We start from the raw sequence: 72,089 nt of genomic DNA, 5'->3' as shown, positions 1-72,089 counted from the left end.
GCAGTGCCACCCCCGTTGAGAACCCCTGATCTAAAGGGATGAAAATTCATCCGTCTTGCCACCGCAGCGCTTACTGAATGCAGTAAGTAACTTTGTCAATTTGAATTGGCTGTTAATATGTTTGAATACTGAATATGTCATATTTACTGTACATGGACCAATAACTAAAGCAGTAAAGACACGTTACATGTCTGATGTCAGTTTTTTTTTAAATTATATGCCACCTTAGGCTTTAGAGAACTTGTGAGGATGTGTATCAACCTGTTACATATTTCACAAGCATATTGAATCAAGTAAAATCTGGTTTTGTTATTACAATGCTTAAAAGATGCTTACTAGAGAAACTGGAGCGCAGCTCATATCCATCATTGAAATCTGCTAATCTGCAGAACCATGCGGTTGCCTAATTTGTGATGACACAGTAATTAAATCTTTTAATCGACATTAATAATCACGATTACAATATCAAGGGTAATAATCGACAATTAGGATTTTTGTACATACCTGTGCATCCCTGTAGTACTATTATTGCAGTTGTGATGACATGCCAATATCACAAACATGACACTATCTGAACTGACATTTTTAAAAGCTTTATTGTCTTTGGAAAATATACAAGGATCATGAAAAAAATCATCCAACAGAAGCTAAATTAAAATATGTAAAATGTTTACAACTCAAGAATCACTTACATTCTGGGTGTTTCTCAATGCTAAGGATGCGTTCTCATTCTTGTGTTCTTGTGAAAATCAGTCTTGCCTAACTACGTTTAAAGAACAAACACAGAAGACATGAGGACACTAAAGAGATCTGTGCGAGTTTTGAGATGTGCTGTAAAGCTTCAAAATACTGCCGATGCCGTATTTCTAAGTGGTAGTACTGTTAATACGGTAGTACCGTAAGTTATGTTGTATGTGCAGTAGTAAATATTATTTTCGCTAAAACCTTCATTTAAATCAGACCTATTTCTGCAATAATATTACAAATATAGACTTTTCGAGTGGCGTCCTCTTCACACAGTGCCCTTTAAGAGAGTAAAATGCTGTTTAGAATTTGCCCCTAATATGGTATTGTTTATTTCTCAATGTGTGGTTTTCTCATGCTTCAAACACACACATCTGAATGTGTTAATTTGGCGGCCGTGTCTCCTAATGGATAATATGGATGTAAATAAAACTGTGGAGAGTTAGAAGCTTTTTACACAACACAATTCACATAGCGAGACTTGAAATTATTTTGGGTTTTGGCTGATGAGACCGGGAATGTCGACAGAGATTTCAAGCCAAAGGGGGAAACACCAGCAACCTTGTTAAACACCTTTGGACACAACCCACTGCCTCTGCAGAATACACACAGTTTAGTGCCACTTCATTTAAGCTAAATTCTTTATCTTAACATTTACAGATTTACCATGTCTCTAGATTTATTACAAATGCATGGTGGCAGAAACTTCCCACTTATGATCAGGGCTGCATTTATTAAAAGCATCGTAAGCATCGGTGCCAATGGTCTCTACGATCAGCCCAGATCGGTTTGGTCACAGTTTGATTACATCCCTGAGGTGTGCGGTCAAACCGGTGTGTGTATAATCTACACTCACGCTGCTGTTTACCAAGAGACAGGGGCTGAAGCGGTTGTAATAATGAAACAGCTGCTCAAAACAGTCTTTTCAAAGGTACAATATCTTTATTTTTATGTTGCCAACATTCAAACAACCACAGAAATAATGGAATAAAAGTTTAAAGTCATTGCCGCTTGAACTGGCTGTTTTGATGCAGTGAAGATTTAATTTATATTTTATATTTACATCAAACTAAGAATGTATTAGGTAACAAGTTAGTCCATTTGAGCCTTCTCCCAGTTCATCCATCAGTTATTTTCACCATTTCCGGAGCAACAAGTGGAATTAAATGGCTAGTTTATAAGAAGCACTATGACAAACTGTGTTAAGAATTAACTGGTATAATATCGTAAGATATGATTTATGGTATCGTGACAATCCTTATGTGCTGTCATATGTAGATTAAGCAACTTTTAACTATTTTCTTTTTTTCTTTTTTGGAGGTGGGTGATGACGTCAAACAAGTCCACAAGAGCATTGAGAAACAGCCTGTCAAATATTTTTAAATACAGTAAAACTACTGATACTACATGTCAGACCACAAAATAAAATAAAGAGCAGTAAAGGTAAGTAAATTAGTGTACATGTTTGAATACATCTTGAGTGTTTCTGAATCATGAGAACTGACATTCACATTAACACATGATTCATCTCAGGACAACAGCACAGAACAACCCACAGAGAAAATTAGCATCATGTTGAAGTGATAGATTTCACATTGATTTACATGAAAAATGAAATTTTATTTTAATTTTTAATTTAAATGAAATATGTAACATGATGAAATTGTAGCTCTACTGATGCCAGGTCAAAGATGAAGATCTTGATTCAGTCTTCATGAAGAGCATAAAAATACAGAAAAAAAATATTTTATTTTTTAAATCTATGAAACATGAATGCAAATATTTTTATAACAAAGTGTCAGTGAAAGGAGGTGCTGAACATTCAGAAAATGTAACAGATTTAATCTAAATTAAACTTTCAGTCAGTAGGGGCTGGTTAGTTTGGGATGAAATGTTGGCTTGTTGGAATTACTGTAATAAATATAAATTTCCCATAAATTAGAGAGAAAATAGGTAACATGTTTGAATGGTTGAGCTTTACAAACACTGTGAACACAACAATATTTATAAAAAAAAAATCTTGGGTATCACAAATAATTTATGTAGATACCCAATAGATTCTCAAATATATACTGTGTATATATATATATATATATATATATATATATATATATATATATATATATATATATACACACACACACACACTACCATTCAAATGTTTTGAAACAGCTGAGTGAAATGTTTCTCATGATCTTAAAAATCTTTTGATCTGAAGGCGTATGCTTAAATGTTTGAAATTAGTTTTGTAGACAAAAATATAATTGTGCCACCATATTAATTTATTTCATTATAAAATTAAAATGTAATTAAAAAAAAATGTTTTTGAAATTGATGAATTGGACCAAATAATAAAGAAAAGCAGCCAATAAGTACCCAACATAGATGGGAACTCCTTCAATACTGTTTAAAAAGCATCTCAGGGTGATACCTCAAGAAGTTGGTTGAGAAAATGTCAAGAGTACATGTCTGCAAATTCTAGGCAAAGGCTGACTACTTTGAAGATGCTAAAATATAACACAGTTTTGATTTATTTTGGATTTTGTTTAGTCACAACATAATTCCCATAGCTCCATTTATGTTATTCCATAGTTTTGATGACTTTACTGTTATTCTAAAATGAGAAAAAAAAAAAAAAATATAACAAAGAATGAGTAAGTGTTTCAAAACTTTTGACCGGTAGTGTGTGTGTATATATATATATATATATATATATATATATATATATATATATATATATATATATATATATATATATATATGCAATAATTTGTGGCTCTAATGCTTCTAAAAATGTAATGGAAAATGTCCTGGTTACTTGCGTAACCTCCGTTCCCCGATGGAGGGAACGAGACGTTGTGTCGATGTAGTGACACTTGGGGTCACTCTTGGGAGCCCGAGACACCTCTGGTCTTTGATAAAAGGCCAATGAAAATTGCCAAGTGGTATTTGCATGCCACTCCCCCGGACATACGGGTATAAAAGGAGCTGAAATGCAACCACTCATTCAGGTTATATGCTGAGGAGCCGAGACAAGGTCCGGCCATTTCAGCGGGTAGTTCAGCATTGTGGCAGGAGGGACACAACGTCTCGTTCCCTCAATCAGGGAACGGAGGTTACGCAGGTAACCAGGACGTTCCCTATCTGTCACTCACTCGACGTTGTGTCGATGTAGTGACACTAGGGGTTCCTATACGAAACGCCACAACTGGCTGAACTGTGTTACGTGAACTGGCGGTGTGTGACGGGCAGACCACTGTGTGCCTCATAGCCAGCACACCAAGCCGACACGTAACCTCCCCCAACATAGTTATGAGTGTCGAACAGCCCTTTGGGGACAAGTCGACTACCCAAAAGATAGAGACAGGCTAACCCAGTCGTGGCCTCTTTTCCCCTTCTTTTTTCCACTCCCTAAAAAAGAAGGGGATTATCCGACTGGGCCGCCAGGTCTAGTCGGGGGGTGTCCCTCCCTAGGAGAGGACACCACAGTGACCACACCTCGCCCAAAGAGAGGGGGGGATATTTAAGTGGGAAAAATATGTCACATGGTCTTTGACGACCATGTGGAGAGTCTCAAGGTAGATCCTACCCAACAGGGGAGGAGTTACTACAAACATGGAGACTGGGGCAGAGGGGCTCTGCCCAAGGAAGACACAGTTTGCCAACAGGGAAACGAATTAGCGGAAGATATATATCGCATGGGGTTACCTTACAGGGAACCGCTACATGCGGAGCACCTACCCCAGAACAGGGCACTTAGTTAGCATGTGAACTGGGCTGGCAGAGTCTCTCCAAAAACTCGACTGCCACAGGGCTCGGAGGAAGTCAACCAGGTAACATAGTTTGTGAACACTACTGGGAATTAATGGTGCACGTCTTCAGCTCAGAAGAGGTGAAAGGCGCTATGTGCAAGCTATCCCGGGCTTACCCGGAAACCGGTTCCACCCGAAGGTTGTAGAACCTTGCAAAGGTGTTGGGTGTTGCCCAGCCCGCTGCTCTGCAAATGTCTGTTAGAGAGGCACCCCTGGCCAGGGCCCAGGAGGCTGCTACACCCCTGGTAGAATGGGCTCGTAGCCCTACTGGGGGCAGCATGTCCTGGGTGTGATATGCCATAGCTATGGCATCAATGAGCCAGTGGGCGATTCTCTGCTTGGAGACAGCGCTTCCTTTTCGCTGTGCACCAAAGCAGACAAAGAGCTGCTCAGAGATCCTAAAGCTCTGTTGGGATCCAAATAGATAAAGCACGCACTGGACACAGCAATGACAGGGCTGGGTCTGCCTCCTCCTAACCTTGGGCACATGGCCAGTTCGGGGTCTCAGGATCACGTGAGAGTAGCCCGGACCGAACTCCAGGCAAGTTTCGCTGACAGAGAACACTTGCAGGTCTCCTACCCTCTTGATGGAAGTGAGCGCAGTCAGGAGGGCAGTCTTCAAGGAGAATGCCTTAAGCTTAGCTGACTGCAAAGGCTCAAAGGAGGCTCTCTGTAGACCCTGAAGAACTACAGAGAGGTCCCATGAGGGAACGAGGCACGGCTTGGAGGGATTCAGCCTCCTGGCACCTCTCAGGAACCTGATGATCAGGTCGTGCTTCCCTAAGGACTTACTGTTGACTGTGTCGTGGTGTGCTGCTATGGCGGCAACGTACACCTTCAAGGTGGAAGGGGACAGCCGCCCTTCCAACCTCTCCTGCAGAAAGGAAAGCACTGATCTGACTGCACATCTCTGGGGGTCTTCCCGTCGAGAAGAACACCACTTAGCGAACAGACACCACTTATAAGCATACAGGTGCCTCGTAGAGGGGGCCCTAGCCTGAGTGATTGTGTCTACCACCGCATCAACCCGAGTGGGGTGGCCACCACTGAGGATGCCATATGCCCCAGGAGCCTCTGAAAAAGTTTCAGTGGAACCGCTGTTTTCTGTTTGAACGCCTTCAAACAGGCCAGCACTGACTGGGTGCACTCGTTCGTGAGGCGCGCTGTCAAAGAGACAGAGTCCAACTCCAAACCGAGGAAAGAGATGCTCTGAACCGAGAGGAGCTTGCTCTTTTCCCAGTTGACCTGAAGCCCTAGTCGGCTGAGGTGTGAGAGCACCAAGTCCCTGTGTGCGCACAACATGTCCCAAGAGTGAGCTAGGATTAGCCAGTCGTCGAGATAGTTGAGAATGCAAATGCCCACTTCCCTTATCGGGGCAAGGGCTGCCTCTGTGACCTTTGTGAAGACATGAGGGGACAAGGACAGGCCGAAAGGGAGGACCTTGTACTGATACGCCTGACCCTCGAATGCAAACCGCAGGAAGGGTCTGTGTCGAGGTAGAATCAAGACGTGGAAGTATGCATCCTTCAGGTCTACCGCCGCGAACCAATCTTGATTCTGGACGCTTGCCGGAATGCATTTTTGCGTTAGTATGTTGAACGGGAGTCTGTGTAAAGCCCAGTTCAGTACTCGCAGGTCCAAGATTGGCCGCAACCCACCAACTTTTTTCGGTACGATGAAGTAGGGGATGTAAAACCCCTTCTTCATCTCGGCTGGAGGGACAGGTTCTATCGCACCCTTCTGTAGGAGGGTAGCGATATCCGTGCGCAAGGTAGCAGCGTTTTCGTCCTTCACCAAGGTGAAGTGGATTCTGCTGAACCTGGGCGGGCACCTGGCGAACTAAATCGCGTAGCTGAGTCAGACGGTCCGGACCAGCCATCGCGATGGACTGGAAAGCGCAAGTCACGCATCCAAGATCCTTGCAAGGGGGACCACGTCGTTGGACGTACTGGCAGGTGGGGCCTCGCAGCGGGGCGGAGCTCGAGGTGCCACACCATGTCGTGGCCGTGCTGAGTCTAGGGACATCGACGCACTTACCTGGCTCCTTTTGACCATCCCCGGAACAGCCTGTGATCCGTGGAGACTGTCACATCGGGGGCGGATGTGTGCCACAGCTGGGTGCTCAGGGGCGGGAAGACCACCGCTGGAGCGGCAATCCTGCAAAGAAAAACCCGTGGACGGTAGTCATGATGATGACCGTGCACACTGGGTATGTGACCCAGGGAAGAAGGAAACCGCTCTTTTGCTGAACTGCTGGATACCGCAGCCACTTGGGCATGCGGCAAAATCAAACAAAAAGGCAACAAAAGATTCTCCACCCGGCCCTCCACCGGGGGGATGGAGTGGTCTTCTTACCAGCTCCAGATGAGTGGGTTTCTTCGACCCTGGTTCACCCATCTCAGGGGCACTTTGACGACCTCCGCAGGTTCTTAGCGCCCGACTGAGAGATAGGTGGCATCTGCTTCCTATGGTGGGCTCTACGCCGGGGCCGGGCTGAAGGGGCGGGCTGCGGCGGAGCCGGTGTAGTCACCGCAGGGGGACACCCTTGGCGACGAGCAGATGGGGTGCAGGATCTTGAGCCGCGCCGGGGCAGGATATGCCAGATAGCCTCCGTCTGCTGCTTCACCGTCGAGAACTGCTGGGCAAAGCCCTCGATGGTGTCACCGAATAGGCCAGCCTGGGAAATGGGGGCAGCAAGGAACCGTGTCTTGTTGGCCTCACCCATCTCAACCAGGTTGAGCCAAAGGTGGCATTCCTGGACCATTAATGTGGACATTGTCTGCCCGAGAGACCACGGCGTGACCTTCGTCGCTCAGAGAGCGCGGTCGGTCGCCGAGTGCAGTTCCTGCATCGGATCTGGGGCGGAACTACCCTCGTGCAGTTCTTTTAGCGCCTTGGCTTGGTGGACCTGCAGGAGAGCCATGGCGTGCAGGGCAGAGGCGGCTTGTCCAGCAGCGCTCTAGGCTTTAGTCGTCAGGGACGACGTGAACCTACAGGGCTTGGACGGGAGCTTTAGGCGTCCGTGCCAGGTGGCGGTGCTCTGCGGGCATAGGTGCACCGTGAGCGCCTTATCCACCGGGGGAATGGCCATATAGCCCCTGGCCACCCCGCAATCGAGGGTAGTAAGGGCGGGGGAACTGAGGAATCGGGACCAGGCAGTAAAAGTTGCCCCCCACGATTTCGTCAGCTCCTCGTGCACTTCCGGGAAGAAAGGCACTGGAGCGAGGCGTGGCTGCTTTGAGTGGCGGCGCGAGCCCAGGAACCAATCATCGAGCTGCGAGGGTTCAGGGGAGAGCAGAGGGTTCCACTGTAGCCCGACGCTCGAGGCCGCCCGGGAAAGCATGTCCATCATCTCCGCATCAGCCTGTGACTGGGCAATCGTCCCGGAAGTGGGGAGCCCAGCTGAGGCTTCTGTGTCCGACTGGACAAGTCCACTCTCCGATGCTGCGCTTGAGAGCTCATCATCTTCGCGGGCTCCGAACAAGAGGCCAGACTCGAGACGAGCCGGCGGACTCATCCGGAAGCCCGACTGGGGCAGACGAGCATGCTGGGGAATGGGAGGTCCGCGGGGGGATACTCGGTGGAGGTGATCCCATTGGGGTCCCCAAATCGACCCCAGTGCTAGCTGCGTTGGCCTCAAACCCGTAGGTAGAAGGACCGAGGCGGGGAGCCGCTTGCTTCTTACGAAAGCAAGCCGCGACCGCAATGTTGCCATGGTCACGGTCATGTTCTCGCAGTGAGAACATGAACCATCCACGAATGCTGCCTCCGTGTGGGTCGCGCCCAGACACGAAAGACAGCGATCATGATCATCCGAAGTGGAGAGATAACGACCGCAACCAGGAATAACACACAATTGGAAAGGCATCTTTAAAAAGACACGTCTTTAAAAAGATGTTCCGTGTGTGCTGCCCTTTTAGAGAAATATACGCTTTTAGAGAAATAAACTCTTTCAGAAAATATACTCTCTTTTTTCTGCCTAAGTGCCCAGGGGCGTTCTCTGCAGTGCACCAGTGCAGAGGAGGGAGAAGCCGCTGAAATGCGCCGTCAGATCCAGCAGAGGTAAATGAACGGTAGAAATTCAGCTCAATGAGCATGACCGTTCATCTCCGAAGAGAAAATCTGAATGAGTGATTGCATACCAGCTCCTTTTATACCCGTGTGTCTGGGGCAGTGGCATGCAAATACCACTCGCCAATTTTCATTGGCCTTTTATCAAAGACCACAGGTGTCTCGGGCTCCCAAGAGTGACCCCTAGTGTCATTACATCGACACAACATCGGGTGAGTGACAGATAGGGAACCACTGCATACTGTATTCATGGACAGCATCATATCTATTAATAAAATAATAATAACAAACTAATAGTACCTTCAGTTGGTGCAGATGAAGTTGAGTTGTTGAGTCTGAGGACGGCTGATCCAGGTCTGATCTCCTCCAGACTGAACTGCTCCAGCTAGTCCTCCACTGCAGTCTTCCTGTCCAGTGCCGTTACCTGCAGCCCAGTTCTGATAGCACAAGATCTCTCCATTCACCCAGAACCACAGACCCATAATGCATGAGCGACGGAGTCCCATCCACACAGCTGTAGTTGAGGCGTTTCTAGCCGCATTCATCACACAACGCTGAATCTGAGAATCAACTGACACCAGATCCACATGATTCTTTCTGCAGTATCTCAGAGCTTCATTCCAGGTCAGATTCTTCTGGATAAGAACAAACTTATCTGGACGCAAAACAGACCAGATCAAACAACAGATTAAAAACAATATGCTGAAATATAGATTTCCATTGACTTCATTAGAAAAGATATAGCACACTAAGTCAGAACTGTCTGAACCACATTTGTAGCTTGAAAAATCTAAGTTACATTTAGACATTTTTGTAGAACAAGCCAAACATGCTGTTATTCTATAAACTATGTTTAGTTTTTTTTTTTTAGTTTTTTTTTTTTTTTTTAAATCACAAATTGAGACCAAAATTTCTCAAACAAACTCCTGCCAGAGCTTTCAAGCTACATCCACCTAACTTGGCACAGACTATCAGACTGTTCTGGGATAGTCTGCTAGTCTGCTTTTCTAACTGAAAACTGGCTACAGTTTTTGCTCAGGAGATGATCAAAAATAGGAAGAATCCCATAGACAAGGCACAGGTATCACACACAGGACACGATGTTGCGGTGCAGGTAGCAGTCCAAAGTTATGAATCTAGTCACCGTACACACAAAAGGTGTTTGTACTTCTTTAAGAATGAACAAAGTGATGTTAATGAGTTTGACACTGGTGTAACTGTGCAAACAGAATGACTAGAAATGGTGATGCTTATGTAGTTTCTCTATCTGTAACCTTGAATAGGTTTCGTTCAAGCTCTCAAACCACAAAAAGACATATTTGTAATCCAAAATACATTGTGTAGACTACATGAAAGATACAATTCAACCAACAATGTGAATGATGCTGCAGAATTTAGAGCAGCCTCTAAGCGGTGGCGGAGGTGTTTATACATTTGTAGAAAACAATTTTAGAGTGTGTCGTGTCATCTGCCAGACGTGTACAGTGTGTGACCCCTTTTACACTGACACAATTTCAGATGGGCCAATGGAACGCTCAATGAACTGTCAAACATTCTAATGTAACAAACCAACAAAAGGCCATTTATATGCTTTAAAGGTGCTGTAAGTTCATTTGTTTTATTAAATGACATGCAGAAAACATCCTTATTACCTGTCAGACATCATTGAAATAGGTGTCATGAAATATCACACCTAACTCTGTAACAGCCCTAGGTTCGGTAAACAGTGGCGAAAAAGATGTCTGCAGGCTGCGGTTAGATCACTTGTTTATCCAATTCTGTGGGTTTATACATGCAAACAGTGGGTATATTGTATGTTAATGAAGTGGCCCAAATCATGATTTAATATTTTCCTGAGAAGTAGTGTGCTAAATCATCTGAGAACTGGGGCGAGGCCACATAAGGGACAAAGTGGCACTGGTCCACCCAGATTGACGGCTGGTCCACCCAGTCAAAACTGCCGGAATGTAATAATAGTTTGCCAAAAAATTAAATAAACAACATTTTGTCACACACCAGATAGCTCGCATGCACATTAACCATCATATTCCTGTAATAGAAGTTTTTAGAAAATGTGTTTTTATTTCAAGAACATTTTGATAGGATTATGATGAATTGAAATGGGTCAATGTGCGCTTCTCACAGTCACTCTTTTGTGGTCTGTGCACCGATCAGCTACAACATTAAAACCACCTGCCTAATATTGTGTAGGTTCCCCTCGTGCTGCCAAAACAGCTCTGACCCGTCGAGGCATGAAGTCCACAAGACCTCTGAAGGTGTCCTGTGGTATCTGGCACCAAGACGTTAGCAGCAGATCCTTTAAGTCCTGTAACTTGCAAGATGGGGGCTCCATGGATCAGACTTGTTGGTCTAGCACATCCCATAGATGCTCATTCGGATTGAGATCTGGGGAATTTGGAGGCCAAATCAACACCTTGAACTCTTCATCATGTTCCTCAAACCATTCCTGAACAAATTTTGCAGTGTGGCAGGGCACATTGTCCTGCTGAAAGAGGCCACTGCCATCAGGGAATACCGTTGCCATGGAGAGGTGTACGTGGTCTGAAACAATATTTAGGTAGGTGGTACGTGTAAAAGTAACATCCACATGAATGCCAGCACCCATGTTTTCCCAGCAGAACATTGCCCAGAGCATCACACTGCCTCCACCGGTCTGCCTTTTTCCCATGGTGCATCCTGCTGCCATCTCTTCCCCAGGTAAACGATGCACACGCACCTGGCCGTCCACATGATCTAAAAGAAAACATGACTCAACAGACCAGGCTACCATCTTCCATTGCTCCATGTTCCAGTTCTGATGCTCACATGCCCATTGTAGGTGCTTTCGATGGTGGACAGGGGTCAGCATGGGTCAACTCTGACCAGTCTGCGGCTATGCAGCCCCATAAGCAACAAGCTGCGATGCACTGTGTGTTCTGACGCCTTTCTATCATGGCCAGCATAACATTTTTCAGCAATTAGTGCTACAGTAGCTCTTCTGTAGGATCGGACCAGACGGGCTAGCCTTCGTTCCCCACGTGCATCAATGAGCCTTGGGCGCCCATGACCCTGTCGCCGGTTCACCGGTTGTCCTTCCTTGGACCACTTTTGGTAGGTACTGACTACTGCATACTGGGAACACCCCACAAGACCTGCTGTTTTAGAGATGCTCTGAACCAGTCATCTAGCCGTCACAATTTGGCCCTTGTCAAAGTCACTCAGATCCTTACACTTGCCCATTTTTCCTGCTTCCAACACATGAAATTCAAGAACTGACTGTTCACTTGCTGCCTAATATATCCCACCCATTGATAGGTGTCATTGTAATGAGATAATGAATGTTATTCACTTCACCTGTCAGTGGTTTTAATATTGTGGCTGATCAGTGGACAGTCATGCAGGTAAATGTATCCACTCAGCACCCAGATAAATGATCTAAGTATCCTGTTTTTTTTTTTTTTGTTTCGTTTTTTTGTTTTTTGCACTTCATTTTTTTAACATTATTGTGAGATTGCATAGACATAGAAGTTTCTTTAGATAGCATGGCATTTCTGTTATCTGGTGTGCAGGGTACTTAACATACAATATCTGAGTGATCTGGCACTTGTCTGTAGTAAAAAGAAAGTCAAGAATTACAATGATCCAGAACAGATGAGGACTTGAGAGGAAACAAGCCCTCTCATTTATATACTATTCAAAATAAATATTATGTGACATTAAAGTAGCTCTAGTTTAATAATAATGATTTTATTATTTTTTACAGCTTTTTATTATTTTATTGAATTTTATTCTGTGGCCATTACATTTTTTTATCACATCACTATGACCTATAAGGAAAATTACAAATTACTAATACATTTTAATAATAAACAACATTGATTAAAAAAAAATAATCTAAATGTTGTTTTTGTACCAGTAATAGTGCAACTATGTGTTAGGCAGAGTAAATGAGTGCATACTGACACATAAGGCTGAGGAAAGGGGTACGCCTCATAATATTCACAATGAGATTTAGAAAGTAGGCACAGAATAGAGGTCCACCCTGTTTCAACAAGGTCAAACCACATGGAGATTTCTGTTCTCACCAATGCTGAAAGCCACGTCTATTCTCGGCGCAAAATCTAAACTCAGTTCCTGCATTTGCAGTTTGGGGATTCCACCAGCAGGTGGTGATAAAGTTCCAAACGCTGAAAATACATCAAATGATGTCCCTGATATTACAGTTAATACATAATGTTATGTGTCAGTAGAGAATAATTAAAGGAATATTCCAGGTTCCGGGTTCAATCGACCTTAGTGGCATAATGTTGATTACCACAAAAATTTATTTTTACTCGTCCCTCCTTTTCTTTAAAAAAAGCAAAAATCAAGGTTACAGTAAGGCACTTTGGGTTAGTTCACCCAAAAATGAAAATCCTCTCATGATTGACTCACCTTTAAGCCATCTCAGATATGTATGACTTTCCTTCTTCAGCAGAAATGAAGTGAAGATTTTTATAATCACATTTCAGCATCTTTTTGTCCATACAACGCAAGTAAACGGGTGCCATCAGGGTGCTGGCTGTTTGACGGTCCAAAAGTCATATTAAGTAGCATAAAAGTAATCCACATGACTCCAGTCGATCAATTAATGACTTCTGAAGCAAATCGATAGGTTGGTGTGAAAAACAAATCGATAATTAAAACTTTTTAACTTCATAAAATCGCTTCCTGCCAGCAGTCGACGCATCAGTGACGTAAGCGCTATGGCGTATTCATGGCGAAGTAAGAAGCTTTGCTTACAACAGAGGAACGAATGTCACGTGAGAGTTAGTTTATTTCAAACAGCATCCCAGCGCTGGCAAGAAGAACCAGGAAAATCAAGAAGATGGTGGCGGGGAAATGCAGCTAGCTAACATGGCTCCGGTGGCTAAGAGAAGGACACGGTTGATTCAAGAAGAACATAAAAACTTCCAAGAGAAATGGACAGACAAGTATTTTTTTGTACTGCATGATGGGACTATCTCACTTTGTCTTATTTGCCAGAAGGCAGTGAGTTGTTTTAAACAAGCAAATTTAGAGTGCCATTTCCAATAACACCATGCCCACTTTGACAAAATATATCCGCCACAAGGCAACCTCAGAAACAACAAAATAGCGCAACTCAAAGGACAGCTCAAAGGACAACAACAACATGATGGACAGATCTAGCACTGTTGCAGAGAAAATGATAGAGGCAACATATGAGATTGCTTGGGTACTTGTGAGAAACAAGAAGGCCTTCACAGATGTAGGGCTTTACTGATTGTTTAGATCAGTGTTACTATCAGAAATAATTAATAATTATTTCTGTAGTTATTAATTAATATTTAAATTAATCAATTGAATCTAACTCATTAAAACCTCATATGGGGCTCCAGTAAATGTAGTGTGCTACGTTTAGGAGCAAGTTTGGTTATTAGCAATAATTAATAATTATCAAAGATAATTATTAATTATTCAAATCAATAGAACATTGATGAGAATCAATATTAGCTTTTTTAAATCCTTTAAATCAACAATTATCAAAGATAATCGTTAATTGTTAACATCGATGAAACATTAATTAAAATTAACACTAGCTTATTGATCATTCAAATTCAATCATCAAAGATAATTATCAATTATCAAAAATCAATAGAATATTAATAAGGATTAACATTGATGGGGCACCACCCTGAAATCAGGGACTAATAACCAGATAGTATAACAGTCTCAATATTAGATTGTTTTCGTAGGAAAATCAACATCGAAGAATATCGATTTTCGGGAAAAAAACAATGGACGAAGGTTTGAATCCAAGCACTGACATCCCGTCAGCATGACACAGGAGTATGCAAAACAAACCAAAACACTTCTCTTTGCAATATAAACAAAGTTTATTTATGCAGTAATATCAATTAATAATTAATACAATGCAGTCAATAAACTTCCGACTTACAACTACAAACTAAACAGTGATATGATTAGATATGGAAATAAAAATAATTCTATAACACATAAGGTGTGTGTGTGACAGTGTGTGTGTGACAGTGTGTGTGTGTAAGGAGGGACGCGCACAAAATAGCGGACGTGACTCTCGTGGAGAGTATGTCACACGAGACTTCCGGCCAGGGAATATGACCGCGAATGGGGGCGGAGATGGCGTCTACCAGTTACCGCGTGTATCCGCTTGTACGATAGCTTAGGGACAAAGCTGGGCTTTAGCATTTAAGCTATCTACGAGCTAAAATGTGTGCCAGAATGTTTGTGAGGGATCGCGTGCCTGCGTGTGTGTGTGGTTAGTACGAGAGAGAGAGAGAAGTGACGGCCCTAAAGCCGATTTCGCGATCGTGGGAGAGAAAGCAGCTGTTAGTTCATCGCTCAGAGACGTGGTGGACGGCTCGTAAACAGTCCCACGTTATTTGACTCTTCAATGGATGAACTCAGTTGCTGTCTCACCCGCGATGGCGAAATTGCACAACAATCCAATTTGGTTGGACCACAATACAGCAAAACAAATTCATGATAATTAATACCCTGAGTATTAATAATGAGCGGACATGGCGGTCCGTAAACTGTACAAGCAAAAACCTTGAAACACAAGAATAACACACTATAATATTCTATCTCTGCCCAGACATAAACCTCTTACTTGAATCGCATGAGGATGCAGGTGGAATGTGTGTTCATCCGTCCTTTTACTCCGACTCGGTTCCTCGAGGCTTGGGTGATCACGGGAGGCCGTTTCCTCACTCTATCGGCGGGCGGTATGGCTGCTGATTCTCGGCGGGCTGGCGGAGAAATCAGAAACGTCGACTTGATTGAAGATGGAAGAGAAATCTTTAATCTATTCACTTCTGCAGGCAAACAGGATGAAGATGCGGATTGCTCGGCAGTCTCCTTCAGATCCGTTAGAGTGTTCGGTTGAACACAGAGTAATCTCAACTTATCCAGCGAGATGGAGACTGTATGGCCACAGTTTCAAGTCGGACGTTATTTCCTTGTGCCACGAGACTGCACCTGAGAGCAGCCATGAGCTGCATCTATACATGGCGAGCAAAGTTGCTGGAAGCGAATCCCGGAAGCATTTCAGAGGTGTTTCTACTCCTGATGATGTCATGGTTGAGGTGCGTTCTGTCGTGTGCCTCATCCAATAGGAGATGAGAGTTCGATCCTTTAGTGAGCAAGGCTTCATGGGATTTGTAGTCTGTTTTGGACACCCTTTGTTTGATTTTGGCGCGATTTTTATCAGTAAGATTTACGACTTGGTATGTGGGGGCCTGAGTTAGGTTTTATGACTGTGTTAGGCCTGCCTTTGTCTTTTATCTGAATACATGAGGCCCAACATTTTTGACATCATACATGTTCAATTTGACAACCATAATACACACGTTTTTAAATTTAATTGATCCAATATTTGCTAATATTGCTCTGTATTAAATGTATTGTACCTCTGTTGTCATGACTTCCATTGAATAAGAAGTGCTTGAATATTCTGACATGTCCAGTGCCAAAACACTGTACACCCTTTTAATGATGACCTCGTTCTATGACAAAGAACACTTCAGACATCAATTATATTTGTTTTAAAAGAGATTATTTCAGTGAAAATAAAGGTGATACAGATAATTATGATTATGCATGATAACGTATCGACAATTAGTTATAAAACAGAATTAAAAATCAAATGATGCTATTTTCATTGAAAAGACAAGAGGCAAAGAGAGTCTAGAGTCACTACCTGGGTGCTTGATGTTGTGAAGCTGAGAAGCTGAAAAGCTGATGTGTTATTGTGACGCTGAAAGCAGATATTTTGTTGAGAGCTGAAGACACATTAAAAGTTGACTCACGTAGACTTTGAACCGCCTCCCGTGTCCTTCCTGCTTGAACCTCCTTACACTGGTGCCGAAACCCAGGAAGGTTGGAGGATGTACACCACATGGAGTCCTCGCAGTTGGCAGAAGTCCTCAAGTCCCTCGCCGGCCTACACCACACCCACCATCAGGCCCTGCTTGAGCTTCGACAAGACCAAGACCATCGCTTTCATGAGATCTTCCTAGCTCAAGCAGAGGATCGGCATGCGATCCGGAGCCTCCTCAGCCAGGAGAAAGCCCCGGCTGCGACCCCGGACACAGCAGCCCCCATGCCCCCGGCCACACTCATAAAGATGAGGGCAGAAGATGATCCAGAAGCCTTCCTGGACCTCTTCGAGCGAACTGCCGAGATCTGGGGTTGGCTGCGTACCCAGTGCCTCGTATGGATGAGTTGCTCGATCGGTTGGGCACCGCTCGATTTTATTTGACACTGGATTTGACAAAGGGTTATTGGCAGAGCCCCTTGACACCAATATCCCGTGAAAAAACAGCCTTCTCCACACCGTTTGGATTACACCAAATTGAGACGCTTCCGGTCAGTTTGTTTGGGGCCCTGGCTACATTTCAGCGCCTCATGGACCGAATCATCGGACCGCATTTGGCTTACACCACTGCCTATCTGGACGACATCATCATTTACAGTAAAGATTGGCAGCGGCACATGCAGCATCTGAGGGCGGTTCTGAGATCGCTGCAGTGGGTGGGACTCACAGCAAATCCCAAAAATTGTGCAACTGGACGGGTGGAGGTATGGTATCTGGGGTTCCACTTGGGCCACGGGCAGGTGCGTCCCCCAATTGACAAAACTGTGGCGATTGCGACCTGCTGGAGACCCAAGACCAAAAAGGGTGTAAGACAGTTCCTGGGGCTGGCTGGCTATTATAGGAGGTTTGTTCCTAATTATTCAGACGTCACCAGCCTGCTGACTGATCTCACTAAAAAGGGAGCTCCAGACCCTGTCCAGTGGACGGAGCAGTGTCAACAGGCATTTACGCAAGATAAAGCCGCACTTTGTGGGGGGCCGCTTTTACACTCACCCGATTTCTCTCTCCCTTTTGTGTTACAGATGGACACTTCAGACAGGGGGCTGGGGGCAGTGCTCTCACAGGTGGTGGAGGGGGAGGAACGGCTGGTGCTCTACATTAGTCACAAGTGCTCGCTGAGGGAGAGTACAGCACCATTGAAAAGGAGTGACTTGCCATCAAGTGGGCCGTCCTCACTCTCCGGTACTACCTGTTGGGGCGGGCCTTCACTCTCTGCTCAGATCACGCCCCACTCCAATGGCTCCACCGCATGAAAGATACTCACACGCGGATCACCCATTGGTATCTGGCTCTTCAGCCATTTAAGTTCAAGGTGGTCCACAGACCGGGAGCGCAGATGGCTGTCGCCAACTTCCTTTCCAGAAATTAGGGGGGAGTGGTAGGGCAGGCCGGATGTCTCCCCGGCCCAAGTCGGGCGGTGGGGATATGTGGCGGTGCGGGCATGGTTGAGCATTCGTCTGGAAAGAGAAAATGGTAAGGGTGCATACACCTGAGCCAGATAATGACTAACACCTTTTTCCAATTGCAGTAAGCTTGGGGAGAGCGGTATAAAAGGGACCACACCAGCGACAAGAGGCAGAGAGAGTCTAGAGTTGCTACCTGGGTACTTGATGTTGTGAAGCTGAGAAGCTGAAAAGCTGATGTGTTATTGTGAAGCTGAGAAGCTGAAAAGCTGATGTGTTATTGTGAAGCTGAGAAGCTGAAAAGCTGATGTGTTATTGTGAAGCTGAAAGCAGATATTTTGTTGAGAGCTGAAGACACTTACATTAAACGTTGACTCACGTAGACTTTGAACTGCCTCCCTTGTCCTTCCTGGACCTCCTTACAGTTTTATTGACATTTAATTTTTTCTTACTGTAATTTGTTCATCCTTTACCAATGTCACACTAAATTTTGCATTCTGCATAAATAAATGTAAATGTACTTTTTCCTGTTTTTTGTAAACAGATCTTCCAGGTGTTGCTCTCTATTTCACTTTCTTCTCTATCTCCTGTTTCAATTGGAGAGTCATGTCAGGTAGTAAATACAAGCATTAATCTGATATTCTCTTGTATTATTGTTTAATGTTTAATTCTAGAAATTAATAAAATAAAATAATCATATTTACTTCTAGTTCAAAAACAGAACACATTGATTATTTATGAATGTAAGAAATGACATGTTTAGTTTTGGTAACTGTAATATATTAATTGTATTGTAGTTGTGTAAACATGCACAGATGATGGCTTGTATCTTATTATCTTCACTTATTTGAAACTTCGACACAGTGAAATTTTCCTGACCGTCCTCCTGAAACTTGCCTCGGTGGCTGGCATCTCAGTTGGTGACTTACCAGATTTCGTTTGATATACACTATATTGCCAAAAGTATTCGCTCATCTGCCTTTAGATGCATATGAACTTAAGTGACATCCCATTCTTAATCCATAGGGTTTAATATGACGTCAGCCCGCCCTTTGCAGCTATAACAGCTTCAACTCTTCTGGGAAGGCTTTCCACAAGGTTTAGGAGTGTGTTTATGGGAATTTTTGACCATTCTTCCAGAAGCGCATTTGTGAGGTCAGACACTGATGTTGGACGAGAAGGCCTGGCTCACAGTCTTCGCTCTAATTCATCCCAAAGGTGCTCTATCGGGTTGAGGTCAGGACTCTGTGCAGGCCAGTCAAGTTCTTCCATACCAAACTCGCTCATCCATGTCTTTACGGACCTTGCTTTGTGCACTGGTGCGCAGTCATGTTGGAACAGGAAGGGGCCATCCCCAAACTGTTCCCACAAAGTTGGGAGCATGGAATTGTCCAAAATCTCTTGATATGCTGAAGCATTCAGAGTTCCTTTCACTGGAACTAAGGGGCCAAGCCCAGCTCCTGAAAAACAACCCCACACCATAATCCCCCCTCCACCAAACTTCACAGTTGGCACAATGCAGTCAGACAAGTACCGTTCTCCTGGCAACTGCCAAACCCAGACTCGTCCATCAGATTGCCAGATGAAGAAGCGTGATTCGTCACTCCAGAGAACGCGTCTCCACTGCTCTAGAGTCCAGTGGCGGCGTGCTTTACACCACTGCATCCGATGCTTTGCATTGCACTTGGTGATGTATGGCTTGGATGCAGCTGCTCGGCCATGGAAACCCATTCCATGAAGCTCTCTACGCACTGTTCTTGAGCTAATCTGAAGGCCACATGAACTTTGGAGGTCTGTAGCGATTGACTCTGCAGAAAGTTGGCAACCTCTGCGCACTATGCGCCTCAGCATCCGCTGACCCCGCTCTGTCATTTCACGTGGCCTACCACTTCGTGGCTGAGTTGCTGTCATTCCCAATCGCTTCCACTTTGTTATAATACCACTGACAGTTGACTGTGGAATATTTAGTAGCGAGGAAATTTCACGACTGGACTTGTTGCACAGGTGGCATCCTATCACAGTACCACGCTGGAATTCACTGAGCTCCTGAGAGCGGCCCATTCTTTCACCAATGTTTGTAGAAGCAGTCTGCATGTCTAGGTGCTTCATTTTATACACCTGTGGCCATGGAAGTGATTGGAACACCTGAATTCAATTATTTGGATGGGTGAGCGAATACTTTTGGCAATATAGTGTATCTAATTTAGTCTGTTGTCGATGGTTACCCCTAGATTTCTGACCGATTTGGAAGGCGTTACTGTAGTTGCACCCAGCTGCACGGTGATGTTGTGTTCAACAGCAGGGTTGGCTGGAAAGACAAGGAGTTCAGTCTTGGCTGGGTTGAGTTGCAGGTGGTGTACCTTCATCCAGGCCGAGATGTCCGCCAGGCAGGCAGACATTCGAGCAGTCACTGTGGTGTCGTTGGGCTGGAAAGACAAGTAGAGTTGCGTGTCATCAGCGTAGCTGTGGTAAGAAAAACCATGTGCCTGAATGATGGGTCCCAGTGATGTTGTGTATATAGAGAAGAGAAGTGGCCCAAGCACTGATCCCTGAGGTACCCCAGTAAGTAGCTGATCCCTGAGGTACCCAAGAATTAGCATTTATTTTTGTTAAAGATGTTTGCCGTGCAGTTTTGGGGACATGAGGAAATGACAGTGCAATAGTTGAAAATTATTTAAATTATTTAAAATGTAAATTTTAGGCCCACTGCAGTGTGTAAAATTATCAATTATTTTAAATCTTTTACCAAGCTTATTAAAATTGTAAATGGGTGAAATTAAACAATATAAACACCGCAACTTGTACTGACTCCTGATAAATGTAAATAAAACTCTCAACCGAAAAGAAAATGTGTCAACACCAATATGAGCAACTCCACCAAACAGGCGAGTAATGGGTACATTGTTGCTACACTGATCTTAGAATAATGCTGCTGATTCAAGACCACCCTCAAATAGGACATTCATGTATAGAGATTCAATATCAATGGTAACCAAAAAATAAGAGGTTGAAGAAAGTAATCAAGAAGGGAACGATCTTTTCAGTCTGAGATCATTTTAGACACAGTAATTCTCGGATAATATGCAAATTGAGACGAAGAACACAAGCTCAATGAAATCATGATTTATCTTAAACCTTATAAGTGTCTGCTGAACTAATTTTTTCCCCAGCATCATCTTGATGGCTTCTTGTCTGTTTGAGACTTCGTCCACAGCTCAAAGAAAGTCATGAGAAAAAACATATAATTTAATATTTTCATAAATCAAACAGGTAATGCAACAAATCAGGACAAATCTAGAACAGGATTAATTACTTTCACACTGAAATTTCATGAGAAGAACCTGGCTTTCAAACACATATTGAGCTACACATAACACATAATCGACACATTTCTATTTTCTCAGGCATTTATTAAGTCTAAATAGATGCACAACATACATAATTTCATTAGTACACCCAAATGACAATAGTCATATCATAATGTTCATGTGTTAAACCTGCTATAGTTTACTTTGTTTTTTTTTTAAATTAAAAATGTCAAAAGTAAATCAAGTCAGTCTGTGAAACATCAGCGCCACCTTGCGTAAGAAATAACGTATAATATGTATGTGTACACACATATGAGATACTGATACATTGTTGCACAGAAAATCAACGAGATATAGTACTGATTTGTATGAATATAGTAATAAACAAATAAATAGATATCCTATGATAGTAAACTTAAATAGATACTAAATAATCATAAAAAATATGCGAAAACAAACAAACAAACCAGATGTTATTACATAACTTGGGCCTTTACTGACCCTATCCACTTTTGGTTAAGTTTGTTTGTGTGTTACACTACTTAAAGAGAGATTGAGGAATACTAAAGAGGTGTGGGCACAACTCCATATAATGGATGAGGTACAGGGGGTGAAATGAGGTTAAGGGTTAAATCAGCTCGAATGACGTATGTTAATTAATGTCATGAATTATTAATGACGTAAAGGTGTTCCTTCACGTTCTCATGACAACGTGTCCTTTGAGAACTTCTTGAACTGGGAAATCGACTCATAAAGTAAATACTGTTTTTTTTTTAATTATTATTCTAAAAATGCACACACACACAAAATAGTAGGGTTACAGTTGATCTATAGTCATAAATTGCTTTATGTATAAAAAGCGTTTGTGCTTGTGCTGCATTACACTTTAATCCGCTGCACCTGTGTGCTCACAGAAGTCCCGCCCCCTCCTCCTCTAGCCGCCACTCAACGTCTAATAGTGTTTGAGTGAATCGTAATGAGATGCTCTGATTGGCTCTTCCACATGCCATTTTATTTAGCGCTGCTGTTTCCCGCCATCGCCCCCTTAACCCGTTAGCGCGCGCATCCGTACACACCGTTTATTTATTCAGCGAAATAAGGTAAGAACTGCGTTTTATTTTATTTTCATTCTTCTCTAAAGTGGTTTCCACAGATATAAGCGTGTGTTAATGTGGCAAGAGTTCCAGACGAGTGTTAGACTCGTTTAATCTCTTTAATTATCGCCTTCTGTATGTACTTCATGCTATTTTTTTAGTGTTACAGATTGGTGTTTGAAGAAAGTGTGTAGTTTGAAGTAATTCAGTTTACAAGTTTAATTATACGTTTTACATTAATTACTACTTCACCTGTTTTTACTACAGTTTACATGTTGAGTATAACCTCTATTTACCCATTCTCACCTGTGGTTTAAAGGATTTTACACTAGGTTAGTTTTCATGTATTTAGGTGTGTATAACCTCTATTTACAATAGTTTAGGTTAGTTTATGTGTTTAGGTGTGTAACCTCTATTTACACTAGTTTAACTAGTTAAGGTTAGTTTGTGTTTAGTTGTGTATAACCTCTATTTACAATAGTTTAGGTTAGTTTTCATGTGTTTAGGTGTGTATAACCTCTATTTACAATAGTTTAGGTTAGTTTATGTGTTTAGGTGTGTAACCTCTATTTACACTAGTTTAACTAGTTAAGGTTAGTTTGTGTTTAGTTGTGTATAACCTCTATTTACAATAGTTTAGGTTAGTTTATGTGTTTAGGTGTGTAACCTCTATTTACACTAGTTTAACTAGTTTAGGTTAGTTTACATGTTTAGTTGAGTATAACCTCTTTACTCACTCACCTGTGGTTTAAAGGATTTTACACTAGGTTAGTTTTCATGTGTTTAGGTGTGTATAACCTCTATTTACCAGTTCTCACCTGTGGTTTAAAGGATTTTACACTAGTTTAACTAGTTTAGGTTAGTTTACATGTTTACCTGTGTGAATGTAGTTAGATACTGACTTGTATGAGAGTTTAACCTATTTGACTGAATTTAACAGCTTAGTGAGGTTATCTGTTAACTAGTAAATATTTCCCTTTACACCTGTATTGTACTTCAGTGTTTGTAATACTCCAGACAGACCGTATTTAATATTTTCTCATTACAATCCGTTTCATGTCTCTCCTGACACACCTGTTTAATCATGTTAGATTAATAAATGTGGTGTTCTAGTTCATTGATTAACACTGATGACTCGGTCAATCTGATATTTGGTTTGACAGATGTTTGTGATTTAAAAATGAGTTATTTTAATCTAGTTTAAAACATGTTAAGTTTGTGGATGTGTCCATGTTGATTTTGTTCATTTTTGAAAAGCATTTAAAACATTTTCTTAACCAGTCAATGACTTTAATGTCATGTGTAACTAAGTCGAAGGTTTTATTCCAATAAAAAAAGTTTCTCAAAGTTCACGATCTTCAAACATATTTTAATTAAAAAAAAAAACTTCGTTAAGTTTGACGATATGACTAAATAAATAAAAAAACACTTTAGAGTCATGAGGCTCAAAAGTTCTTTTTATTAATATTTTGATTCATAAATTAATACATAATACAACAAATATATAATGAATCAAACACTTTAAACATTAAACCCCCACTATATACCCTCCCCCTACCAAACTCCCCCCCCCCCCCCCACGAACACCCCTGTGGTCAATAGAATATAGACACAGAAAAACTAAAACATAAAATAATACAATAATCGAGTATAATAAAAAATAAACTCTAAATTACTCCCTCCACTGCCCCACCTCGAGATTCCCTCAAAAATGCTAAATTGCCCCATTTCTTTTTGTAAGATTCCCTAACCCCCATCCTAATGTTCGACCCCTCCTCGAAGGCAGCCACCCTACCCATCTCCGCGGACCACTCCGAGAACGAGGGTGCTCCATCCGACTTCCAACTCCTCAAAATAACCTGCCTACCAATCATCACATTGGTCAAAACCCAGTCCTTCATGTACTTATCTACCAAATCCATGACCTCCCTATCTCCCAAAATAGAGTCTGGGGCAGAACAAGACCTGAGTGCCCAACACATCACACACAACTTTGCACCTTCAGCCAAAATTCTTGGATCTTAAGGCACACCCAAAAACATGGATGGTGTCTCCATCTTCAGTATGGCATCGCCAGCAGACGGGTGTGTCCTTTTGTGATTTAACATTTTTATTAATTTTCAAAAAAACAAAAAACAAAACATATATATACACACACACACACACACACACACACACACACAGTGATTCAACATTAACACCCACTACTTCCCCTCCCCGATCAAGAACCCCACCCCAAACGAACATCCCAGTGGTCTTACATAAGTACACACATTTACAGAGAATAAAATATATACACACACACACACACATACATACACCTATAATAAACATAAAACTCTAAACTATACCTCTCTCTCCACAGACCCACTACGAGAGCCCCCCCAAAACGTCAAATATATACCCCATTTCCCAATAAAAGAATCCCATATCCTCAGCCTTCTACATGATACCTCTTCGAAGGCTGCCACCCTTCCCATCTCTTCGCACCACTCCCGAATTGAGGGTGCTCCCACCGACTTCCAACCCCTTAAAACAATCTGCCTGCCTATCATCGCACTAGTGAGGATCCAATTGTTTATGTATTTATCACCAACGTCGATGACCGCCCCATCACCCAAAACACAGAGTCTGGGCAAAACTAAATCCGAATGCCCAACATGTCACACAGAACACTCTGTACCTTCAACCAAAATTCCTGAATCTCAGTGCACCACCAAAAAACATGGGCCATGTCTCCTTCCTCTGATTGGCATCGCCAGCAGGTGGGTGTGTCTTTAAGACCAAGCCTATACAATTTAGAGGAAGTCCAATAGAACCGATGTAAAATCTTGAATTGTATAAGGTGCACCCTTGCATCTCTCGATGCAGTTTTTGTGTTTTTTAAAATCCTAGCCCATTCACTATCCTCCAATTCCAGGTTTAAATCTTTCTCCCATAATCTCTTGAGTGGTTGAGACTCTGTCCCCCAGACTCTGAATTAATGAGTAATACACTGATGCCTCATGGCCCTTTCCAAAAGCAGAAATCACCACTCCTAGAGTATCTGCTGCTTTAGGGGGGTGTATGCTACTCCCAAAAATAGTACAGAGCAAATGGTGTAACTGAAGATACCTAAAAAACTGAGATCTGGGGATCCCAAAATATTGAACCAGATTTTCAAAGGATCTCATCACACCGCTCTCGTAAAGATCACCGAGTGAATTAACCCCCTTCGCAATCCACTCTGACCAACAAAAAGGGGACTTCTTAATGCATAGTTTGGGGTTTATCCATAGGCTCGAGGCAACATTTAGATAAATATCTGAATTAAACACTCTGGACACTTGTCCATACTGAGTGTAAATGTGAAATAATGGGGTGTGATTTAACTTCTCTATTTAGTTTGATGGAAAGGCTGTGCAATGGCAAAATAGGGGCAAGGAGTTCTTGTTCAATGCAGAACCAGGGAGGGGCTCTTTCAGGTGGAAGTGACCAATGAGCCAAATGTCTGAGACCGAATGCATAATAATAAAACAAAATCTTGGGTAGGCCTAGCCCACCTTTGTCAGTCGGCCTATGTAATTTATTGAAATGTAGTCTGGGGCGCTTACCACTCCAAATGAAAGACTTCACTATGCTATCAAATTGCTTGAAATAAGAGAGGGGGACATCTACAGGGAGAGATTGTAGCAGGAAGTTGAATTTTGGAATACAATTCATTTTAATAACATTAACCTTCCCAATCATAGATAAATGTAATGAAGCCCACCTGCCCACATCGCTCAAACCTTTAAAGGGTCAAAATTAACCCTAACTAAATCAGACAAATTTTCTGGGAATAAAATTCCCAAATACTTAATTCCCTGTTTGGGCCATTGGAAGGCACCTGGCTGGAAGGCCGTTACTGGACAGTACACTGTCAGAGCCAGAGCTTTGGATTTAGACCAATTGACTTTGTATCCTGAGAATTTGGTAAAGGAATTAATAATTCTGTGGAGGTAAGGCATAGATCTAGTGGGGTCAGAGACAAATAATACAATATCATCTGCGTAAAGCAGAAGCTTATGCACCACACCTCCCTCCATCACCCCTGGAAAATCATCCTCCTTTCTTATCACAGCTGCTAATGGTTCCAGGGCAAGACAGAACAATAATGGGGAAAGAGGGCAACCCTGTCGAGTGCCCCATCCAGAGTAAAATAATCTGAAATTAATCCATTTGTTTGTACCGCTGCTACAGGGTGTCTATAAAGTAACTTAATTCAACCAATAAATGTACTCTCGAACCCATACCTTTCCAAAATCTTAAAAAGATGATCCCATTCTACCATATCAAATGCCTTTTCGGCATCGAGAGATGGCAGCAACCGGAGATTGTTCATTCGCTACTGACCACATGATATTGATGAGACGTCTAATATTATCAGAAGAGCTACGGCCTCGAATAAACCCCACCTGATCTATATGTATAAGTGATGTCATAACTTAATCGATTAGCCAGAATTTTGGACAACATTTTTACATCTAACTGGATCAGGGAAATTGGGCGGTAACTTTTACACTCGCTTGGATCTTTGTCCTTTTTAAGAATCGGACTGATCCGGGCTTGTGTCATGGTTGGCGGAAGCTTTCCATTCTTTAATGATTCCAAAGAATCTTATAGCAAAAGTGGAGCCAGTTCTGTAGCATAAGATCTAAAAAAAATTCAGCGGCAAAGCCATCAGGCCCCGGAGCCTTGCCAGTAGGTAGGGACTTAATTACCTCGTTAAACTCCTCCAAGGTTATCTCAGAATCAAGAGTTTTTTTGCTCAGTTGTCAGTTTAGGAAGATCTAATGGTTCCACAAAGTTTCTAATATCTTCATCAGTAGATGAAGACGTGGAACTATAAAGATCAATATAGAATTCTTTAAAGGCATTATTAATATCAATGGCTGAGGTAAAAATTACACCACCAGCAGATTTCACTGAGGGAATGGTAGAAAAAGACTCTCTCTGCTTTATATATCTAGCCAAAAGCTTCCCTGCTTTGTCACCCGACTCAAAATATGACTGTCTTGCCCTGAATAACCAAAACTCCACTTTCCGTGACAAAATAGTATTATCTATATTTCAATCGGGTCAATTCTCTGAGGCCATCAGATGACATACGGCGCTTCATCTCTGCCTCAGCACTTTTAATATTCTCTTCCAACTCCAAGTTCTCGTGCTTTGGATTTTTTAATGAATGAGGCATACTGTATGATCCGACCCCTAAGAACCGCCTTAAGTGCCTCCAAAGCCACGCCTACATTGATTTTAGTCTTTAACATTTGTTGGAAATCAGGATTTTGCAAAAGGGACACATTAAGGCACCAACTATGATTTCTTTTTCTCTGTATATGGCAACATCTCTAAACTCACCAGGGCGTGATCTGAGACTAAGATATTTCCAACTGAGCAATCAACAACAGATGAAATGAGAGACTTGGATATATAAAAAAAATCTATTCTAGAATAAATCTTATGGACTGAAATTTTTTGTATAGTCCCTACCAGATGGGTTCAGAAGTCTACAAATATCTGTAAGACCAAGATTTTTACACATCTTGTGAAGCATCAATGTTGCTCTAGGGAGTTTACACACTTTTGCTTCACTATGATCAAGGACTGAATCCATCAATGGATTAAAGTCTCCTCCCAATATTATATCATGAGGGGTTACAGCGGCTTGCAACATCCCTTCAAGATCTATAAAAAAGCCCTGATCATCAGCGTTAGGTGCGTAAATATTAGCCAAAAATCAATCTTTGCCCTTGAATTTCTGCTAAAACAATAATTACTCTTCCTAATTTATCTTTAATCTGTTTGAGAAATTTGAATTGTAAATGTTTATTTACCAGTATAATACCCCCCTACTCTTACATGTCCACCCCATATCTTCCTAAATTTTTCAATAAATTGTCAAAAACAAAATTATACAGACCACATTTCCCATTAGTGAAACAATCAAACCCCGAACAAAAACAGAAAAAAGAAAAACGTGCACATTAACCCAACACACAAAAGCACCAGCCGGTGAAAATCCCTCTAAACTCAAAAGGTCCATGAATGCCCACGAGCCCCCATGACAACTTTGCCATCGGATTGCTCAATTTTGCCTCACAAATTTGAGGCAAAATTACATAACAGAAATACTTTGTAAAATAAACCCCAGTCAATAGGAAGAATGAACACAAAGAATGTGTAGATTAATTCACAGAACTGTCTCAAAAGTGTGATCTTCCACAAGACAAATTCCAGCTGATATAAAACCATTCAGATTCCTCGGACAGACAAACGAATGTTCAGTGAGTCGGCTGTTATGAGTTCAGCGGATGACGTAATCATTCCAATGTCCCGTAAAAATACTCAAAAAACAAACTACAGCCAGCAGGAGGAATAAGCACGAAGAACGAACAGATTAATCCACAGCTGTTCCAAAGGAGTGTTATTCAACAGAACAAGCTCCAGCCGCTAGGCGGAACCAATACAAAAAGAAACAAAACCGCATCCTGGTTCCCCGGATGGTCGAGTCAATTCACTCGGAGGCCGCATAAAACTATATACCATGACTTACACAATCCGTCAGCTTTATAAAAAACATCCTTTTGCGTGAGCATGTAGATATTTTGAGGTCATCCATAGTGTCCACTCTCAAACTGTCCGGGAAATTCAGTGCAAAAGTTTCTTTAAGGAAAAGTGTTATTCACAAAACAAACTCCAGCCACTTGGTGGAGCCAAAGAAAAAGAAACCAAAATGATGCCCAGCTTCCTCAAAAGCCAGAGTAAGTACAGTGAGTCAACCCACTCACATGAGAAACACCCAATGGTTTACTCACCCATTGATTCAATATAAGACATTGCCTGATTGGGACATGTAAATACTTTGTGACCATCCTTCGTTTCTATTCTCAGTTTGGCTGGAAACATCAGAGCAAAAGTGATTTTTCGCTGATGTAAAAGTTTTTTACATTCCTTGAACCGATCGCGTTTCTCTCGTCAAACTTGCAAAGTCCAAGCACAAGAAAATATTGTAATTCTTCCAAGAAAGCTTCCCTCTGCTCCTCGCCTGGTGCAGCCCAAGATCTTTATCGGATGATCTCAGAAATCTGGCCAGAATCGATCGGGTTCTTTCACCCTCAGCAAATCTGTGAGCTGGGACTCTGTGAGCTCGCTCGATTTCCAGTTTATTGCCTGTTATGTCGAGCAGACTCTGGAAAAGCTCATCTAGGAATTTCACCATATCTCTGCCCTCTTCATGCTCAGGAATTCCAACAATTCGAACGTTATTCCTGCGGCTTATATTCTCAAGATCTTCAAGCTTTTCAAGGAGATGTTCCAAATCAACTTTGGTCGCGGGCGGATTAGCGGTTAATTCCCTCTCCGAAGACTCCAGACAATCGATTCGTCTCTCAACATCAGTCGAGTTTGAGTGTTATTCAATAAAACAAGCTCCAGCCGCTAGGCGGAACCAACACAAAGAAACAAAACCGGCATCCCGGTTCCCCGGATGGTCGAGTCAATTCACTCGGAGGCCGCATTAAAGTATATACTATGACTCAATCCGTCAACTTTATAAAAGACATCCTTTGTGTGAGCATGTAGATATTTTGCGGTCATCCGCAGTGTCCACTCCCAAACCGGCCTGGAGCTTCAATGCAAAAGTAATCTTTCGTCAATGCAAAAGTAACGTACTCTCCGAAGATTCCAGAAAATCGATTGGTTTCTCAGTATCTGACACTCTTGTAACTATTTCAAATTTTATTTCCATCGCCGTAATCGATCGATGTATTACAGCGAGATCCTCAAAGTCAGCAAGAATCTTCGTCAACATCACCGACATGTTGGAAAATTGACGCTGGATCTCCTCTCCCGCCGCACTATCCATATCGAGAACCCGGTCTGTAGGCCTGTCGGGGCTTTCATCCTGAACACGTAAGTGTCTTTTAATGTTTCCAGAACCCGAGGATTTTGACTTGTTTGCCATGTTTTGCATCAGAGAGCAAATGTGTAACTGGGTGTATCAAATTTCACCAAATTATAACATGAAAATAATCAAAAAATTTAGCAAAGTGTGCAGAGCTCGTTGCTCACACGTCTGCTGCTTGCATGGCCCTCCCCGGCTCAAAAGGTTTTTGTTGGATACACTACATGACTTTGATTTGGGAGACAAAAGTTTTTCAAAAATGAATTTTTTTTTTATATTTTTTTATAAAATTGTTTAAAAACAAACAAAAGATTGTGCACTAATCTAATGTACTGTAGTAGTTTTTTTTTTCAAGAATCTGGATGATTACACATGACATTTTTGACTTTAAGCCCCAGAAAACGCACCAAAATGTCTTCAACCCACTGAGAGAGATATATATCTCATAAGCATTCAGTTCTATATATAAACTCAGCAAAAAAAAGAAACGTCCTCACTTTCAACTGCTTTTATTTTCAGCAAACTTAACATGTGTGAATATCTGTATGAACAAAAAGATTCAACAACTAAGACATAAACTGAACAAGTTTCACAGACAAGTGACTAACAGAAATGGAATAATGTGTCCCTGAACAAAGAGTGGGTCAAAATCAAAAGTAACAGTCAGTATCTGGTGTGGCCACCAGCTGCATTAAGTACTGCAGTGCAAGTTCCTGGACATTTCTGGGGGGAATGGCCCTAGCCCTCACCCTCCGATCCATCAGGTCCCAGATGTGCTCAATGGGATTGAGATCTATAATCTTCGCTGGCCATGGCAGAACACTGACATTCCTGTCTTGCAGGAAATCATGCATAGAATGAGCAGTATGGCTGGTGGCATTGTCATGCTGGAGGGTCATGTCAGGATGAGCCTGCAGGAAGGGTACCACATGAGGGAGGAGGATGTCCTCCCTGTAACGTGCAGCATTGAGAGAGCCTGCAGTGACAAGCTCAGTCCAGTGATGCTGTGACACACCGCCCCAGACCATGACTGACCCTCCACCTCCAAATCGATCCCACCCCAGAGTACAGGCCTCAGTGTAATGCTCATTCCTTCGACAATAAATGTGAGTCCGACCATCACTCCTGGTGAGACAAAACCGTGACTCGTCAGTGAAGAGCACTTTTGGCCAATCCTGTCTGGTCCAGTGAAGGTGGGTTTGTGCTCAGGCGACGTTGTTGCCGGTGATGTCTGGTAAGGACCTGCCTTACAACAGGCCTAGAAGCTCTAAGTCCAGCCTCTCTCAGCCTATTGCAGATAGTCTAAGCACTGATGGAGGGATTGTGCGTTCCTGGTGTAACTAGGGCAGTTTTTGTTGCCATCCTGTACCTGTCCCGCAGGTGTGATATTCGGATACTGATCCTGTGCAGGTGTTGTTACACGTGGTCTGCCACTGCAAGGATGATCAGCTGTCCTTCTTGTCTCCCTGTTGCACTGTCTTAGGCATCTCACAGTATGGATATTGCAATTTATTGCCCTGGCCACATCTGCAGTCCTCATGCCTCCATGCAGCATGCCTAAGGCACGTTCACACAGATGAGCAGGGACCCTGGGCATCTTTCTTTTGGTGTTTTTCAGAGTCAGTAGAAAGGTCTCTTTAGTGTCCTACGTTTTTATAACTGTGACCTTAATTGCCTACCGTCTGTAAGCTGTTAGTGTCTTAACGACTGTTCCACAGGTGCATGTTCATTAATTGTTTATGGTTCATTGAACAAGCATGGAAAACATTGTTTAAACTCTTTACAATAAAGATCTGTAAAGTTATTTGGATTTTTACAAAATTATCTTGAAAATACAGTGTCCTGAAAAAGGGACGTTTCTTTTTTGCTGAGTTTATATATCAGTGCTTTGAACTCATTAATTGAAACATGTTAATCATAGATGAGGTGTATTAACCCTCTGGGGTATGAGGGTGTTTTGGGCCCTGGAGAAGTTTTGACATGTCTTAACATTTGTGCTTTTTTCAGTTGCTTAAAAACATATTAATGGCTAAAGTCTGATAACACTGTATTCAGCACAAACTGGGCTACAATAATATGTGAACATGTATGTACATGTTTGTATTTTTGAGAAAATAACATTTATGCGTGGTTTTTGAAAACAAAAATGTTAAGTCACTGAAATAAGGCCATATAACACATACTAAACATTTGTGCACAAGACTCTTGAGAACTGGATCTTGTAGCCTAGAGTTTCTGCTACAAAATGATGTGAAAACCATCCTGATCACTCAATATAGTCATTTAACTTTTGTAAGACACTTTTAGTGTTAGGCCGTATGTGAGGTGGCGTGGATGATCATGAATATTAATGTGATTCACACCTGAGGAGACAAAGACCCCTCCCCTGAGAGAGAATGAATGTGAGGAGACTTAATCATTGAATGTATTGTTTGTAGCTTATTCACAAAATCAAGTTTAAGTTAAAAGTAGTAATCTGACTATACATCTTCTTTACATAAAGACTTAACTTTAGACCTACACTACTTTTTAAAAGTTTTAGATCTGTAAGATTTTTTAATGTTTTTAAAAGAAGTCTCTTCTGCTCACCAAGGCTGCATTTATTTGATCCAAAATACAGCAAAAACAGTGATATTGTGAAATATTTTACAAATTTAAAATAACTGTTTTCTATTTGAATATATTGTAAAATGCAATTTATTCCTGTGATCAAAGCTGAATTTTCAGCATCATTACTGCAGTCTTCAGTGTCACATGATCCTTCAGAAATCATTCTAATATGCTGATTTTCTAATATGGGCATATTTACAGCACATTTTACATATTTACACCCGAACAGATATTTGCAAGCACAAGCTTCATTGATGATAATGAGGCAGCATACACACTAGTTAAAATATAATCTAAACATTCATATTATTTTTATCATATTACATATCATATTGATATCGTACAGTATACAATTTAAATACCTGCTTTAGCCGAAACGACATTTAAATGTAACAAACTTGCCTAGACATATTTCAAATTTCAATACTCTGAATACTGGCTGGCAAGTCTGGAAATAGCCCAACTAGTAAAATATGTACATGTTTATAGTTGACATGCTATTTTATAATGTAAGTAAACACTTACTCATCCGAAATTGTAACCTTGGCTGGATCAAGACGCTCTTCAAAAACGTTCATCGTCGGAGTCCCGCTCTTCTTCTGAGGAAAATGTGAACTCTTCACTATCCAGGACCATCTGTAGAGCTTCCTCACCTGTGCAGCGTGCCATCTTCTAAATGCGCAGAAAAGTGAATGAATCGGATGAACTTGATGTTTAAGGCACTGTTGGGGGCGTTCACCATTTGCATTGATCGCCTCAGCACATTACTGTATGAATAGCGCCCCCTGCTAGTGGGTGGGGTCACATTAGAGATAATTAGCTGAGCCAGGAGAAACTGTACATCACTTTAGTTTCACACAGATTACATTGCAGGAGAATATTTGTTTTAAATTTGAATTGCTTTATTTAAAAGTAGACATTTTAAGCTTTCTTTAGACATATGTGTCATGTTTGTGTGATAAGTATTCACAGTTTCAGTTCATTTACGTGACATGTTTCAGAAAGATGCTTGCGTAGACAGAGACAGCTGAAAGCGCACCCTGTTTATTTTCTTTATTTTACAAAAGCACAAGGTTTTGTTGTTTTTGTGAGTGTACACAAATAAAAGTAGACCCTTTACAGTTTCTAATGATGTCTTAAACTTATCTGTATGCCCAAAAATGACGGAGTATTTTAAGTTGTTTCCGCTGTTGAGGAACAAATCCAGCAGGACACGCCGGCGCGTCCGTCGACCCAAGAGGGTTAAAGTCACTGTTTTGTGTGAACTGCATCATTAATGTATTTTTCAATAACTTGATTGAACCATTAATCAACATCACTGTGGGGCATCTGTGGAAAAGTGCAGAGTTATTATGAAAAGGTTCATAAATCAAATAATTGTATCATAAAACCTGTCAAGAAAATGTCCTGGCCATATTTAACCCTGAAACAAAAGGTTAATGTTCTCAATACTGTCATGGAAATAATGTCTGTTTGCGGAGGATCATTTATTTTTCTTTTGTTTTTTGGTGTGTTTAGTGCAGAAAGTGTTTTTCAGATTATAGTGCGTTTTCAGTGTTTGTGCTGTTGTGAGTGTCGATGTTTGAAGACTCTTCTCATGTGTTTTATGTTGACAGACGTGATCTCTGTTCTTCTGTGATGGCCGTCAGACTGTGTGATGTGGCGTCTCTTCTGAGGAGCGGCTCGTGGGCAGCCGAGCCCTGGACTGGGGTCAGTCTTCATCTCATTTATCAACTGTAGTCATCCACCCCATGTTTCTTTCAGAACTTTTCAGGAAGAAGTATTTCTCCTTAATTTACTGTCCTGTTAACAAGGATTCATGGGTAATGTGAACTCATAAAACTACAATAGTTCACTGTAGGGCTGCACGATATGGAGAAAAAATGTGATGTGGTAAGTTCTTAATGCAATACGATAATTCTATGATGACTTCAGTGGAGGTCTCCGCTCAATCTGAAATTTATTGCAATAATAAAAAGAGCGTCTATCCCAATGATCACAAATATAGTTATCTTTTATTCCAAATTGCATGCGCATATGTATTGTGTATGTGTGTGTGTGTGTATATATCTGTGTGTATATGTGTATATGTGTTCATATACCTTTTCCCATTAGCCATTCATCCATTATTTCTATTTTATTTTTGTATGTGTAAAAAGCATGTGCATGTTAAGTTAATTGCACCATATTTTGGGATGTCCTAAAATGGAGAGACTTACACTTTACCCATATGTACATTGCACGCACACACCACGTGACAGTCGCACGCCCGGTCTGTTCGCTGCTATATGCCTTGTTTAAATGAGCAGCTGGAAGCAGTGAAGCGCAAACATTTCAAAATAAGAGTCCCTGGTGTATTTCAAATACACCCAAGTAAAGTGCATCTGGAATTTTATTACATTTGGACTCTTGTAGCCTCTGTCTGGCCCTCCCCATCACAGGAAGAAAAGACTAAGAACATTTAATATAGGCTACCAAAAACTATTGGCAGATTATAATTTCAATATCGAATCGGCACAATCCAATATCAGTCGACCTCTAATTTGTATCTATTATAATGGTATATAAACCAATTTTAATGTGATGTGGAAAACATGTCTTGAGTATTGTAAACGTATAGCCTACCCTGTTTTACTGATGATCAATGTTAAGACCATGTTGAATGTGTGTCCCTGCCTGTTTAAATAAGAGTCAGTGATACATTATTTTGAGATTGTGAATGCTCTCATGTGAATGGAAGACACCTGTACAGACGAGAGTTCAAGTCTTGTGTAAAACCACCTTAATAGTGCGTGTCTGTCTCTGTGTAGCAGGTGATTGCTGCCATGGAGACGCAGCTGTCGAATGGGCCAGGCTGCACCTCCAACAACGGTCCAAACAGCGTGTCTAATAACTGTGCGTCGCCCGTGGAGATGACTGATGGTGGCAGCGGCGGTGAGGAAAGTAAGACTAACCTTATCGTGAACTATCTGCCTCAGAACATGACACAGGAAGAGCTGAAGAGTCTGTTCGGCAGCATCGGAGAGATTGAGTCCTGCAAACTCGTGCGGGACAAAATCACAGGTACACATGGGGAAGGGTCGCCCTCAACCAGACCTTTTGATTGAGGTTGACGAGTCAGTTAATCATGTAGCTTTAAACACTATAGTACCAATAAAATGGAGCTGACCACATTGAAAATTTTTTTTTTTTTTTTTTTTTTTTTTTTTTTTACTTCAGTAGTCATTTAATATCAGTTTGCACTCTTGACACATGATCAGACTGCTGTTATAACACATGACGTGTGTTGTAGGTCAGAGTTTGGGTTATGGCTTTGTGAACTATGTGGAGCCCAAAGATGCCGAGAAAGCCATCAACACTTTAAATGGGCTCAGACTGCAGACTAAAACCATTAAGGTAATGACAAACACAAACTCTGTCTGTTGATTTTGGAGTGTCCCAGTTAAATTTAATTCACACTGGTTTGTGTTTTGAAGGTGTCGTATGCCCGTCCGAGCTCAGCCTCCATTCGTGATGCTAACCTGTATGTGAGTGGCCTGCCTAAAACCATGACCCACAAAGAGCTGGAGCAGCTGTTCTCTCAGTACGGCCGCATCATCACCTCCAGAATACTGCTGGACCAGGTCACAGGTCAGACCACATCACTTGAATCACACTAATGCAACGGCCTGTTTACACTCCATGTGTCTGAAGCGATGGGATTGCGAATGCATAATTTAACTATTTAACCACAGACAGTCTGGATCTGGTTCTTAGTGCCCTGTACAGCTCGAGACGCAAAGAACTGCGTGAAAAAAGTGTAATGGTTTACTCTATATAATATATTTTACTGTATTGTCATCAATAAGTCACTGAATCGCTGATCATGGATTTGAGTGCAGAAATCAAAGGAGCGTGTAGTTATCTCGGACAAGTCGATCCAGGTATGCTAATTAAATCTGCATGTGTGTTTGAAGATCAGAATTAGCTAGAGTAATTATCATGATTAGAAGATCTGCTGTGCGTCATATCATATGTATTGAGCGACGTATGAGGAACAGGCCTCAGGTCTTTACATACTAATCCAGACAGTAAAAACTTGTGCTGTCAGTCCATTAAAAAGTTTGAGATTAATTGCATGATTTAAAAACTTTGTTTTTTTTATAGTTAATTGTGATTAGTTGCAGATTTTACAAGTGTTGAAAGTTGACTATACATTAATGGTCAAATGATATGGGTTTTTTAATGACCGATGCTGATATCCAGAGAGCAGGTTGGCCTATATAATGTCAATAAATCACACAATTTAATGTAGTAAATAACATACATAAAATTGCTCAAAAAATAAACTCTTTAGCACTATATTTACTCAATTTCACACAAAACTGTAACTGTGTAAAAAAATTCCCCTAAAAAAAAAATTCCCCTAAAAAAAAAAATTGTTTTAAATGGTAGATAGCAGTTTCCTCTTTCTATTTAGTCATCACATTTTTATTTTATTTGCACATGAAGAAATTGTTAATATAAGGGAAGCACCAATACAGAAACTATTATCAGAATCGGGTCTGATACCACGCTCTTGTACTTGTACTCGTAAAAATGTTCCGATACCAAAAACCGATACCATCTGACGTACGAATGTCATTATGTAAACATTCAGTGCACAGATTAAAATCGTCATGTCCTAGTGAGATTATTTAACAGCAAAAGCTGCGATTTAATGAGAAATGGATAGTTTGCACATGCAGCGTTTTAAATGTGAGTGATTGTGAGGAGCCGGTGTTGAGTTGACATATCTTTAGAGATCCTTGAATCATACACAAAAAACACTATTATGAGCATCGCATGCTCTGTTTGTAGCAGTTGACAGCAGGCAGAGCGCTAATTCACTTTAGCATGAGTCATATACCGACTACATATTTATTTATATAGTAGCCTTTTGCGGTTGAATAATTACTGTGATTCACGCAGCGACCTGTTTTTCCGGATTGGAAATCTGCTGTCGTTACATCAGAGATCCTTGGTCTAACAACACGGAAACACTTCAAACTAAAAGCTCAATTGAAATGTAAAAAGTATGACAGAAATAGATCACTACTGTTTAGTTATGTAATATTCACTGTTATACTATTACTACTACTAACAATAAATCAATAGTAAATGTTATATTTAAAAATCTCACATCTGTGATGCTCTTATGCATTTTATTTGTACAAATAATGTTGTATTTAGGATTGTGCTGTGAGGTTCTGTATAAAATCACTTCATTTGATAAAAATAATAAAATTGAATGTTGAAAATGAATGGTTATACTTTGATTAAAGTTTTACTTCAACAGTTTTGATGCTAAAATTGAAAAACGGCTGATTGAGTTCAGAAAAAAAAAAACGGTATCAAGGTATCGGACTCTGTATCGGCGAGTACACAAAGTATCCGTACTTTTTCTCAAAAAAATGGCATCGGAACATCCCTAGTTAATATATTAGGAAGAAGGAAATAACACTACACACAGTAGTCCAGCAACCATGAATAGCATGTGCGCATTAGTCGCATTTTCACAAATGACCGAATCAAACCAATTATACTATTTATAGTGCATTTAAGCCCAAACAAATCTAACTTTTACATGTTTTCTTATAGAAATGTTTCCACTAAAATGAGTATCAAATCAAAGATTAATCTCTCACCTAAACACTCATGTTATGTTTTGTCAAACTGAAAAAATAAAGTCTGAAGTGGGTGTATAAGGAACATGTGTCCCATTTAAGCCCACATGAGTTTTTAATAAGCCCACTATACTTTTAAAAATGGAACTGCTTCACATTTGACTAAATAAACACCTCCATTTTGATTATTGTTGTAGATTGACCTCAAACATCATAACCAGTGAATTAAATCTTTAGTCCTTATAATTTTGTTCATTTTTCTCCCTGCAGTGAAAACAGATTCAGTATGTAGCGTTGACGATGAATTCAGTTTGAGGTTCAAAGGGATATTAGGAACAATAGGGGTCAGTGGAAAATAAACCTCAATTTAGAGTTAAGGTAAACAATATTTTTTTCATGAATAAAAAAACCCACTATATTTGACAGAGCATGCTTGTTATTGTTTAAACAAATAAAATTATTCCGCTTTTAAGCTTTGAGGAAACAGGCTTTTAAAGGCACTATTCCTTATATGCCTACATGAAAACAAAGTTATATTTCTGGATTATACTTACAGACAGACTAAATCTTGTTTGAGCTCAAAAAGCTTCTGAAATATTTTCATTTAATGTGTTTATCAGCAGTTTTTATTCATTTATTTTCTTTGTATCTTTGTGAGCATTATTCAGACAGTGTCCTGCACGAGCTCCAGATACTCATCAAACCCAGTAACTCCAGAACGAAACATTTGATTGGCTCCAAATAAAAAGTAAAATGACACCAACAAATGTTACATATTATCTACAACAATTTATTGTCTTTGTCTTTTTTTATATTTCAAATTAAAACAGTAAGTGGTACATGGGCTTAATTGGGTCACTTCCCCTAATCAGAGGAACTGAGTTTTGATTCTGGCTGATAGAATACGTGCTTCAAAGGAAGAAAACGCTGGATTTTCATTAAGTTTGTGAATTACATCTTTTACATGCTGTTTGTGAACGGCATATTTGCAGATTTTATATGATTAGTTTTATTGATATTTGCCTTTTTATCATTAGACAAGACAGTTACATTTACAGGGAACGCAGATGCCCCGATTCGATTTAGATTCACAAGATTTCTATTTTCGATTTAATTAGACATTGGAAATTCAGTACTACTAATTGGAGAGATGTTTCTTAAGGTGTGTGTGTGTGTGTGTGTATGTGTGTGTGTATATATATATATATATATTATTATTACAGTGCCTTGCAAAAATATTCAGACCCCTGACCAATTCTCTCATATTACCGAATTACAAATGGTACACTAAAATTTCATTGTTTTGATATTTTAAAACGCTGAAACTCAATCAATTAAAGCTGCAAGCAGCGATGAACGGGCCCTCGCACCCTGGTGCACGTTGGGGCTGCTGTGCCAACTCCCTTTGGTGGTCATGATTTTTATGGTGTATATTTGTTCATAACTCAACTTTTAAAACACTTGCACCTAATCGGTGATTTCTCAATGTATTACTGAAGCTAGAGAAAATAAATGACATCAAATGAAATATCAATCATTTTATAACTATACATCAAAACATGTTACTTCCTGTTGCCAGTAGGTGGTGCTATGACTAACTTAATATTGGCATGTAGGTGTATTCAGGCCGGGACTGTTATCAAACATGTGAAGTTTGGGGCAGATTGGACATTTGTATGTTTGAGTTACAACAACTTCCTGTTTCATGGCGAAACATCGAACTATTTCAGGCCGCCAAGGTCATGACATTCAAAGAAACTCAAAAGCTTCGCAATTTAGCATCGCAAAGGCCTTTAGATTAGACTGACCGAATATGATGTAGATCTGGTGGAGGAGTTTGTTAAAGTACAAGGCCTGGAAATGGCAAAAACTGAGCAAAAATTGGAGAAAGATCAAAATGGCTGACTTCCTGTTGAGTTTAGGACATGGGTCCAAGATACTTTTTTGTAGGTATTGGTATGTTACACGTGTACCGATTTTCGTACGTGTAGGTGAAACATAGTGTAAACCACACATCATTGAAAGTTTGTAGGTGGCGCTATCGAGCCATTTTGCCACACCTAATTCTGAAACCCATATCAGATGTCAATTTTCGCCACTTCTGATGCGTGTGCAAAGTTCCATGAGTTTTGAGTATGTTTAGGCCCTCAAATGCGATTCATTTAAAACGCCTAGAAGAACAATAGGGTCCTCGCACCTCGGTGCTTGGGCCCTAATTATTGTAAAGTGACTTTTTTTTGGGAAATATTTTTATGAAAAATAAAAAAACTGAAATATCTTGCTCGCATAAGTATTCAACCCCCACACATTAATATTTGGTTGAGCCACCTTTTGCTGCAATAACTGCTTTAAGTCTTTTGGGGTACATGTGTACCAGCTTTGCACACTGTGACGAAGTGATTTTGGCCCATTCTTCTCGGCAGATTTTCTCCAGGTTGTTCAGGTTGGTTGGGTGACACTTGTGGACTGCAATTTTCAAATAGTGCCACAGATTCTCAATAGGATTGAGATCAGGACTTTGACTGGGCCACTGTAGGACATTTATATTTTTGTTCTTGAGCCACTCCAATGTTGCTTTGGCCTTGTGCTTGGGATCATTGTCATGCTGAAAGGTGAATTTCCTCCCATGCTTCAGTTTTCTAGCGGACTGAAGCAGGTTCTCTTGCAGTATTTCCCTATATTTTGCTCCATCCATTCTTCAATTCTAACAAGATGCCCAGTCCCTGCTGATGAGAAGCATACCCACAGCATGATTCTGCCACCACGATACTTCATTGTAGGGATTGTGTGTCTTGAGGCATAGGAAGTGTTAGGTTTGCACCACACAGAGCTTTTTGGCCAAAATTCAAAGCACTATCTTGGTCTCATCTGACTACAAAACCTTCTCCCACATCACAGCTGGGTCACTCACATGCTTTCTGGCAAACTCCAGATGTGCTTTCAGATGGTACTTTTTGAGTAACGGCTTCTTTCTTGCCACTTTCTTCCCATACAGACTAGCATTATGCAGTGCTCTTGATATGGTTGACTGGTGCACCATTATTCCACTCCCAGCCACTGAATTCTGTACCTCCTTCAAAGTGAAGGTTGGCCTTTCTGTGGCTTCTCTCACAAGTCTCCTTTTTGTTAGAGCTCTGAGTTTTGAGGGATGGCCTTTTTCTTGGCAGTGCCTGGGTGGTGTGGTGCAGCTTCCACTTCCTGATTGATCCAACTGTGCTCACTGGGATATCCAAACATTTGGATATTATTTTGTACCCTTTCCCTAATCTATGCATTTTTTATTACTTTAACTTCTGTGGAATGCTCTTTTGGTCTTCATTTTCCGACTCCACTGTTTACAGAGTTGACTCTGACGGTGGTTCTGCAGACAGGGCGGAGTTAAGCAGTGCGGAGTTCAGGGGTGTCATCACAGTAAGTTGTTAACTAGTTTGTTAAATACATACTGGAAACTTTAAACAATGACCCCATCATTTTCCCTTTTCAATATAACTAATATAACATTAACCTTGTCCCTGACATCCATGTCACTCATGTTTATCATATCTGTTTGCTGTTAGCCAGCTATAGTTTGTCAGTGCAGTCAGTAATGATTGAAAGGTAAACATCAGAGCCTCTTTTTGCAGCTCAGCAGACAACGGTGTGGTGGTGGATTGTGTCTGTCTGAGTGTTGTTTTCATGCTATGTTGTTACCTTGTTGGTGAGACACAATGCTGGAAAGTAAATAAAGTCCATCTTTTACTCTGTGACAACGAGCTTATAGCTAACTAGCTAATCACGTAGCTACTTTCATTGCTTGTAAGCTGAGTGGAAGCTAATGTGTAAACATGTATTCACCAAACTGTTTTGTTCAGGATTCACAGTTTGGTACCCCCTTCAACCGAACAATTCCAGTCGTTGCATTTATAAAATGTAATATTTAAAAGTCTGGTTTTCCACCGTTGAAAGTTTCCCCTGAACTTGTATAGCAGAATATGGTGCAACATCACTGCTTATCTGTTTATCTTGACTGGGCAGTATTAATATAGTCAGCATTTGACTGATACTAAACAGTACTGATTTAAGATTAATGACTAATATCTTTTGAAGTTCATCCTGGATTAACTGCAGAAGTTCACATTGATGCATTGTCCTTTTGTTAGTTGGCTGATGAAGGCTTTTGTTGGCAATTAATTGATAGTCTATGTATTCCATTTCAAGAGAGTAGTCCATCATTAGACTGAGGTGATGCAGGCAAAGATCAATGAGGAGCATTGCAGTTCAACCAGCAGGTATAACAGAATAGGAGGAAATTACAGCATTTCAGGAAATGCGGAACATTGTAAACTGTCAAGTACACATTGCCTTTTCTGTGTCCTTGTGAAGTTGAAGTAAATACGACAGCACTTGCGGTGTCAAAATCCCCAGGTGAAGTAAACAGGACAGAAATATATTACTTTTGTGTAACACAAATCTAATAATCAGAATAATAATGATAATTCAGCACTAAATTATAATAATAAACATGACGTGTCCCAGTAATTTATTATGCAATGTTTAACTGGGGTTTCAAAATAAGTCTGAAGTAGCTTTGCACAGTAAAAACATTGTGTAGGGCTGAACAATCCATCAAAATAAAATCGAAATCAAGATATGCTTATGTGACTATTAAACCACACAGGGCTGTGATGTTAGTAGAGAGGGGGGCGTTAGGTTATAAATGGGGGTGGGGGGGTGTTTATCAGTCATATTAATCCAATCTATCTTCAAGTCCCTCTTTGCATTTAAAACGTTTATCTAGACTTGGAGTATATCAGTTAGTTCTCAATTGGTACGCATTTGTACCGCGGTTAATCTGATTTTGAAGTCTTGTGACTCATCTGAAGTATCTGGTTTAGTAGCGTCAAATACACAGGAGGAGTCACAACCTCCACTAATGCACCTGTATGGCTCTGTAGTTGGATACGGCTCAATGGACAGAACCGAGCAGGAGTGTTTTTATTTGCAGACCGGTCTCAAACTGTTAAATGTGCACCGTTTATCATTACAGTGCTGCGAGAACTAGTGAGAAACACTGCGTGAGACATGGAAACCATTTGAATTCGGCACCGAATTCTACATCACCACCCTTGAATTTACTATAGTAACACTAACTGTACTTTAGGCAGAAATAGATTGTCTTGCGGGTTTAACCAGATCTCATAGCAATGTCACAAGTTCATTAAATGATTAGAGAAATATTACTTAAGTATAATAATAATATTAATATAGTAATTAAAATACAATTTTAATATATTCCAGTAATTTCTTAAAGTAGTAATAATGACCATTAATATTATAATTCTTAAGGCCTGAAATTCGGCGTGGGTATTGCACAAATGTAATCAAGCACGCATGCTGCACGTTCATAATGCGGGGAATTTCCAGACTGTTTTGTTCAATTTAACATGTAGCTCAGAACTGGCAAACCAATCCATGCAGATGAACAAATCAAATTAATAATCTTGTTTTTGTTTCAAACTATAATTCCACAATCTGCGTGAGTAATTCAGCTCTTCCACGTCTCACTCTCCCTCTCTCACTTGCACAGCTTTCAGCAGCACATCAAATGCTTCAGTGTGAGCGTGCACAGTGAGGAAGTGTACATTTACTGAACTTAAGATGTTACAGATCTATAAACCTGTTAATTTTAACATGCAAATGCATTGTACCACGTCTCTCTAAGCGAGGGATGCATTAAAACTGTCGCTCACTGTCGCAACAATGCTACCAACATTGCAAGCGCACGACGTTGGAGGGATTTGTTTTTGTCGCATTTCATATCATGGCGCTCCATCAAAAATACAGCACAAAGAAATTCAGAAGTTGCAAAAAAAAAAAGGCCTTGTGTACAACCAGACTGCGCAGCTGCAGGATGAAGAGAAACACTTTAACAGCTATTAGGCTACATCTCTCATCTCTCTAGAGCAGTCAATATAGTAATATTAATATACATAATGTGAAAATATGTGATTATAAATCTATTGTTAATATACATACAGTATTAGGCTGTATAAGGTTCTTTAAGAGTTTCATTTGCTAAATTCTTTTAATGCATTTTGTGAACACTAAGCAGCCATTTTTAATGTAACTGGTAAATATTGACTTCAGTTCTTAAATTGATAGTTCAATCGAAAATTCTGTCATCACTTACTCACCTTGGTGTTTCTTTCTTCCATGGAACTTAAAAGGAGATGTTTAGAAGAATGTTGTTTTCATTGTATGTAAAGATGCAGTGACAGTGAATGGTGACTGACATTCTGCCTAAAATCTCCTTTGGTGTTCTACAGAAGAGGCAAATACAGACCTGAGTGTGAATAATGACAGAAATAATATTTATTTTAAAAAAGGGAAGGGAGGGTGGCAAATTCTGTCAAGTCCCATCTGGGCTTGTTTTGTACATCAAATTTCTCAGTTTTATCACTGACAGGGAAGCATTGATGTAGTGTGTGTCAGAGTAATGACTCAGCAGACACATCAACACGTTACAAAGATTTCACCCTCCCAACAAGTGTGCATGTGTTAATTGCGATTTAAGAAAAATAAACGTGTTAAACTTTAATTAATCGCATGCATTAACAATTCTGACAGCTCCAGTAATCGCCATGTTGTGATTTTCAATCGTAACTCAATTAATTGTGCAACATTAAGTCAAAGTTTGCTGGTTTGAAAGCGTTTGAGGATTTTACCAAGGAATGAACAATTTGGACTAATAGAATTACGATTTTATTTTGGGAAAAAAATTGCGATTTGTGAAATGAACTGTGATATGATAAACATAAAATAAATGCAATTCCTTAACTCAGATTAAACCATGTTTTGCCCATACTTTACTGCTGACCAGAAATACTGTTCTAGAAAGGGTGTTCGCACTTGAGTCCTCTAAAAAGAACCAACTAAATAAATAAAATGGTGAAACAGAGGGGGGAAAACATCATAATCACATTGCATCTGTCTACTTTATAAAAAATATTGTCCGAATTGTGAAAGGGTCCGTTCCCTTTTATATTAGTTATTATTAGTGCAATAATTATAGAAATATATTATTGTATAATTCATTATTACTATAATTGTATTATATTTATTAAAAAGTAATTTATCTCTTTAATTTCTTAACTTACTGTGCAGTCCTGTTAAACCCTCAAGTCGTCAGTTCGGTGGATGCTTTTATTTTGAAAACTGAAGGGATGGAAGTTTGTTGTTTGAAGTTGAGTTGACAACAGCTTTTTAATGCTGTGAAATGCTCTCATCTGACTTGTTCACAAAAACCCGCTCTCATGAGGTTATTTTAAATGGGTATAGTAAATTATAGCAGCCAAACATGGAGAAATGTGCAATTAAAGTAAATCTGGGGCGCTTTAATGCACTCTGCTCACGTTAGCACAGCGAACCGGACTCAGAGCACACCTGTCAATCAAAATAATCACCCGATGTGAAGCGGAACTAGCCGTGGATCATCCCACTTTCACCTAGGTCACTTCCCAGCATTGATTAGTTACAGCTGTCATTGATTTTTACAGTGCAGATTTTGAATGGAAGAATAACAGTAACGGTCCACTTTATATACGGGTCGTTAGATCTATAGTTCTGCCCGCTCAAAATTGGACACAGAGCTATAGATTTTCACATTAATGAAGAAAAACGGATGTTGCTGATGACAGTTGTGAAAGTGAATGAAATTATGAAAAACTTGCAGACTTTAACCTCTGAGACATCAGTATTGGATCCATTAAGGCTGCACGATTGATTGAATTAAGAATGAAATGGCAATGTGACCTTGCATGATTGCTGAAGTCTGTTATATAAACAGTCTTCATTCAGAGCTTCAGTCAGCTATGTGTGGTCCCTCTAGATCAGTGGTTCTCAAATGTCATCAAGGTGGGGAAAGTGGCGTGCAGAATAAAGATATTAAATTGACATTTAGTGCTAGCGACTCGTTTGAATCGCATGGGTGGCGGCTTCAGTGTCTCTGCATCTCAGAATTTGGCAGAGAGAGAGGGTCATGGTGGCCCAGTATCCTGACCCGTCGGCTGTGACGCATGCTTTCAGTATGGGCGGCTCGTTCTATTAACCGTTCCCTTCCTGTACCAGCGATGACACCACACGGGGGAAGAGACCATTCTCTAAATCAACAGCCACAAATTATATTAAGATTATTTTATATAAATGACTTGAGTTCATGTTGAAAATTATGTTTTTATATAATAACGAGATGCCAGAAAGTCATAAGCAATTTGACAAGCAAAATTATTGCTCATACAGTATTTATTAGCTTATAGTAAATTGACTTGAAAGTGTTCGTGTTTTAACATAAAACCTATCAGCTGATTATATATATATATTTTCACCACCATAGTTATGTGCAAAATCCTCTGACAGTTGAGCTCTAGTTTCTACATCACCGACTTTCTGTGATTTTGTTCATGATCTGATGTTTCTCTGGTATTCAGGTGTATCTCGAGGTGTTGGATTCATCCGGTTTGACCGGCGTGTTGAAGCAGAGGAGGCCATTAAAGGTTTGAACGGTCAGAAACCGCCGGGAGCCACTGAACCAATCACAGTGAAGTTTGCCAACAACCCCAGTCAAAAGTGTAGTCAAGCGCTGCTGTCACAGCTGTACCAGTCACCCAACAGAAGATACCCCACTCCACTGGCACAGCAGACGCACAGATTCAGGTACCACACAAGGGCAATATTACAATATGAAGATTTTGCTAGTAATTGGCAAGTTTCTTAGAGCGCCATAAGACTGATTTTTGATGTCCTTTCTTGTCTTGCTTCTCTTGAAAGTATGAGTTAAGATGAGTTGAATTTCAAACCGGCATTAGGTTGCATTAAGGGAAAGTTTTCCATAATTTACTAACTTTTGAAAACATTGAGTGCGTTTACGTGCACGATCTTACAACCGATTATGCTTAAGCTGTAGGTGGTGCGGTCATGTCAACTGCTTAAACCGTACATGAACCCCAATAAAGCGTAAAGCAGTCAGTACACATTGCCCTGATTTCACTCTGCATGTAAATAACTTGACCAGCATTCTTACTGGTTTATCCCGCATTGTTGTGTGCATGCCCGTTTACTCCAAACTTTCCGAACAGTTTAAAGGAATATTCCGAGTTCAATACAAGTTAATCTCAATCGACAGCATTTGTCAATGTTGATTTACCACAAAAATTTATTTCAACTCGTCCCTCCTTTAAAAAATCACAAATGTGTGTTCAATGAGACACTTACAATGGAAGTCAATGGGGTCAATCTGTAAACATTAAAACACTGTTTCAAAAGTATAGACACAAGACATAAACAATATGTGTGTTCACATGATTTTACTGTTATAAAATCACTTACTAACCACATCTGTGTGAAGTTACAGACAATTTTACAACTTCCTGATGACATTCCTGTAATAGTAGCTCAAATAATACGAGTTTAACAGAAGAATTAATGTAAGTGCTTTTATAAAATTATACACTTCACATTTCTGCCTTTAAACCCTCCAAAAATGTACCCCATTGACTTCCATTGTAAGTCTCACTGGAACACACATTTTGGTGTTTTTTTTTTATTTTATTTTTTTTTTTTTAAGGAGGGACGAGTCAAATTTTTGTGGTAATCAACATTCCACAAATGCTATTGATTGAGCTGAACTTGTATTGAACCCGAATATTCCTTTAAGGTGACGTATAGGGCTGCTTGCAAAATCAAAATCGTGATATGACCTTGTGCGATTATTTAACCACAAACGGCTGCAATTTATTTAAATAAATAAATGGTCTGCTCACTTGAAAGTTTGTGCTGTCCTGCCAGTATAATAGGGTTGCAACTAATCGTGAAAATGGAAAATTACCTATAATGGAAATCAACTTATTTCATTATCGATAAGCTGGATATGACATCACTTTACAGTGCAGTGAAAATGTGTTGCATGATGAAACTCATTTAGAAAACGACAGAGGAGTTGAAGAGGTATGGAGACGACCCACGTGAGGTATGTTGACATTGATTGTGCTGTTTGATGCACTAAAAGTTGTTTCTTTCCAGCACATGACTTACATTTTTATTGCTATTTTGTGTTTTATAATGTATACATGTTATGAATTCAAAATCAGATGCGTATTTCCGTGTATTCCACAAAACGAGTCTCCGTTAAACGTCACTGAGCAAATGAGCATGCGCGTCAATCAAACCGATCACAATGGAGAAAGGGAGTTCATTAATTTGGCTTAAACTGTGCTTTGCGGTTAGTAACCGTGCAACATCATAACACGATTTAATTTTCAATGTAATCAGTTGTGCAGCTTTCATGGATATCACACTGATGTCTCAGAAGTCAAAATGTGCCGGTTTTTAAAGTGTTTGATTTTTCCATGTAAGTGCATGTCATTAAATGAGCACCAGGATCAGACTTTTCAGCACAAGAGTGAATCTGCACTGCGTTTTCAGATGATTGTACTATATTAAATTGTAAATAATGCTGAATACAATATATAATGATGCTAAGGGTTCTGATATTTGATAGTCCTGATGATGCCAAATGTAATGTCTGATATTCCTAGTAAATGGCAAATTATGGCAAACGTTATTTTACTGGATAAACATACACACATTTTTGAAAAGAATAGTTTAGAAACATAATCAGTGACGATACTATTTTAAAACTTACAATATTTAAAATAATGTATGTAATCAGTGACTGTGTACAAGAATATATATCTTACACCATCGCCCTTTGGGCTTTTCAGAGATACCAAATGTTTGAGAGTTTGGCCGTGACAACTTCCTCTCCTTGCTCTATACATATGGACTGAAATATCACAGTATCAAATACAGTATGAATAAAATATTCTTTTTCAATAATTTTTATCATATGTATTTTACGCACCAAACACTTGACATTTAAAGAGGGAAATTGTAAAACTTTATTCGCTGGTCTCAGGAACTTATGGTAAGATGACATCATAATAGCTTGTAATGTAAAATAATGAGATCTTTATAATAGAGCAGGCTGCATATATGAAAATACACAGGAATATTACTTCACACTTTATCTTATGTCAGAATTTTCAATGCTCTTTATTTATTTTTTATAGTGGGCATGAATGTAATGGTGATATACCTCAAAAGCCTGTTGTATCATATTTGAGCACTTGAAATAGTATTTTCATAATTAACGAATGAGTGTTAGTATTTGTTGTATCGATATTGGTATTGAGAGTCATCAAATTTCACTGTCAACTACTGAAATTTTGGTATCGTGACAATGCTGCTTACATATACACCGATCAGCGACAACATTAATGCACCTGCCTAATATTGTGTAGGTCCCCCTCGTGCCACCAAAACAGCGCCAACCCGCATCTCAGAATAGCATTCAGAGATTATATTCTTCTCGCCACTTTCGTACAGAGCGGTTATGAGTTACCGTAGACTTCATCAGTTCAAACCAGTCTGTAATAATAGTCAGTAGTAATATTTTATTTATATGGTGCATTTCAAGAACTCAAGGACGCTGTACAAAATATAGGCAAAAACAGAAATAAACGGAAGTAGTTTCAAGCAAGCAATTTATCAGGCATATCAAGACTTGAAAATGTATAATACATGTACAATATAATACACATAACAGCTGTACGAGGATCAATCGGATAGGAAAACATTGTTTAAATAAGTTTTTAATTCTGTCTTAAAGGTCTGGAGCAATGTAGATTCACGAAGGCTTTGGGACAACTGATTTCAAATCTTTGGTGCAGTAATGCTGAAAGCCCTACCACCGACAGTAGACAGTCTGAACTTGGGTAGGACAAGAAAGTTTCCAGCACTAGATCTAAGAGTGCAGACTAGAACTTAAGGATGTATTAGTTCTGTCAAATATGAGGGTGCTAATCCATGAAAGGCTTTGAAGTCTAAAACAAGAATTTTGAACTGTATGCGATAGGTAATAGGGAGCCAGTGGAGTTTGTGAAGGATAGGAATGATGCGAGTTGATTTCTTATGTGTGAGAGTATGAGCAGCAGAGTTTTGCTAAATTTGTAAGCAATGAAGTGCTTTTGTGGGTAAACCTGCGAATAAAAATTTACAATAATCTAAACGAGAGGTTATGAAAGCATGGATGACACTTTCAGCATCTTTAAGGTTAAGCGAAGAACGTAATTAAAGTTCGGGGTTGAACCATGGGGAGGAATGAGTTGAGGGTTCTAGTCTTAAGCGGAGCAAGTGCATCTAGTACATTTATAGATAGTCTCATAAATTGAGAGAATTTCATCTGGGCAAGAAAGCTCGATAGAGGATGGGAGAGGAGACAGATGGCAGCAGAGAAATTAGAAGTATTTATGGATTTCAGGTTGCGATAAGATATTGTGGTTTTCAATTTAGGCTTCAAGAGTGGGAGGGTAAAACTATAAAATCAATAAGTTTATGATCAGATGCCAATGTCAAGATCCTGCACACACATTGTCAACACCTGACGAACAGACTAGATCAAGTGTATGAGAATGAGTAGGAAAATTTAATTTGTAATATGTAAAAATAATCTAGAGTAGCCATGAAATCCTTAGCAAGAGTACAATCTGTGTCAACATGAATGTTAAAGTCACCAAGCGTAATTATGTTTTGGTGTTGTGCACATGCGAGAGCGAGTAGTTCAGTGAGGTCAGAGAGAAAACTTGCATGATGTTTAGGGGGGTCTATAAATCAGCAGTATCAGAAGTGGGACAGGACCAGCAATTTTAAATGACAAATATTCAAAGCTCATAACATCATGGAAGTCCATACGAGTGGTCTTATTAATTACAGCTGCCAGGCCACCGCCCCTGCCAGTGAGACAGGGTTTTAACAGGTGACAATATCCAGGGGGAGACAGGAGGTTAAGTTCGATGAAGTCATTTGGTGTTTGCCAGGTTTCAGTGAGAAATAATATGTCCAGTTTTCTCTCAATGATTGTCACTGAGAAATGTACTTTTGCCAGCCAAGGAGCGAGTGCTCAAAAGAGAAAAGTTGTGGCACAAAAGTACAACTGCGTTGTAAGACACCTCCTTTCTCAAGGGGTATGACAGTATGAGAATGAATGTCACGGCGGGGAGTAGTTTCTTTACGATGCCGACACCTCGGCCCATTAGACCAGATCATAGGAATTGAAGATGTAGAGGGGCGGTCATGTATCCACCAGCGTTTAGGAGACTGATGGATATAGCGAGGCTGACGAGCAATTTCGAGGATCTTATACTTATATTATTGAATCCAACTGGGAAAAACAGTTCAGACGGCGCAACTGCGATGGGGTGTAATAAAGTTCGATTTTGACAAGACCAGAATGAGCCCAAATACAAGAAGGGCCACCGGTCTCAAGGCCAAAGTTTTGTTATTTGTGGCAAACATCACCTTGAGCCGATATGAACTGCACTCTCAGACTCTTGTAAACAAGCCACACCACGTTGGCCAGACCCGGATTATAACGACCGACAAACCCGCACAAAGCACAGCTCAATTAGAAAGTGGAGACTAACTCGCCAGTAGTGCCGAGTGGTAAGGTACGCACAGGTGGACATGGGGAGAGGGCTCGCAGGGGACTGAGAAGTGAGGCACTTGAACGTCTTGGTCAGCAGGCATCACAGACAGGCATCACAGTTATAAAAGTTTATGAAGTACAGTTGAATAGTCCCAAAAAAATAGATTCTATTAGTGATTGTAAATCCAAACAGGAAACATCAGATGATGATGATGACGACGATACAGGTGAATCCAAATGTCCAGCAAGCGAAAAACAAACTATGTTGATGAGAAACAGCAGCAGGTTGAGCACAGTGTACTCCCAATAATAGTAGATCTGCACTGATGACTGAGGATTTAAACGGTGAAACAGTGAGTGATAAACATGACAGTACTGCAGACAGAGAAGCTGCAGCCAAATTGCGCACAGCGTACTCTCACCGGAACCAGAAACAAAGACTAATGTTTGGAGGTGAAGTAATATTGAAGTTGACTGGGTTCCAAAAAATTAAGAATAATGGGCTGAGACAGTATCACAAAGTAGACAAAAACAGGTGGACAGATACAATGTGAATACGGAGACAATGTTTTCTTTGTTTCTCTGTTTTCTTTATTTGTGGCTAATATGAAAGTTTTTCTTTTTAAGAGGACTCAAGTGTGAACCCTCCGAGTAGTCCAAGTCTTTTTATTGGAAGTAGAACATGGGCAAAACATTACCAAATTTTGGTCAAAAGAAATCACTTTTTTTTTGTTTATCATATCGCAGTTCAAATTTTCGCAGAGTTTCAAACTTCTCCCGGCTGATGATGTTTCTTGAATGCAGACGTTCATCCCTTATGCGCGCTTGCTACAGCTTCAGTTGATAACATAATGGCTCGCTACATATTGAATCATGTGTCACGGCGTGTATCTTATGAAGAAATCGGCAACACCGATTTTGTTTTTTGTGAGTTAAAGATGGATCGAAATCAAGTGAACAAGAAGGTGAGAGAGGGTAGTCTTAGCCCATTACACTGTGACAAAATGTTTTTAATTGGTCTTTTTTTGGCTTGTTTTCCAATATAAATATCTAAAACTCCTTTAAAACAATGTACATATACTTAATGACTTGATACTGCAGAAGATGTTAAAATCAGAATACAAGTGTATTTTGTCTTTACTGCACTGGCAGAAGTATAAACGAGTGAAAAATGAAATGCAGTTTTGTTCAAGATAAATTCTCTAAAGCAAGTCTAAATATCTTCAGTGTTGCTTCTCAGGTTCATGTTCATGCGAAACTGCACACACTCCCTTCCATTTTTAAGCAGGCACTCAGTGCTAATTCGGACAGACATGAAACAATAATTAAAGCGCTTGGGGTGTTCATGTGGGATTTCCATGTATTGTTAAAATATTTGAGCAGCATTCTCACAACATCCCTTCTCGTATGCATTTTAATAGCAAGGTTATTTCTTTTATAGTGATGTTCAGCTTCCAAATAATGAATATATGTTGAGATTAATTTAAAGTGCACTTTATGTTGATGCATGTATCGTATTAGTGCAGATATTATGTTAAAATTGATTTAGTAATTGGAGAATTACATTTTTAGTTAGAATTACCTTGATGAAAATTAACCATGGTTTTACTATTGTAATATTGTAGTAACCATGACTGCTGTCACCATGGTTTTCTTTGTAGAAATTATGGTTTTGATACAATTCACCATAATACTGTTGTATAGCAGTGGTTCTCAATTTTTTCGGGTCACGCCCCCCTTTGAAACAAGAAAAAAAAGAAGAAAATGCTTAATTTAAACTACATTTTTCTTTCTTCATTTGACAAAGGTTTCATTTAAAAATCAATGAAAACTGAATGAAAAGTTTCACTCCAGGGGGATCCTCCATTATATAAATAAATACAAATTAGAGGTCGACTGATATTGGATTGTGCTGATTCGATATTGAAATAGAAATAGTTTTTGGTAGCCTATATTAAATGTTCTTAGTCTTTTCTTCCTGTGATGGGGAGGGCAAATATAATTAATTCCAGATGCATTTTATGCACTTCACTGCTTCCAGCTGCTCATTCAAGCAAATAAGGCAGTGGTTTTCAATTTTTTTGGGGTCACACCCCCTTTTGAAACAAGAAAAACTTTCGAATCCTCCATTCATCCACATTTAACTATCAGAAAGTTTTATAACTCATTGGAGACAAATTTACTCTAGTTATTTTTAAATAAAAACTGATAATTGCAAGGATTCATATCTATGAATGGAAATAAGTATCAGCAGTCTCTAAGTTTTTTAAATCCTCCTCCAGTAATAATAATAATTGACTGATTGTAATTGACATCCTAGCCAGCGCTGAAAAAATAACAAGTATCACGTGACAGGGCTGTCTACACGCTGTTTCGGTAGCGGTCAGGACCTCTGGACAGTAATTTGCACCTGATTAATGATTCTGATAAACTTTAATAAAAATGGACCTTTCCACCATCACTTACTCATCCTTGTCATTCAAAATCAGTATTTCTTTTTCATCTGTGAAACACAAGATTGAGGAAAGAGAAAATGGTGATTGTGGCTGTCCAAACTCCGAAAGCACACATAAAAGTGCCATTAAAGTAGCCCATAACACTCGTGCCTTAGATTTCAATTCTTCTGAAGCCATATGATATTGTGAGGAACAGACCGAAATTTAAGTGTTAATTCACCTCGTCACTTATTTGAAACTGGCGTGCATGCAAGAATGACCTTGTTTACATGAGCGCACCTGACATCAACACTTTGGGCTGTCAAGAGCTGCGCGCGCAGTATGTGCTGCGGTGCCAGGTGGAAGTTTAAACAAGGCAGAGGAAAAGAAATTACACGCATCGTTTTGTGTATTCAGTATTTTTGTTGAATGTGTGAAAGTGTACAAGATTTGAGGAAGGGTTAGTCTTCTGCGCCTCCCCTACGGGGCATGCCCCACACTTTGAGAACCACTGCTATATAGTAACCATGATTCTACTATATATTGTAACCATGGCAGTAACCATGTTTATATTGTGGTTACTATGATTTTACCAAAAAGTGCCATGGTAAAACTATGGTTACTGTTGTAAAACAATGATTGTTATTTAAGGGCAGACCTGTTGAAGTGTTTACCAAATAGATTATTCTTTGGGTTTGGCAGTAATATATTCTTTCTGAACTAAGAAAAATTCCGAAACTGTGACCCTTAAACCGTGATACAAACTGAACGGTGAGAAATTCAAACCGTTACACCCCTAGTAAACATGCTCATTGACATAACTCAATGCTGAAAGCAAATGTTTAAATATCAGTTTAGAATCATCTTCGCATGGTATATGCCAGGGGTTTTCAAAGTCTTCAAATCTACAAGATCGTGCCCCCCTTAGCCGCCGCTAAGATTCAGTTTTACAAACATACAATGTTTTGCTTTTTTTTATTTATTTTTTTTATGTAATATTGACTTTAAGACAAACACAAACAGTTAAGCTTCATTTAAGTGTTCTTTCAATATGAATTTAACCATGTATTATGCAGCATTTCCCACAAAAAAATGTTACTGGCCAAATGGTGAGTTGATTACTCAGACTCCAGGATCTTTTCTCCCTTGATATAACACGTCTGCAGAGGCAGAATATTTGTATGAATGAAAGTCAAAGCTGTGTGGCTTCAAAATAGATTTGCGAGTGCATATGACTTGCACACGAGCAAGAGCAGGGAGATTTTATGGAGCAGCATATATTTGAGAGCACGCATCCAGTTTTGAGCGAGAGCAAAGTACATCCACATGCGAGTGGAGAGATTCTCGCTCATGCAACCGGTACATGGATGTGCTCTTGCATGATATGCATGCGTTCACTACATTAACAGTATTATAACGCCATAGAGATACGGTCTGTTAAGCTGAACAATGGTCTATTAAGCCAATCATTTTAATTTATCTTCACAATACATTTTTATGTATGTTTTGATTTCACGTGGTGAATTTATCAAGCTCCGCACCTCCTCTGATATGCTCTGGTGACCCCCTGGGGAGGGGTGCCTCCCAGTTTGAAAACCGTGGGTATATATGCAACGCCCCATATTGCCAGAAGGCTGAAAAAGAGAATTTTGTAGCCCAGCCCTCAAACAGTTTAGTTTGATTTGACCGAGTGTTTTGTGTTTGGGTTTTAATGTGTGTATGTGTTTCAGGCTGGACAATCTGCTCAACATGGCATATGGAGTGAAGAGGTATGTTTCTGTGAACTGTGGCTGATGTGAAGTGTATTAAGCAATGTCTTTATGATTTGTACCTCTGTTAAAAGATGTTAACGAAAGTGTGCAGTGTGAATGCAAAGAGAATTGGACTATTTTGCATTTCAGTTCACTTCGCTCAATTGCAAGAGGTCCAGGGTGAGTTCTTTTTAAAGCAGGGGTGTCCTCTGTGGTTTTGTTACATGTTATGCATTGCAAACTGTAAATTCAGAACAAAAACTCATGCTGAACTGCCGGACTCAAATAATGTAAATCTGTGGTGAGAAGGGTTCAGACAAGGTCCCTAAAGTGCTTGAAATTTAGTACAGGAATACCTGCAAAATTGTCTTTTGTTGAAAAATGCTTGAAATTAAACACTTTTTCCCTGTAATGTGTCCTATATAGATAAGATCTACAAAGTCCATTTGTGAGTCATGTGACTTAAGAATTTCTGTTCTTTACGGTCAGTTGTTGATTAAGAAGACAAATTCTAATGACACAGCACAGATGCGGTAAAGAAATCATGTGCCTCATCGAGTTAATGTGCACTCAAACAGAACACTTCTGTGAGGTATGTTCACACAGTCTATGTTTAAGATTGACAACCATATTTACAGGTGTGAGTCCTGAAATGTCCCATTCATACAACAGCATGCAGTAGCAGTTTGAATACTGTCTGTATAAATGAACAATCGAAGTCTTTTGTGTTGCACGGCTCGTGTCCGTGAGCAGCTGGTGGAAAACAGTGACCTGAATCTTCAGATGCTCATTTCCTCATCTCCGTGAGTTAACGAAACCCCACATGAAACGCATGAGACACATGCGTGTACCATGCAGCGTCTCTCACTGTACATGATGTAACTGACTAGTTGTCCAGTACGGCTCCGTTCACACAGCACAGGTTCACCAAGAATGCGGTTGCGAGTCCTGAAAATTTGCCTGTGTCAGTTCAGTTCTAAAATGCCGTTGTCACTCTCGTAAATAACCAAACGGGGTATGAACGTATTATACACTCAAAACAGGACTGACAACCGTATTCTGCTGCTGTTTGAAGGTGGTCTATTCTTAAAGAGACAGTATCATTCTAGCACTTGTTATACACGTGAATGTGAACTCAATGGAAAAACTTTTGTATTAAGTTGTACACATATCAAACAGTGACCACTAATATCATTATTATATATGCAGTAGCATTACATTAATTGATAGAATGTGGAATTTGAAACATTTTAAGCTAAAAAAGACAAAACTATACCTTACTATGTCTTTTACTAACAAATATGTATAAAATATACATACACACCTAGTTGAAGTCAGAAGTTTACATTTAGGTCATTAAAACTAATTTAACCACTCCACAGATTTCATATTAGCAAACAATAGTTTTGGCAAGTCATTTAGCACATCTACGTCGTGCATAATGAGAGTAATTTTTCAACAATTGTTTACAGACAGATAGTTTCACTTTTAATTGACTATCACAATTCCAGTGGGTCAGAAGTTTACATACACTAAGTTAACTGTGCCTTTAAACAGCTTGGAAAATTCCAGAAAATGATGTCAAGCCTTTAGGCAATTAGCTAATTAGCTTCTGATAGGAGGTGTACCTGTGGATGTATTTTAAGGCCTACCTTCAAACTCAGTGCCTCTTTGCTTGACATCATGGGAAAATCAAAAGAAATCAGCCAAGACCTCAGAAACAAAAAATGTGGACCTCCACAAGTCTGGTTCATCCTTAGGAGCAATTTCCAAATGCCTGAAGGTACCACGTTCATCTGTACAAACAGTACACAAGTATAAACACCATGGGACCATGCAGCCATCATACCGCACAGGAGGCTTCATCTGTGAAGCATGAGGGTGGCAGCATCATGTTGTGGGGTGCTTTGCTGCTGGAGGGACTGGTGCACTTCACAAAATAGATGGCATCACGAGGAAGGAAAATTATGTGGATATATTGAAGCAACATCTCAAGATATCAGTCAGGAAGTTAAAACTTGTCGCAAATGGGTCTTCCTAATGGACAATGACCCCAAGCATACCTCCAAAGTTGTGGCAAAATGGCTTAAGGACAACAAAGTCAAGGTATTGGAGTGGCCATCACAAAGCCCTGATCTCAATCCGATAGAAAATTTGTGGTCAGAACTGAAAAAGCGTGTGCGAGCAAGGAGGCCTACAAACCTGACTGTTACACCAGTTCTGTCTGGAGGAATGGGCCAAAATTCCAGCAACTTATTGTGAGAAGCTTGTGGAAGGATACCCAAAACGTTTGACCCAAGTTAAACAATTTAAAGGCAATGCTACCAAATACTAACAAAGTGTATGTAAACTTCTGACCCACTGGGAATGTGATGAAAGAAATAAAAGCTGAAATAAATCATTCTCTCTACTATTATTCTGACATTTCACATTCTTAAAATAAAGTAGTGATCCTAACTGACCTAAGACGGAATGTTTTCTGCCATTAAATGTCAGGAATTGTGAAAAACTGAGTTTAAATGTATTTGGCTAAGGTATATGTAAACTTCACTGTGTTTTTTTTTTTATTATTTATTTATTTTTTATATATATATATATATATATATATATATATATATATATATATATATATATATATATATATATATATATATATATATATATATATATTTTATTCCAAAATGGCAAAACAAACTTTTAATGGTTTCCACAACAAATCATTGGTCAGGAAATTAGCAAGAATTAAACAAATGCACTTCTGTGCCACCATTTACTCATTAACTTGTGCTGCAGTGAACTGTTTGGGGAAAAGCTGGAAACAGGGAAATGCACTTGTATAGTCTTGTATGCAAAGGTAAAATCATGATCATGATTATAAAATTTGATAAATTCAAACCAACACAGGTCTGGGCGTACAAAATACACCCACAGAAAATCTGCTTCAAAAGAAAAAGCAAAATATCATGCAGGGGTTGCTGTCAGAAACTGCATAGCTGGTCTGCGTCAAGCCAACTATAGCTATTCTGAAGTTTACAAGACCCTAACGGCAGAGAAAACCCCTATTTCTCTATCAGCTATTAAGAGAATAGGTCAACGCTTTGAAACAACAGCTGATGTTGTCAAAGAAAGGATCTGGAAGGTCCAAAGCCTCTTCATGCAGGGATGACCACCTGCTGAAATTTACAAAAACTGTAAGCAGAATTCAAGATGTCAGAAAACAAGACTCTTTCCAGAAGAACAATAATCAGAAGGTTATCTAATGCATGTTTTGTGTCTAGAAGAGGTGTTAAAAAGCCATTGCTGTCTCAGAAAAACATCAAAGACAGAATTAAGTTTTTGGCAGAATATGAAAAGCTTGATTCAGAGTTATGTGGAGTGATGAATCATGATTTGAGTTGCATGGTGACACTCCAGAGAAGTGTCTTCGAAGATAAGAAATACAATAATGAATTAATCTCTACCACAGTGAAGCATGGAGGAAGAGGCGTCATGATGAGGGGAGCCTTTTCAGCTGCTGGTACTGGTGAGTTGCTTTGCTGTGAAAAGTCAATTAGTACTTTGGAATACAGGAGACTGTTGCAGAAAGGCTTGCTTCCCATAAGTGAAAAGTGGTTTTCTAACGAGGAACGATCAGATGTCGTTTTTCAACAAGATGATGCTCTTGCCCACACTGCAAAGACCACCAAGAAGTGGCTTGAGAACAAGTCCACAAGGCTCATGTTTTGGCCTGGTCAGAGTCCAGATTTAAACCCTATAGAGAATATTTGGTCTTATAAACATTGAGTGGAACAACATTGACTCTTCTTTCTGTAAAAAGCTGTCTGCAAGTTTACCCCCAAGGCTTAAACATTTAAAGAAATCAAAGGGAAAAACTATCCCATACCAAGTTACTTTATCTGTTAGTTAAATTCTTGCTAATTTCCTGACCAATGATTTGTGGTTAAGACCATTCAAAAAACAATGTTTGCTTTTTTTTTTTTTTTTGCCCAGGAGTGTATATATAATACCACATTACTTTTCATGGCTGGTTACTTCTTTTATACAGTCGTGTTAATGGTCATTTCACAGCATATTAGAATTACAGTAATTGCAATTTTCTTAATAAAATAATTTGGAAACTATATGAAAGTGCGAGTACGGTCGCTTATATGAAGTCCTTCCAAGCTTTGTTTTTCATGGTTACATTTCTGATGTATAAAACCAAAACAAAGAAATTCAGCTTATCAGTTTTTAGCTTGTTTTGGATGTGTATCTTACATAAAGTCTGCATTTGTGCAATTCACTGAAGTATTTCAATCTAAATTACTATTGTTGATTTAACAATAGTTTCCCTTAATTGGGAAATAATTAGCCTTTTTTCCTCCACCGTCAGGCCGAACGGTGAGGAACAGTTCCAGTAGCATTTCCACTGGAGCACGGCATGGTATGATTACAAACTGTTCTCAGTCCGGATATTGTTTTACACAGTTAGAAAACCAGGCTCAACCGTGCTGGTGTAATGGCTTTAGTACATGGCATACTCGGGGCTGGCAATTTGCCAATGCCAAGGTAACTTGGCAAAGTTTGCTATGGTGAGGTTAATAAAAATGTTACAAAATTGTTAATGTTTTGGTGTATCTTCGTGATTTTGATATCATCATATTCCTCGTATAATATTTTGTCAATAAATGTCCTTTTTAGCTAGTCTGGGAACTTGTACCTTTCTGTGTGTTTGTGTCCGGTGGCATACACAAGCCCTCATGATGGTAAAGCGCTCGCCTTTTCTCTTTTGAATAAGCTCACGAATGACTCGGCCGGAAAAAAGCAGAGTAAAACCAGGTACAAGCAGTCCTAAAAACTGCAATATGTGATCATTCTCTGTAGCGCGATTTATTCCAATGTTTCCCTCTAATGCCATCTCAACTGACATATTTATGTAAATTCAAGCACCACAGTGGAAAAATAAACCGTAAAATGGCACCGTTTTGCTGCGATAATTGCTCAGCCGATGGTATAAAAGTGGCTATTGACTTAATTTTTGTCATTATCATGTAGCTTTATTAGCCACCAGTACAATATCTTTACATTGTCTGCTTCATATTTCAGTTTTAATTACATTTTGTAAAGTGCATGTGTAAAACTCACAACACTTGTAATTGAACAGTGTTTATACATTCTTCGTAGGCAATTGTATAACATTGAGGTCGATGAAAAGTGTTTTGGGTTACTTTCACTGCTCATGGGTTATGTTAACAATTTACTCTTTATGATGTCCATTCAGTGCCACAGCGCAGCTGCTGAGGACCATAACAGGTGCATGTTAAAAATGAACAAATGTCTTCCTCTATATACTCATTGCATTGCATACATTACAGTGACGGATGCTTCAAATCAGATCATATGAATGTCAATGGGAGTAGTAATGTCAAAAGTACTTGGGTACCAAGTTAGTACTAAAAAAAGTCACTATATTAGTGTTTCTGAAGTACCGTTAGTACTGTGCACCAATTTGATACCCGCATACTGTCTTGCTGACACATGACTGCTTCCAAAGGCTGGCAGGCAAATTTGACATTTGGTGAAATTAGTTCATAATTAATCAAATTTAAAAATGGTGATATGTCGTAGTGGGATTATTTAACTGCAAAAGACCGCAATCTTAGTCTGCATGAGCTGCATGCTTTAAAGTGAATGTATGAAGACTGCTCATAACTCCAAACTCCACATAATCATGTGCGCTGTGTTTGAGATGAGAGAGCAGTGCACTCATCCACTGAAGCGCACAGCACATGCAGACTTTATATAATTAAATCACAGCGTTTGTGCTTTAATGATCACACTGGGACAAGTGAAGCTTCTGTAAAAAAGCACACATCAAGATAAAGATTAAAAATAAAAGTGAGACCCCAAATTTAAGAAATTGTGAAATATATTACAACTGTATAGTAAAATGTAATATTCAGTGTAGAAGTGTTATTAATAAATTATAATGGTGGTTATTATTATTATTAATCATTAGTATCATTTAGTAATATTATTAGTTAATAAAGCAATATATCAGAAGCAAGTGGTGTTGTACTGAAAAGTTTGGTAAAAAAAAAAATGCAGTGGTATGTTGAAAAGAAATTGTTCTATTCATTTGTTAATCATTTTAGGAATTAATTTTAAAAGACAATATTTTGATTATGAAATTAAAGCATGGGATTCTAAAAAATTAAATATAATGGAATACACAGGATTGAAACGTACTTAAACGCTTAAGCAAGGCATACTTGATTGAGAAACTTGCACACATGCATTTGATTTATAATTTACATGAAATGTATTTAAGTGCCTGAAGGAGTGTGTTCAATAGCACATTACCACTAGATTATCATATTTTTGCTTTGGTATCAATTTTGGTATTGAGAACCTTGAAGTTTCACTGGTATCAGTACCGTCTACTGAAATGTTGGTATTGTGACAACACTAAATGGGAGGATCAAACATCTGGGAGCATATCACCCTGCAGCTCTAGACTGGTTACCCACTGAAGCTCAGCAGGGTTGAGTCTGGTCAGTATCTGGGTGGGAGACCTGCTGGGGAAAACTACGGTTGCTGCTGGAAGAGGTATTAGGGAGGCCAGCAGGGGATGTTCACCCTGCAGACTGTGTGGGTCCTAATGCCCCAGTCTAGTTATGGGGACACTGTACTATAAAAGGCACCATCCTTCGGATGAGACGTTAAACCGAGCTCCTGACTCTGTGGTCATTAGAAATCCCAGGGCACTTAACGTGAAGAGTAGGGGTGTAACCCCGGTGTCCTGGCCAAATTTGCCTATTTGCCTCTATCCATCATGACTTTCTAATAATCCCCTATACGGTGACAAGACAGAGTATGTGAACCCTTTGGAATTGCATGCATTTCTGCATTATTCAGAAAATGTGGTCTGATCTTATCAGTAGTCCTAATTATAGAGAAACACATCTGCTTAAAGTAGTGACAGACAAATAATTGTAGTTTTCATGTCATGCTGGAAAAGTATGTGAACCCTTGTATTTAATAACTGATAGAACCTCTTTGAGCAGCAACAATCTCAACTAGATGCTTCCGGTAGCTGTTGATCAGTCTTGTACAATGCTGAGGTGGTATTTTACACCATTCAGTTCATTAATATTTCTGGGATTTCTTGCATGAACCGCCTTCAGGTCACACCACAACATCTCAATAGAGTTGAGGTCTGGACTCTGACTTGGCCATTGTAAAGCACACATTCTTTTCCTTTTTTAGCCAATCTGTTGTTGATTTGCTTGTGTGTTTTGGGTCTTATTGTGTCACCCTCTTAAGATTCAGTGGACAGACTGTTATCCTGTCATTCTCCTGTATAATCTCTTGATATACTTTTGAATTCATTGCTCCCTAAAAGGTTGCAAGCTGTCCTGGCCATGATGCTTTCTCCACCATGCTTCACAGTTGGGATGAGGTTTTTAGTGTTGTGTAGTGCCTTTTTTCCTCTAATATAGTATTGTGCGACTTTGCCAAAGAGTTCAATTTGTTTCATCTGTCCACAGAACATTATCCCAAGACTTATGTTGAGCATCTAGTTGGTCTTCTGCAAACTTGAGACGAGCAGCAATGTTTTTTTCCTCTGTGCTCTCCTGCCATGAACACCGTTTTTGTTCAGTGTTTTTTGTATAGTACACACATGAACCGAGACTTCAGTAAGCTCAAGAGATTTCTGCAGATCTTTTGCTGTCCCTTCAGCACTGCACATTGTGCTCTTGAAGTGATCTTTGCAGGGCACACCACAGTTCTGAATTCCCTCCATTTGAAGACAGTTCATCAAGTGTCGACGAACGGTACGACGAACCTTGTAGCCTTTTCCAGCTTCATGCATATCTACAATTCTTCTAAGATTCTTTGACATTGGTTTTGAATGGGGCATGGTTCACATGCTTGAAGTTCAGCCTTGCATTCGGTGAATGAAGACCACCGAATAATTACTACATATAATGTACATGCACTGTTAATCCAGATACAAGGAACTTATTGTTAGAGGTGAAAAGTACATTTCTCAGTTGTTTCCAAGTCTTCACTGAATTATTGTTAGATGACGGATTAATACAGATTTGATGTTGTCGGGTTTTGACTGAAGCAAATCTGTAAATAAAATTATACTTAACAGTAAATTAAATGCTTGTTATGATTTCTATGCTGATAATTCGGTGGCTTGTTTTTCCAGACCAGGTTGCTTGTTTCTCTTGTGAGATCTGGCAACACTGCAATTGGTATTTCACCCACCCTTAGTGCAGAGTACTGTCATTTTAAAAAGAACGTTATTAACTGTTCTTTTGTTTCTAACCAGTTACCATTTGTAAAGGAGGCTGTGGAACTTCTGAACCGGAACAAAAAAATACTGTTTTTGCTCAATGAACTGAAATGAAAAACATTTTTTTAGTCCCTGCTTGCACAATCATGTTTATAATTATTAGAACTTTGATTTCTCTGACTTGATTGTCTTGCATTCTAATAATAAAATGTTATTCGAGTCATGTTGCAGTTACTTGGCTGACTACAATTAAGAATGGAAAAATCAACATGAATTAAATCATGTGGATTTCTGTCATGAATCAAGAGCGGTAGATTGGGCACCCTTGTTTTTAAAGAATTCAAGTGTGAATGCACTTAAACATGAAACATGACTTCATTTAGAGTCAGAAGACATTGCTTTTTGGTTTTTGCACACCCTGTTTAATGTGTTTTTAATTATTTTGGCGTTTATGAACATTTCATATCTGGGTCAGTCTATCTGAAGTCCAATAATTGTAAAGTTGCTTAACTGTTTTTAATTTTCCTAATTTAAAAAAAATAAATATTTTTTTGATTTACCTCTATGTATTGGTATTGCAAAACCACCAGTTTTTATTTATTTTATATATATATATATATATATATATATATATATATATATATATATATATATATATATATATATTATATTTTATTTATTTATTTATTTATATATTTTTTTTTTTTTTTTTTAATTTAACTGCGCCGGCCATCTTTGTGTCATGGCGCATGACAAATTCTGGTTATACAGCGGTATACGGAAACCTCTATGTTGGCTCTGGATGGTCCTAGCTCCTTAGAACAAAAATGGATCTCGAGCACATTACAAGGTACATGTACATATATAGACATCCTTAGACTTAGAACTTAAGTCCTAATGTAATGATCAAGATTGCTGAAAGTTCCACTTAGGATAAATTTATAATGAATGGGAAGGGTTCAAATCTCAGTCCTCATTTTTTTATTTTTTTTTTATTTTTTTAGGGGGTACCTAGGTAAATATAGTGTGCATGCAGAACATTTCAGGTTTGAGGTTTTTTTTTTTTTTTAATGGGTGTGAGACTGCACTTTTTTTTTTTACATTTCCCCTCACTTTCCGATTGATTATCTCTGGTGGGGGACCAGATAGGAACCTGAAATTTTCACAGATGTAAGTCCTCTATAGTAGCATTCTGCACTAAAAATGTTGAGTTTGAGATTCCACTGGTTACAGAGCTAGTAGAAATCTGGTGAAAAGCTTACTTTATTCATGCATTTTGAGAAATGAACAGATCTAAAAAGCATTACAAATAATAAAAATTAACAGTATTTTAATTGTTTATGATTGTGTGTATGACAGAGTTGGAGGAATTGGAAAGTGAGGGGAAATGTTAAAAAATTGCATAAAGAAATTACAAAAGTCTCAAATCTGAAATGTTCTGCATACACACCATACTTACCTAGGTACCCCCTAAAAAAAAATGTAGGACTGAGATTTGAACCCTTCTCATTTATTATAAATTGACCCTAAAAGTGGAACTTTCGGCGATCTTGATCATTACATTAGGACTTAAGTTCTAAGTCTAAGGATGTCTATATATGTGCATGTACCTTGTTCTCTAGCACATCTCTACAGTTTTTGTTCCAAGTAGCTAGGACCATCCTGAGCTAAGATTAAGTTTCTGTAAATGGCTGTATAACCATTGTGTGTCATGACACAAAGATGGCTGCTGTGGTTAAACCAAGTAAAATAAAATTAAAACTGGTTGTTTTGCAATACCAATACATAGAGGTAATCACTCAAAATGGATTAACCCATCTCACTTCTGATGCTTAGATTAAATAATTTAATGAATTTGACAAATATACAAAACATGAAACTTTTGAAACCTTTATTCAAATTTCAGGTGCCATAATAGTATTTATTTATTTACCTAATCCTGCAGCCATTAGACTGGCAACAAATAGTTCAGAGATTTGATGACCTCCAGCGATGGTACATTTCTCATCACTTTTACTGACATGGTGTTTGTTGTTTTTGCAGTCGATTCTCACCCATGACCATTGACGGGGTCACCAGTCTGGCAGGCATCAATCTCCCAGGTCACTCAGGCTCAGGCTGGTGTATTTTCGTGTACAATCTTGCGCCGGACGCTGACGAGAGCATTCTCTGGCAGATGTTTGGGCCGTTTGGCGCTGTGACCAACGTAAAGGTCATACGAGACTTCAACACAAACAAGTGCAAAGGATTCGGCTTCGTCACCATGATAAACTATGATGAGGCCGCTGTGGCGATTGCCAGTTTAAATGGGTACCGTCTCGGTGACAGAGTTTTACAAGTCTCATTCAAAACTAACAAAACACACAAGGCCTGAATGCATAAAACAGCATCACGCAAATGCAGCTGTTTGTGCCATTAAGCATCAAGGTGACAGGAAATATTTAATGTACGATGACTTCTGTTTGTTTTGGTTTGACCATTCTAAAATAAGTTTACTTTTAAAAGCATTGGTTTAATAATTTAAGTAGCGTAAGAGCTGAATGTGTGTGCATGTGAATGGGTGTTTGAGTTTGTGGGTCTTTATTTTTATATTTCTACAGTTTCCTCAGTTGATTTGAGCTCTTATGTTGCATTACTTTGAGTTTTTTTTTTTTTAAGTTTATTTTTTGCATAATGTCACTTGTTGTAAAAATGAGAGAGGCAAAACAAATTCTTAAAGCGATACCTTGCCAAAGAATTAAAAACCTCTTTGAAGTTAAAAAGCATCTATTTTTATATAAAAGAAACCTGTATAGTTATTTTTACTGGAGCTAGTGTAAGTATTTTGACTGAGCATTTGAAACTTTTGCAGAAAGTTTGCAGTGCTAGAAATTTAGAAAAGTATGTATAAAAAAAAATCAACCTTTTGAGGTGTTTGTATGAGCTGTAGAATCAACGACGGGCCGCGTTTCTGTCTGTCTGATTTTAGTTGACGTTTTGTTTTTCTTTTGAAACGCAGGCTGAGAAACGCACATCTTTTATTGGGCGTAAAGTGTTGAAAGTAAATCTTCCTGCAGGCAACTCTGCATTTGAGAGTTTGAGCTGGAGGATGAGTATTATTGCACAATCCTCCTTTGTGTAACTTTGTTCATAGGTGTTTTTTTTTGTGTTTTTTTTTTTCATTGAGTTTAAATCCTTTTGAAGAGGCATTATTGCTGTGGAGCAGGTTTTTGGTTCTTAAGTTGTCTTGGAGCATGGACCCTTGAGTTTTCTTTTGATTTCTATATACTATGGACACTAAATATTTGTGGGTTAAAACTGCCACATTTTTCATTTAGTTTGGTATAGGTTTAAAGAGCAGAAGTTTATTGTGGTGTTTAGGAAGTGATATGGTCATAATATCTTGTTTATCTAACTCAAGCCATCAGAAAATGATTCAGTTCCTACACTGACCTTTGACCTGCTCTGTTAATGAATATAGTACAATATTGACTTTCAGTTTTGTTTGCTGCATAGAGTATCTTTCTGTTAAGTATTTAAATAAGTGTAAGATATAAGATGTACATGTTCTTTTTGTTTGGTATCTTTTTTTTTTTTTTCTTTTTTTTGATTTTCATGTTCAGTACATCAATAAATCCATTTGAAGGTAAGGCAAGCTTCATTTTGGACTTTTTCCTGCTAACTTCTGTTTTTGCAGCTGTTATAGACCTTATTCACAGTAGCGCCATCTTTGATTTTTAATATGAATGAAAACAAGCCTGTGAGGGGTAGTTACTGTCTCTTCAATGGTACGCACGGTATGAAGCGGAGTAAAGCTCCTAGATCACATCTGATTTTTCCACAACTCAAGTTGCCTGGAGTTTTTTGTCTGAGTGTTCTTAAATATATTTTTTTCCAATGTTTTGTCCACGTAGCAATCAAAATCCTTAACTAGAATACAGCCAAGAGTACGTCTATCCCTCACAGCCTTGTCATTCCCATTAAAAATCAAAGATGCCGTTGCTGGGGGGGGGGTGGTCACGTGACGCCATGCGAGGATTGGACGTGTGAACGGCGAGCTCTGCGCACTTTGCTGGGTTTAATACTTTTTTATGACAAACCAGTGAGATTCGATACACACTGTTCCATAACCATTCTAGGAGGACAATATGTCAAAGAATTCAAAATCCTCAGGCTCTGAAGACATTAAAGACACTTACGTGCTCAAGCTGACACCCCCGAGCAGGTCGCGGGCCTGGGAGTCTATTTGGTCAGGGAGGTGAGGGAAATTCGGCGGGAGATGCTGAACATGTCGGCAGTGCTGACGAAGGTCGTTGCTGACTTGAAGGATCTTGCTATGATACGTCAAACTATCACCGCCATGGAGGCAAAGTTCACTGATGTAGTTATAAGAGTGGGGGATGTCGAGAAATGGATCGATTACCTATAGTCATCGGAGAGGGAATTATCTGCTAATCCGCTAGCAACCAAGGTGGATTTTGAGTGTGTCTGGGAGAAGTTGGAGGACATGGATAACCGTAGCTGGCGGAATAACTTAGATATCATAGGAGTCCCGGAGGGAGTAGAGGGACAGGATATGGTGAAATTCCTGGATGGGCTCTTTCCAAATCTGCTCGACATGGCAGGCCATAAGCTGGAAATCAAGCGAGCTCACAGAGATCCTGCACGGTGGTCCGCGGAGGGAGACAGGCCCTGATCAATTCTGGTCAAATTTCTGTGATCATCCGGTAAAGATCTTGTGTTATGCGAGGAGTAAAGGAAGGCTTTATTGGAAGAACCACAGCATTTTGTTGTTCCCAGACTTTGTGAACTTGACGAGAGAAATGTGATCAATTCAAGGAATGCAAGAAACTTTTACATCAACGGAAGATCGCTTTTTGCACTGATATTCCTGGCCAAATTGAGAGTAGATGCTAAGAATTGCCGTAAAACATTCACATGTCCCCAGCAAGCGTTGTCCTTCATAAAGTCAGTGGAGTAAGTCATCTTGTACTCTCGTTGTAGCTGAGTGGACCAGCTCAATGAACATTTGCTTGACTGTTTGAGGAGTCTGTGCGCTTTTTGTGCTGGTTCCACCTGGCGGCTAGAGTGTATTTTGTGGAGTAGCATACCTTCAGGATAATTTTATGGATGGATCTACACGCTCTTTGTGCTTATTCCGCCGATTGGCTGGAGTTTGTTTTGTGGAGTTTCTTTGGAGTGAATAATTTGCTTGCACTCATGTTGCAGCTGAGTGGACCGGATCACTGAACATTCGCTTGACTGTCTGAGGAAATTTTTTTTTTTTTTTTTTTTTGTTTTTTTTGTGCTGGTTCCACCTATCGGCTGGAGTTTGTTTTATAGATTATCTTTTGCTGTGTAATTTTGTCTCAATTATTTGTTTAAAAAATAAACACCAGACTTGAGCAATCCGATGGCAAGGCTATCGTGGGGGTTCTTGTAGGCGTGCACGGACTGTCTTGTGTGGGTTTAATGCGCTTTTTTTTTTTTTTTTTTTTTTTTGTTCTAGGGGATGTTTGGGGTTTGATTGTTGCACTAATGTTGGAATGCATTCTTTATAATTTTGTTTTTGACACTTTTTTCTTATGTCAAATGTTAATATGAGTGGATTGTCTCTCTCCATGTGGAATGTGAATGGGTTGGGGCACCCCATAAAAAGGAAGGAAGGTTATTTCTCTTAAGCGTAAGAAATATGATATAGTGTTTCTTCAAGAAAAAGCATCTTTCCCTGCAGGAAGCTGAAAAAATTGGGAAGATATGGGGTGGACATGTTTTCTTTAGTGCTGGTTCAAGGGGTTTATATTGCTAAAAGTTGATTCAGTGTAAAAAAGTTTGCAGAACTTCCATTTGTAAGTGCTGCACTTAAAAGGAAGGATGAGTCAAAATAATTTTGTGGTAATCAACACTGACACAAATGTTTTCGATTGAGCTTAACTTGTATTGAACCTTTATTCCCTTAAGCTTTGAATGTGGTATGTAAAACAGACTTCTGAACTTTTTTCCAATAAATGGATTAAGTTTCATACCGTGTGCTGCCTCTAGTCTTGTTTAACAGTCACTGAAGAATGAGAAAATAGAACTGACATTTATAACTGTCATTATACCTTGTTCTAGTAACTTGACTTAATCGACTTCATCTAACATGATAAACATTTAGGCTAAACAAAAAAAGCTTAAATGTAGGAGAGCATAACTGATTCAAGTTAATGAAAACTGTTCTTTCATATTAAACGAACACCATTCAAGTTAGTTTTACATGGTCCATTTTATTGGGTTTAAATTCCATTTTGTTAAGAGAACTCGATTCAATCACGTGGAACCACTCTCCATGATTGAATCATGTTCAGCCAAAGTGCTGTTTTTTTTGAGTGATAGTTTGGCATTTAAAATTTCACAACTTAGTCCCACTGTCCACATGTGGATAAGTTTTTAGGAAAACTATTTGCTCTAGAATATTATTTTTTCTTTACTTTGTAATTGATTAAAATCTAATAATCGGTACAGACAGTTATCTCACTTTATTATTCTTGGGGATTTTAACAAGGCAGATCTCACACGTGAACTGCCCAAATACAGACAGCACATTACAAGCCATATACTGGATCATTGCTACACAAAGGATTCTAATCGCTCTGTCCCTCAAGCAGCTTTGGCTGATAGTGCCCCCGATCTCTTCAAACTCGAGCAATGCCCCTGAATGTGTGGACCTACAGAGCTGAAATATTCTTCTAAAAATCTTCATTTGTGTTCTGCTGAAGAAAAAGTCATACACATCTGGGATATCATGAGGGTGAGTAAAGGATGAGAGAATGTTAATTTTTGGGTGAACGATCCCTTTAACTGGTCTCAGAACAGTTCTAAAAGCACCTTGTTTTAATCTTACCTCTGTATACAGTCTCTGAAGGCAGCATTTTTCAGTTTTCAGACAGCCACTAACACAACAGGCAGCGGTGCGGGATGACAGAGCGTCGCGGATGGATTCATCCACCCACGGCTTCTGGTTGGGAAACATCCCGATGGTGGTTTTGCAGACTGTATCATCTACCAGTTTCCCGATCAGTCCCATGACTGCTTCCGTAAACAAGTTGATGTCATCAGAGCTGCGCCGGAACATGTCTCAATCTACATCATCTAGAGCTTCTTGCAGAGTGGCCACTGATTGTTCCATTCAGCGCACGACTTCCCTCTGAACCGGAGCTTCTTGTTTCAGCCTTTGTATTTGGGTAGGAGGAAGATGGCAACATGGTCCAATTTCCCAAATGGTGGTAGAGACTGTGCTTTGCAGCCTTCTTTAAATGCGGTGTAACGATGATCTAGAGTCCTGTTGCCTCTAGTAGGGCAGGTAATGTGTTGGTGGAAGTTTGGCGCTGCACGTTTTAGGTTGGCACTGTTAAAGTCCCTAATCACAATGAGCGCAGCATCCCGGTGATGAGTGATGAACAACGAGAGCCTCATGTAGTTCACAAGGCAGTGTCCGTGTCCGCCTGAGGTGGTATATAAACGGCACTTACTATGATCGAGGTGAATTCTCGAGGAAGGTAGAAAGGGTGACATTTGATGGTCAGAAGCTCCAGGTTGGGTGTGCA

General features: G+C 39.7%; 1 protein-coding gene across 9 annotated transcripts; it reads left to right on the top strand.

Annotated features, from left to right (window-relative positions):
• Positions 1 to 31,599: 31,599 nt before the first annotated feature.
• Positions 31,600 to 66,898, top strand: elavl2 (ELAV like neuron-specific RNA binding protein 2). 9 transcript variants are annotated; one of them, XM_051699854.1, is made up of 7 exons: positions 31,600 to 31,611; positions 35,701 to 35,950; positions 36,180 to 36,283; positions 36,364 to 36,517; positions 46,998 to 47,223; positions 56,217 to 56,255; positions 66,568 to 66,898. In XM_051699854.1, the coding sequence occupies exons 2-7, from the start codon at positions 35,713 to 35,715 to the stop codon at positions 66,896 to 66,898; spliced, it is 1,092 nt and encodes a 363-aa protein (XP_051555814.1). In that variant the 5' UTR covers positions 31,600 to 31,611; positions 35,701 to 35,712. The 9 variants fall into 9 exon arrangements, with proteins under 9 accessions (XP_051555814.1, XP_051555777.1, XP_051555756.1 ...); XM_051699817.1 differs by lacking the exon at positions 31,600 to 31,611 and adding an exon at positions 34,508 to 34,597 and having other exon boundaries at positions 35,698 to 35,950; XM_051699796.1 differs by lacking the exon at positions 31,600 to 31,611 and adding an exon at positions 34,526 to 34,597.
• The last annotated feature ends 5,191 nt before the right edge of the window (positions 66,899 to 72,089 follow it).

Source organism: Myxocyprinus asiaticus, chromosome 1 (assembly GCF_019703515.2).
Source record: "Myxocyprinus asiaticus isolate MX2 ecotype Aquarium Trade chromosome 1, UBuf_Myxa_2, whole genome shotgun sequence".
Lineage (NCBI taxonomy): Eukaryota > Metazoa > Chordata > Actinopteri > Cypriniformes > Catostomidae > Myxocyprinus > Myxocyprinus asiaticus.
This window is presented reverse-complemented; position numbering and strand designations above follow the sequence as displayed.

Bases quoted from the DNA above. Each gene is read 5' to 3' on its own strand.
- elavl2 (XM_051699817.1), top strand. From the start codon at position 34,526: ATGGCCGTCAGACTGTGTGATGTGGCGTCTCTTCTGAGGAGCGGCTCG. The intron at 35,951-36,179 runs GTACACATGGGG...CGTGTGTTGTAG, and splicing joins CGTGCGGGACAAAATCACAG to GTCAGAGTTTGGGTTATGGC. The intron at 36,284-36,363 runs GTAATGACAAAC...TGTGTTTTGAAG, and splicing joins TGCAGACTAAAACCATTAAG to GTGTCGTATGCCCGTCCGAG.